This window comes from Artemia sp. Qi Xiang Cuo, chromosome 14 (assembly GCF_049724085.1).
Source record: "Artemia sp. Qi Xiang Cuo chromosome 14, ASM4972408v1, whole genome shotgun sequence".
Taxonomy (NCBI): Eukaryota; Metazoa; Arthropoda; class Branchiopoda; order Anostraca; family Artemiidae; genus Artemia; species Artemia sp. Qi Xiang Cuo.
Window position 1 is genome coordinate 23,042,317 of NC_142807.1, and position 72,089 is coordinate 23,114,405.

General features: G+C 35.3%; 1 protein-coding gene across 1 annotated transcript; it reads right to left on the reverse strand.

Moving 5' to 3' along the window:
- Positions 1-10,161: 10,161 nt before the first annotated feature.
- Positions 10,162-50,405, reverse strand: Achl (La ribonucleoprotein translational regulator Achilles). The gene is made up of 6 exons (XM_089100785.1): positions 50,253-50,405; positions 28,238-28,696; positions 24,586-24,829; positions 14,598-14,740; positions 12,351-12,696; positions 10,162-10,634 (listed from the first exon to the last, which is right to left on the reverse strand). Exons 1-6 carry the CDS (start codon positions 50,286-50,288, stop codon positions 10,354-10,356), a joined length of 1,509 nt encoding a protein of 502 aa, XP_088956911.1. The 5' UTR covers positions 50,289-50,405; the 3' UTR covers positions 10,162-10,353.
- Between the last annotated feature and the right edge of the window lie 21,684 nt (positions 50,406-72,089).

Here is a 72,089-nt window from a genome sequence, read left to right on the forward strand (position 1 = left end):
AACTAGATTCCCATTTACGGTGCACTTTGAATAATATTGTCTTTGTTGTGTCGGTTTCACAGATTCGATATTTGGTGCGAAAATTAAAAAAGAAGTACTCAATCAGGTGCTGATCATATTTGCCGCATGAACCTGGTTTTCGGTAGTGAGTTTTTATTTCACCATCTAGCTCTTTCGTACAAGATAATATTTAACTGTAGTTTAGTGCCCGATATCTTCTGCGTTGGCCTAATAACGCCCGTAATTAAAAAGGGAAAAGATCCAAGAACTTGCTCTTCATTTCGGTCAATAGCCGTCGTGCCGGTTATTGAGCTCCTCTTCCTTGAGCAGATTAATGAAGTATGTAGTTCCCCAGATTCCCAGTTCGAATTTAAAAAGGGTGTTAGTCGTGAACATGTACATTGTGTATTTGAAAACCTTCAGCTTGATTCCCATTAGTCTGATGAAACACTATATTTTGCGGGACATGATATACGACGAGCTTTCGACTCGGGTATTCACGCACAAATTTTGCTTTCTGCTTCTAAGCGTGGTGTTAATCGCTCTATTATTGTTGTTTTTAGGAAATTGTATAGTAATCTGAAAGTGAAAATTAAGGTGCCGCAGGGCTATTATTGCCCAAGAGTATCCAATTAAGGGATTCCTGTATGGAAAGGTATTCGGCAGGGAGCAATCACATCGCCCCCACTGTATAATAACAGCATTATGAACCTCAGCAGTCATCTTTGATATGTTGCATTTATGATGGTATTGACATTTCACTTGTCAACTTTGCTGATTACATTTTTAATATTAGCAGGCCCGTGTTACTGATAAAAAAAAACTATCTTATTCAGAGCGTGCAATATGAGAAGATGGGTTCAGCTTTCAACCCATTGATAAGCGATATTATAGTATTTAGCCGTAAAGTTACAGAACCTGGTTCGGTTGCCGCTCGTTTCGGTGATACAGAGGTGGCTTCTGCTGAACAGCTGACATATCTTGGCTTACCGATTGCGTCAGATATATCTACTGAATCTTCTCCCGTGGATAAAAAACTCGCAAGTTTCAGAAAAGTATAAAATAGCAGACCCCTTTGAAGGGGTTAAAGACCGAATTAGCCGGTTCAAGCGCATATCAGATCCTTACTAAACTATGTACCGCGCCATAGTACCTCACTAGTGGCGCTCTAAGTTTATTATACAGTGTTGTTAGAAGTCTTACTTTTGTTTTGTTTCTGTGTGTGTTTTTTTTTGTTTTTTTTCCTTATCTATTTCTTTCTACTCCATCTTTGTAATTGTTTACTTGATGATGGGCAATAAAAACTATTTATTTATTTATTCTTCGGGTTTCGCACTGCTTTCGTTTTTATTCTTTTGTTGTACTAATATAAAGGAATAAATAAATTTTAAAACGAGTTCATCTAAAATTGAATATGCAAATCAAGATTAAAACGAAAAAAAATATTTTACTATTGTAGCATTAATGAAACCCAAAACGACCAGAAATTAAATAAACAGTCAAAGCAAACACACATGCAACATGTACTAATATAAGTGAATAAATAAATCATAAAACGAAGAAAGCTTTAATTAAATATGCGAATCAAGTCTTAAACGAACAAAAATCACTACAAACAAGAGTATGGATACTACCTCTTTTCTCAACTGTAAAAGTCTAAAACCTACTACCTCATTGGTGCTTTACTGAAAACAAATTATATTACAAATATTTTCGTATATACTTCTCACAAGATTGAAAATAAAAATGAAATTACAGTGAAATTAAATCTTGAAATGATAGGCTTTTCAGCAGCTGATATCATTATGTATTAAATACTTATTTTATTATTATTCCCTCTTAAAACTGTTCACGATAAATTTAGTTTCCCTGCAAACAAGAATTTAGCTAATTCCTCCTTCCCTAACTGCATAAACTTAAAGCCTATTGCATCATTGGTACTCCATTGAAAGCGAATTATATTACAAATATTCTCTTTTCCAGTTATTACAGCATTGAAATTAAAATAAAATATTACCCTATTCAAATTTTACTTATCCAATTTTATTTATTTTAAAAAGAATTTTACTTTTTCAGTTTTATTTATTTAAATAGAATTAAACCTTTAGCCTCCTTATAGTATACAAAACGCTAAATACATATTAAATGCGTTCAATATCTTGTGGCAATTAAATGTTTCTCCTTGTACTATAAAATATTACGTTTAGGTGCCTATTGGTACATAAATTTTAGCCCACTAAGCCACTGCAGGGTTGGGCGGTTCTGACAGATAACAAGCTGAACATGTTCGACGAAATCAGATTTCAACCCGGGTTTTTAGCCTGTTGGTAAAATGGGTTGACTATGTTTTCCATAGAAATTGCCCACGGATTGTTTTGGGTACCCGACTGACTGACCGTATTTCAAACAGTAGGATGTACGAAAAGTGTGGTTCAATCCCGCTTTCTAGGGCTATAATGAGAGAAAGGTTTAGATAGCTAAGAAACGTTCTTCGAATGAAGGATGACAGACTGCCAAAGATCCTCCTTTTTGGCCAACCGTCAAGGGCTAAACGGAAACAGCTTTCAGTTCTCAACAATCATAAGGAAGGTGAAATACATCACCGGCATTAAACCCTAACTCCAAACTAATCAGAGACCACAATATTAACTGTTAGTCAAACAAGCATGACATTAATTATGAGGCCATACGGGCGTTTAAAAGATTGCTTATTATTAGTTTTTTCTTCCATAAAGACTAATAGCACAAATTCATTTAAACTTGTCGTTTAGGGATACCAATCTAGAATTCTCGCGAGGATACTCGGTATATAAGTAAATTCAGTAGTCAGTTGAGCATTATTTATTGATCAGGGGCATTTGATGGGGTGGAGTATGATGCGAGTGCATATTAGGACGATCAGCACAAATATTATACCAGTTCCTAACAACTTAAGCCCAAGCTTTATTATATTATAGGGCTGCTCGTGCTCAATGTATTTAGGATATATATGAGGAAGCAAAAGGCTCGTGTTTTTATGAACGGTTATCGTTCTTTCACAAATAAAAGGATGCACTATTGTATCATCTTTTTTATCCACATCACATTCCAAATTCTTAGATAAGCAAACATCTTCTAACGCGTCGTCATACACAGCAGCACCGCAATGATCAGATATGCTGTGCAAGATTGGATATCCACACCGGATAGTTTCGTCGGCATCAATGTGCCCATCTTCCCATTCCCAGACGGTTTGTCCCTTGGGCTTGGAGTATCCAATCCAAAATTCGGAATTGAAATTCTTTGTTTAATCCATGATTTTAATCTTTGACGCCGACCGGAATGAAAAACAGCCAATTCGGAGTTACTGTAGCTGCAAAATAGTCTTGCTGCCATAAAAGACAAAGGTTTGGTCAAAATACTCAAGACAATGACAACTTTTCGTTGATAGTTTCATTGACAGTTTCGTTGTAACAGTCATATATCTTTGTTGGACCTACGCATACAGGGTCCGTGCTAGGATAGCACGTTATACTAGCGTAAAGAGGGTGAACTAGCATTAGACTTGTAATCAATAATATTTTCTGTAATTCCATTTTCATGCTTATTATCACAGTCGACTGAAAAGTCTTCAGACTCTATTTTAATAAGGGTGTTTCCAAACCTCAAAACTGAAATAACAAAAACAACACTAAAACTTGTTCTTGTATATAGTTCAAATAAATTTGCAATAGTTGAAATCTTTCTGTGCGCCAAAGTAATAAATTCCCACAATTCCCAAATGCAATACTGAACTTGGTTATTAGTTTGAAACTTATAATAGATACTTCACCTTCGAGAACCATTTGAAAAAAAAAAAAATGGTAAAACCCTGTAGAAATCCAGCAAGCTTTTAAGCCCCAAAAAACCCTAAGCAAAGATATATAAATATTGTTCAACAGATTGAGAGTGAACGCGTAATTACAATTACGGAAAGAAATTTCTAAAGCTTTCGAAAAAGAACCTGAAGCCCCCCAAAAAACTGCGTAATTGAAGTAAATTTGTAAAAGGGGAACACCTATATATCAATTGTCCTACACCAGATCAACCATAGACACTGCTATCAAGACAGGTTAGAGTAAACTATCGTACCCTCCCTAACGGAGGTTCTTCGAACCTAGAAAATAAAAATAAAACATTAAGAAAATACCATATACAATGAGTTAAAGCAGAAAAAAAAGTTTTAAAATATTTATGATACAATGGTCAGACACCACTACATTTATGCTGGTCGGTGAAATCAATATTACGAACTACTCAAGGTTCAATTATATATTGACTACACATGACTGCACTGCTAATCTCCGGTAGAACATTGTTCAACTTACAAATGTAAAATTTACTTTTGACCAATCAGAATAAAGATTTGTAAGAGACTTATAAAGGCAATTATCTGAAATTAGAAAATAAAGATCGTTTTTCTATCTGGAAGATGATTGCAAAAAATGCAGAAATATTATTGGTAGGCGAGAGATGTTGATGAAAGCTTATGAAACATTTTAATTTTTTCCTTCTGTTTTACAGGTGTGAGATTAATATGAAAGCAATGTGCTTGCAGCAATAGCTGCAACCAAGTAAAGGATGAACCGTGGCCTATAATAACCAAATTATCATTGACAGGGTCGACTGCAGAGCATTCAGACATAGAGCAAATTAAAGTTTGCTTTGTCTAAATTTTTATCTGTACAAATCAAGCGCTCGCCTCTTTGTGTCGTTTTTGGTTAAAAGACATTGAACCATGGGAGTCGTGGTAACCAAAATTAAACAAAGCGTTGAAAAAAAAATGGCAAGTGAGAAAAAAGCTACCATTTCCTTCTGATTAAGAAATTATATTAATTAGTCTTAGTAGTAAAATGTTATTTTGAAAACAACTTTAAGGGAACTTTCAAAAATAGCCTGAAACCCCCTAAAAATGGTTTCGGATCGAAACAAAAAATACACGATTGAAATTGCATTGGCCAAAAGCACTATACAAGAAACTTATAGTCCCCTGGCTTGAACAACAAAGAAAAGTTACTTTTTTGCATGGGTAGCTCTGATGTATCCTCCGAGAACTATTTATTTCAAAATAAACTCCTTTTTTGGCACAAAAATTTTAAAGCATAGTAGCCCCAAACCAAAACTATCTGAAGAAAAGTCCAGAGAACTTGACCTAAATTGACGTCATAATTTTAGATTCGACATTAAAAATAAATGAAATTCGCTAATGCAATGATCAAAATGACCGAACATAATTTATGCTTTACTCAAAACGATTTGTGTTTCGAGCAGTTTGCTTCTATTCGTCATAGCATCAACTGAAATGAAATAATCTCACAAGGCTAAATAAGGTTTAAAGTGGGAGCCACCGCGAACAAGAGTGGGCTACTACTTCCCCCTCTCAAACACTCTAAAGGCTTCAGTGTCATTTATGCTTTACTAAAAATGACGTGTATTTCGAATAACGTTTACATTTGTGATTTGCAATTCAATTTTAATGTTTTAAACTGACACTTTTTTCGTTAAAACTTCTTCTTTACATTCTGTTTTACCCGTGAAAATTTCAAATCGATGGTCATACTGAACTTTTAAAAAGAAATGGCCCGTGGTGGTGCAGTGCGATTGATAGAGTTCGAACCAGGCTGTAACACCACACTTCAGGGCCGACGTAAAGAACTTGGAAGTCAAGAAACGTTGTGAATCCAGTACGATAAACTTTTAAAATGAATATTGACAATATTTGAAGCAATCAGTTTTGCTTGTTGTATTTTAAACTGACAAATTTTTTAGCATTAAGAATGGACATCCTGGCCTATGGACGATTTTGGAAGCGGCAGCCTTTTTCCTAATAGTGGTAAAATACGCTCATTTCTAAGCTCTGTTAGCTTAAAAATTCATCTGGTTATCCATAATTTCCGTTATCTTTATGTTTGGTATGACCATTCATAGTAACTTATTTTTCCTTTGGGTTTTTATTTTATTCAGTCAGACGAATTTTTCCTCATTTCGAATGCTCGCTTTAGGCTTTAATATTGCTTTTTATTTTCCTTTGAAAATCCCCTTTTTAGAAAACCTTTATAAATCAATGTATGCTGGTTACTTCTGTTTATTTCTATTAAATTCTATTCCGTGGTTCTACTTGAGAACTAAAATGTTGTAATATAATTTCAACATTGAGGAAAATTTTAACATTCAGTGCACTGTGCTATAAAAACTATAGTTGATAGTTAGGTTACGCTGATTATTTCTATGATGAAAAGAATGTGAAGCATCATCCCTTAATCAAGTTCAGTCACCTTTATCAAGTCATAATAATACTTTATAGATACCAAAACATAATTTTTTGTGAAAAAATTTATCTTAATTCAATCGAATTAAAATAAACTCTTAAAAGGACTACTAGAACTTTGAATTTCCAATTGAATGAGCACCTTCCTAAGCAGTCGCGTAATTTTAGGGAGTCAGTTGCCCCTCCCCCAAGAATAATTTGGAGAAAAAAATATTAGATAGCCTGTGCCCCATAACTCTCCATATATAGACCCCTCTTGCTCCCCCCCCCCCCATACAAAGGCTGGAGCTGCACCCCAGCTCCTAAGTCTCTACTGCCATCACTTTTATACAAAGTGATCATAAGAAGCAAAGGAAATTTATAGAGGCCTTAGAAAATTTCACTTAGTGGATAACGATGAAGCAACCCAAATCTACATTGTTGTTAAATAAAAACAAAATTCCACAAAAGAATTTTTTTAGGAAAAATTAAAAAGCTACATTAAACCTAAGATGAGCCGAAATAAAGCCAAACTGTAGATCAAGCGTAAAACAAATATAAATTACTATCAATAAGAAAATGAATCCCCTCGCCCCCTAAAAAACGGAAACTACAACAAATAATCAACTCAAAGTCAAAACGAACAGAAACTACCACAAACAGGAGTAGGACTATCGCCATGTATGCCTTCGAAAGACCAGATCATTATTTCAGCTTCACTGAAAACAATTTTTATATTGAGCTTTGCCCCTAATTGTCATAAATTAAAAACCATAATTACACAGACTACTGAAAAAATTTTATTGAAATGTACATTGACAATTTAAACATATATTGAAATTCATTCCTGAAAATTTCAAAAGTTTTGGATTTATTAATGTTATGAATGAAAAAAACGCTAAAAAAGTTACTATGTATATTGTAATTATTTTGTTTAATAAATAAAAATAAAGTGTATTTGTTTTCAGCTAAGTGAAAATTAGGTCTAGTCTTTAGGAGACCCATCCCTGTTTGTGGTAGGTTCGGTTCATTTTAAGTTTGACTTGACTGTTGATTGTCATTTCTGTTTCTTGAGGGTTTCATTTATTTATTTATTATGATTTATGCTCGTTTTAGCGTTGAATTGTAATTTTACTTTATTTCTGCTGGTCTTATGTATAGTGCTCTTTACTTTTCTTTAAAAATCTCTTTTCGTAGGAAAACTTTTTAGAAATAATGTCCTTTCTAATTCGCATAGCTTTTTTTATTGGTTGAGGAAATTAATATTTGTAAAACTTTTGTCGGCTTTTCTCTATAAGGATCAAAATTTGACTTGGCATTCATATTTTGGGCAAAATTTAATAATAGTTTCAATATACAGTTTTGGATGGACGGTTACGCATAATATTTTTAAAAAAATAGGTTGAAAAACTCCATAATCTTAGGGCTTCTAAAGGGTTTGAGGCATTCTAACCACCATCATGTTACGACTTCGAGTATAGACAAATATTGATCAACTATTCCCCTAAACGTGCCCTGAATATTACAACCTAATTCCTTTAGCTGTTCCTGAAACCTTACAGATGCACCCTTGACAACCTTGGATGCACATTATCTTTTGATTTAGTTCAACATCCCCCTCAACACCAGTGGTGGATCCAGGGGGTGAGGGAGACACGCGTCCCCCCTCCCCCTAGCATAGTCTAAAGTAGTGTAATTTACTTAAATAACACAAGTTTGGGTTAATTAAAGTTGCTCTTAGCGTAAGTTTATCGGATCAACCTTTTTTGCCCCCCCCCCCCCCTAAAAATTCCTGGATCTGCCACTGCTCAACACATCCTGGAAGTTGTGACTTGACATACTTAGCTTTTCCCGCGACATTGCTTATACGTCCTTTTGGTCATTTGGTTGCACATTATGTCTTTTGATATAGTTCAACATCCTATCAGCATGCAGTGAAAAATTCAACTTAATACCCTTAGTCATTTTTGAGATATTGCAGATACAATCTTTTGACAACATGGATGTACATAGTTTATTTTTATTTAGTTTGACGTCCCCAAAAACATATTTTAAAAGTTTCAACTTAATAAGCTTAGCAGGTCCTTTGATGTCTAAGATACACCCTTTTAACAATTTTGGATGCACGTAGTATCTTTTGATATAGTTCAACACCCCAAAAACATTCCTTAGAATTACAACATAATAACCTCAGCTATCCCTGCATTGTTGCACAGAAGCCCTTTTGAAAGTCTGGATACACATAGTGTATTGATTTAGTTTAACAGCTCCATCAACTTTCAAGGATGTTTCAACCTAATACCCTATTCTGTTCCTGACATATTGTATCTAAGTAATGTTTAGAACCTTTATGTACCTAAACTCTTTTTTTAGTACTATAGTTGTAGCAGTAACTGTGGAACTAGCAGCAGCAATTACAATTACAGCAGCAGTAGTCTCAGTCGCACTCGCAGCAGCAAGTTATCACAGTTGCAGTCACAGTCGCAAGTACTTATAGTTGCCGCCACAAGTAGTTGCAAACGTAAATGGTTGCAATCAAAGTCGAAATTATTTGCAGTCGCAAGTATTCGCAGTTACAAATAGTCACAGTCCCAGGCAGCACTGTCGCGCTGCCTTGAAAGCTGTAAAAGTCAGAACTGCCGAGATTTTCAGGAGTCAATATCATTATATAGTAAACAATCAGTCTACTCTCAAAGCTCTTTCCAGTCATCTTGATTACTTGGCTGATTTAGCTTTACTTAATTTTTTTAATGGACATTTTGAAAAAAAACTTCATTGTTTAAAAAAACATTGTTTTCAGTAAAACACAAGTGACACTAGCTGTTTAAAGGGTTCGGGGGGGGGGGGGGGTGGAGGGTGGAGGGCGAGCAGTATCTCCCTTATTCGTAAACAATTCTTACTCTTTCAGACTTAGGGCATTGTTTTTTTGGTATGTTGATCTATGACAATTAAAAAACACACTGATCTAAATACAGATCGTTTTCAGTAATGCTTAAATGACACTGTCGCCTAAAGAAGCTTTAGGGGCAGCATAGCCCCTTAGATACCGTTATACCTGGTCTTTCCACAAATTCTTGATTTGGCCGACTTTCCAAAAGAAATCCTAATTCGCAGTGACATTTATCTAGAGATACTTGAAAATTCCGATCGATATTGGATTTCAATAAATTGAATTTTATTGAGAGGAATTTATTTATTTTTGTAACAATGAACAGTCATATTGTGGAATTACAGTCAACCTAACATTATTTTCAAATTTTTGAATTATCAAAATTCTAAAGAATCATCGCAATTTCAAAGCCACTCGAGACGGACAAACTAAAATCGGTACTTCGATACCCGGGTCAAGCCTCTATGGATCTAAATATCGAGACAACAGCTTTTGAATTTCACTATCCCAGATACTTAATGAAATTTAAAACCATGGACGCAGATTACCTATTTTGGCTGTGGTGAAAATCAATGAAGTAATATGGATAACTAAATAGTGCTTCTATAGTAGGATTGTTCTCTGTTTGGTAATGCTGGATCCAGAGTTTGAACCCAGCTCCAGGGCCAGAATTTTATTCTAGTGATGAAGATAATGGCAAAGCCTCTCTATGACAATTTAAACCAGAAGTAGAGGGGGTTCAAGCCATTATTCTGGGAAACACGACTTTCATAATAATGGGGAAATAATATAGATTTAAGAAACCTTTACCGATGGGAAGGGAGTGCATGGCTGAAGTATTTTTTGCGCCCCAGCAATAAACTATTTTTGAGCTCTAAATTTGCTTGGTTCTAAAAAAAATATGGACTTAGTTTCTTTTGCTTTAGAACAGCCTTGGAACAAATGAATATGAATAAACTATGATGAATATAATAGTTAAACCATGCTGCTACAATTAACTATTGTGTCTGATTTAACATTTTATTTGATTTAATAAATAAACAAAAGCTTCAATACCATCTTTGCAAACGCTGCAACCAACCAGTGAATAAATAAATAAATAATAGTCGAGGAGTTTATATGGCGTTCGCAAGAGCTAGGTAACTTGTGAAAAAATACAAAGAAAACAAAGTATCACAGCGAGAACATAAAAAAAACTTCACATTTTGGTAACCACACATTCTCCACCCAGAGAGAAACGACCGCGTCTAGCGGCATCGTGGAAACCTTTTGTACCATCAGGACCCAGGGGATATCTGAAAACGTTTGAAGGGACGGAAAGACTGAATGTCTGTGGAGAACGACGACCATATGAGTCATCAGCTGCGTTAATGCGACGCTGTATCCATGGACTACGTGAGGGGGAACTTGTCTCACTTGCAACTCCACGGAAGTAACGAGGACCCTCTGGGCTGGATGCCAACGGACTACGGTTCTGGTCTGAAAAATAAATAGCATGCTTAAAAAAGAAAGATTGAAAAGACGTGGCGAAGATTCAAAGCGAGTTTCACGATAAAGCCTCGTCTTGTTTGCTATTAATAGAAAGAAAAATTAGGATTTAAAATTAGACACATAGTAATCGCGTTTTTTTCCCCCAGATGTTCTAGTTTAACATAAAGCCCACGCAAGAAACTTCGTTTAAAATTTTAGTTTGAATAATCAAAATGCCGCAACACAAGAGAGCCGTTATTTAAAATTTTTTGCGAAAAGGAGGCGGGGGATTTAGACTTAATCTATCAAAAACTAGAACAAAGCAAACTCCGCTGATTAGTGTAACCCATTTTATTCTATCTTGTTGGAATCTGAAAATGCTTAGAATTCCACTTTCCTCCCAAAAAAAGGGCTAAGTTTGCTACCTTAATTTCAGAAATACCTGGACCTTTTCATTTCGATTTTTTTTATACAGAATGTCAGCACAATCCACCTTTCCCAGGCAACTGCTTCTTAACATTAGTCAGAAAATCCGAAGCACAATTTGTGTTTTGCAAACCAATGCACAAACCACTGCTGTGCAGTACACCGCCTTTAAAATAAGTCTGTTCAGATGCATTAAAACATTCACCTAATTTGCCCAAATAGTCTGAATTTGAAAACATTCACAGAAACCGTCAAAATTCGCATCCAATAGCTCCCCCCTTTCCGCTGACTTAATATACTTTCTTTGACCTTCCTATATATTCCGCTTTCTTAGTTTTCTCCAATATTCTAAATCTGTTTTAATTCCTAGGCTCATAGGTGTTTTACAACTACTTTTTGGATAAAAGGCGTATTACAACTAAGTAGCTTATATTCGGTTGTATATTCTGATTTATTGTTACTTTCGTAAAGCTTCTTAAGATGCGCGTAAAACCATCTTAGGTATATCAGATAACAACTCCTACACATTTCCTTGGCTTTTTATCCATCGTTTTTCTTCTTTTCTTACTCGTTGACATTTAGTCTTTAGACTCTAATTTGTCTGTTTTAAGTCTTTTTTTTTTAATTCTTGTTTTGGACCTTGATTTTTTGTTGTCTTTACATTGTTTTCTCTTTTTCTTTTTCAATTAATTTTTAATCTTAGCTTTTCCTTAATTTTTCACTACTCTTCACGATTTTCTGACTCGGCCTTCAAAGTCAAATTTTATGAATGTTAAAATTATTTTAGAGTGTATCTTCTGCGTAGAAGGGGAAACTTTGATTAAAAACTAATTTGGGAGTTGGTTTCAGAATATTGTTACCATCTCTTGAAATCTTAAGAGTCACCTTCTAACCTAAGAAAAAAGAATCACCGTCTATAAACCTTTGTTTCGGAGGTAGTTGCTTCTTTTTATCAAATATAGATCTCCGTTTACTTTTGCCATATATTTTACTGTAGCCTAGTTTGTTCTACATAAATTTGTTTATTATAATATTTATTTATCTATTAATAATATTTATTATAATATTCATTTATAATATAATATTTACCAGATCCTGTTAATCATCTTCTAAGATTTGTTCCATAACATTCTAATCAATTTTTTTTATTGCATTTTTTTATTTATTGTATTTTTTTATTGTTTTTTTATTGTAGTTTTTTTTTTAATCTATTTTACTTTTTTTGCATTTCGAGATATATATTTATTTCGTACTGCTGCTATCGGCTATTGACGACCACCTTCAAATAATTCTATTTACCTTTGTTACGGAAATAGTTGCTTCTTTTCATAAACGGAGAGCCAGATGGTGTGGAATTCTGAGATGAATTGTTGCAAATTTGCAGCTGTCTTCTCTGCATGTGTGGTGAGATTTCGGCATCTGAACTGCTAATATTTGGCGTGTCAAAGCCACTTCCAGAAAAGTCAGCTACAGCTCGGAGGTGGGTGACATTGCGACGCTTTCGCTTGTCATTACGATTGCGTGAATCGGAACGAAGAGCTTGAATGCTTGGAGACTCTGGTCGGCTTCCATTTGGGCTCGATTCCTGACTCTTTTTAACATTTTTATTTGTTTTTCTCGGCTCACGCTTTGCCACCTCAACAATCTAAAAAAACAAAAAACATGTAGCCATAGATACAATTTCCAATAAACAGATATGCGAAAAAATAGAAAGAATCAGATGGGAAGACATAAGTAGCAAAAAGAATCTTGTAAGCGATAATGAGAAAAAGTTAACGTATTATATTGAAGTTTCCAAACCACGCAGTTTATAAAAAATAATCTAGAAGGAATTTCTGCTCCTAAAAGTGACAAAAGAAATAGATCACACATGAGTTGCGGTACCAGATACGTTAAGAATGCCTAGTATGCTCATAATAGGCGTATGTCCAGGCTTTTTGTAGCCATCCCGGAGGTGCTGATCTTCGTTTCATAGCCCTTCAGCCAGAAAGTGCAATGGAGGGTTGGGGGCCAGCCATACTGTGCTTTTGCATACCCTTCCTGTTTACCAGTCCCAGATTTTTTCCAAAGTACTAATTTACAGCTGGGTTGACGCTGGCTGTGCTTTCAGAGCCACGCTACTGACCCAGGTCTCAATCCAAATAATCGACAGCACTCTGCTAGGACCGAGGGCAGAGGGCACGCTAACCAATGTTGAGGAGAGGGCAATTCCAACCTCCTGGATTTGTCCTCCACTAAATTTTTTGGTCCGTTTAGAAAAATACTTTTTGTTGTTTTTATTGAAATAATAAAAAATAAATGAAGAAGTGCCCTCTCCTAAATTTAAAAAAACACTTTTTCATGTTTTCATATAAGATATAAAAAAAACCTCACTCTGCCCACACCTACCCCTCCTTTTCATGGACTGGAACCCTTGGGAGGACTAATTCAATACAATCCACCAGTAAGTATCAGGGTCCCTCCTTTATTAAAAGGTTCCCCCAAATCTCAAGTTAAGCACGACCCTGTCTCTATAATATTTTTCTTTGGTAAAAATTGAATGCCAAAAGACTTGAAGACTTGAAACGCAATAATCCAAACAGACATAGAAGATTCAACACACCCATTTCGCAAAGTCTTTAGAGGACCTTGCCAAAAAGTCCAAACTGCGATGTTTTGTTTGATTTGATACCCAGTGGCTTAATTTAACTCACCTTTTGAACTTTAATTACTTAGCCACTATAACTACTTAAAGTTTTTGACTCAAGACTCAATCTATAGACTCAAGTTTTTGAGTCTATAGATTTTTTTCCGGTGGCGAATCCAGGGTGGAGGGGTTACTTGGAATGCAGCTATTGCTAGCATTCATATTAACCTGTCAAACACCAATGGGTAATTCTCCTCCCGATTCTGTTTTGTCAGTTTAACTTTTTGCACTTATTTCTTACACATATCTGCCACATACTGAGGGGAAAATCCCTCCCTTACTTGGGTATGGTTTCTACTTACACTTATATGAATATGCGGAGCAAAGTAAAGCAGACAAGTTACAGCCAGTCACTCAAGATAAAATTAGGAGTCTATAAGTACAATTCATTCATGTTTCCAAGCCACCTCCTCTTTCCCTTCCAAGAAAAAATTACTATAAGCACAATTCATTCATGTTTCCAAGCCACCTCCTCTTTCCCTTCCAAGAAAAAATTACTTACTCCCTCAGAAGACTCTATCAAAAAATTATTCAGACTCTAAGGATTTCTAAAGAGAAACCCTTAGACTCTTAAGACAGACTTTCTTTTATTGAATACTACAGGAAAGGAGAATGAGGGGAGGTGAGTTGCAATTCGTATGTAGAATATAATTTCGAGGAAAAATTAAGCAGCAAAACTACTTAGTCTGTTGGTGATGGCATTCAAAATTTAAGCCCTCATAAAACAAATCCTAAAAAAATATTCCTAAAAGATGCCTCAATGTTAAATCCTACTTTTTATCATAAAGTAGATATGGTCTGTATATTAAGCTTCAGTTTTAGAATTTTTAAATGATGATTAAGAAATCATAAAATATTACCTTAATCAAGCCAGTTAAATAATTGTCAGTTGAACAGCTTTTTGCCGATTCAGTGCACTCAAATTCGATTAACGCACAAATTTTGTTTGTCATATCTGGATTTCGTGCGGCAACACTGCGAACTTCAGCTGGCATTGATGTCCCTAAGAAGAAACATCTATTAAAAGCTATATTAAACAACTCCAGAAAATAATACGAAAACACTAGTAACATCCCATATATCATAGAAAATGTATATTAAAAAAACTTGCACAGTCAATAGTTTTATCGATATAGTAGATGCCGTTATAATTATTTTGTTTTAGCAAGATACACACGCCCATCGATTACTTGATAATGTGTCGCTTTGCAAGACACTTCGCTTTGCAAGACCTCCACTTAGAACCATCTCCCCACAGGAAGGTTATCCCTGAGCTCCTGTCTGCTGATCGCTTTAAAGGGAATTTCTAGAAAGACAATTCTAGGGGAAAAACTGATGTAAAAAATTGAAAAGTGGTAAATTAACCACAGGAATCAAGTTTTTGCGACCCGGCACAATAACAGACGTCATAAGAAAAAGTATCTAGTATAAAAATCAAATAATTCCGAAAAATGAAGGTTTTTTCAAACCAAGACAGTAAAAGGCCAATTAAGATATACAAATAAGGAAATTCAGCTCGCCTTGTTTTCTTTTTGTGTGTTTGAGTAAATTTTTTCCTGATTGTATACATCCAAAATGTTATTTCTGTCCATCTAAAACATACTAATATGTTATTATTACCGTGTATTAACTAGAGCTAATATGATGTAGTATTTGGATATATTACCCCGCGTTCGATAAGCTTAATTTTTTATTTTTAGCGTTAAATGGGCAACTGCAATTATTGAGTTGCGTTTAATAACACTTATTAGCCCTATAAAATTAATTATTTGCTTATTTTCCGTTCAAGCTTAATAAGCTATAAGTCGTTCTTTTCTAGATTAATTAAAAACACTTTTTCCACGAAATAATTTTTTCAAAAAAAAGTTAAGGACTCCATTAAACCAAAAATGAATAAAAATAGAATCAAATAACCAAGCATACAACTACCACAAATCAGTATCAATAAATAAATGAAACCCAAAACAAACAGAAATTAAAATAAATAACACAGTCAAACTCAAAACGAGCAGAAATTAATATGAGAAGGGTTCTAAAACTCTATGCTTTCTAAAAGTCAGAATATAACTTGTACTTTACAGAAAAAAAATCAAATGAATTTAATGAAAAAATGTGCAATGTTAGTTTAGTATACATATGCTGATATTAATTCCTTAAAATCTTAAACAATTTTTTATTTCTAGTTATAAAAATTAAAATATTTAAAAGATTTTTTTTACTATTAGTAAGGGCACTAGCCCTCTCAATTCCCAATTGAATGAGCCCTTTTTTTAAGTTTGTAAGACAACGCTTTCTATAAAAAAAAAAACCTAATATGCCCCTAGGGCATAACTTAAAACTTTGGCCCCGGGGGTTGTGGTTGGTTTGTCATACTCAAAGACACAATTTACAGACCTTTCAACTACGTTGAACAAACTAGCTCTATCAAGATTTTGAGTGAATGTGTTTGAGGAAATGGTGGGGATGAGAGGGGGGTTAGTTGCCCCCCCAGTCACTTTCGATTATTAAAAAGGGCACCAACCCTTTCAATTTCCAATCCAATGAGCCATTTTTAAAGTTTCTACAACAACACATTCTATAAAAACCACAGTTTATAGAATTAGCAGTATGATCATTCTCTATCTCTCCCATTATAAAAACCCGGACAGGGGTGCGAGTGCTCCGGAGAACGTTTTTGCAGATAGAAACATAGGCGTTATCAGATCTTTTCGCGGGTAGACAAGTCAGATTTCTCTTGGACACGAAACAAGTGGAAACCCGCTATTACGAATAATGCACTTTAACCATTTCTCAGTGATTGACGATAACAGACTAATCCGCTAAGGCAGAAACAAGTGGGAGGAGCTTTTTGTTCGCACCGAGACCGAAGACCAGAAACTATCTGCGATAAGCTTACTGTCTATAAACTGTGATAAAAACCTTATATGCCCCCAGGGCATGGCTTACAACCCGTGCCCTGAGGGTTGTGGGGGGGGGGGGCTTGTCATCCTCAGAGACCAAATTTCCCGAACTTCTAACTACGTTGAACAAAATGGTTATCTCAAATTTTGATTGAATGTGTTTGGGGAAATGGTGGGCGTGAGAGGGGGGTTAGGTGCCCTTCAATCACTTTCAACTATTAGAAAGGGCACTAGCTCTTTCAATTTCCAATCGAATGAGCCCTTTTTGAAGTTTCTACAGCAATGTTTTCTATAAAAAAACCTTATACGCCCCCAGGGCATAACTTACAACCCTTGCCCTGAGGGTTGTGTGGGGGGGGGGGGTTGTCATCCTCAAAGACCTAATTTCCAGAACTTTCAACTACATTGACAAAAATGGCTATCTCAAAATTTTGATTGGATGTGTTTGGGGAAATGGTGGGCGTAAGAGGGGGGGTTATTTGCCCTTCAATCACTTTCCACTTTTAATAAGGGCACTAGCCCTTTCAATTTTCGATAGAATGAGCCCTTTTTGAAGTTTCTACGTCAACGCTATCTATAAAAACCTTATATGACCCCAGCGCCTAACTTACAACCCTTGCCATGAGGTGTGAAAGGTTTGTCATTTCCAGAACGTTCAACTACGTTGAACAAAATGGCTATCTCAGTATTTTGATTGGATGTGTTTGGGGAAATGGTGGGCGTGAGAGGGGGTTAGTTGCCCTCCAATCACTTTCGACTATTAAAAACAGCACTATCCCTTTCAATTTCCAATCGAATGAGCCCTTTTTGAAGTTTCTACGACAACACTTTCTATAAAAACCTTCCCCTGGGGTTATTTCCCATCCAATTACTATCGACTATTAAAAAGCACTAGCCCTTTCAATTTCCAATTGAATGAGCCCTTTTTGTTTCTACGACAACACTATGTATAAAAACCTTACATGCCCCCAGGGCACAACTTACAACCCTTGCCCTCGTGGGTTTGGGGGGTTTGTCATCCTCAAAGACATAATTTCCAGGGGATCTCTCAAAATTTTGATTGCATGTGTTTGGGGGAATGGTAGGCGTTCGAGGGGGGTTAGTTGCCCTCCAATCACTTTCGACTATTAAAAATGGCACTAGCCCTTTGAATTTCCAATCGAATGAGCCCTTTTTGAAGTTTCTACGACAACACTTTCTATGAAAACCTTATATGCCCCCAGGGCATTACTTATAACCCTTGCCCTGAGGGCTAAGGGGGGAGTGTCCTCCTCAGACACAATTTCCAGATCTTTCAACTACGTTGAACAAAATGATTATCTAAATATTTTGATTGCATATCTTTGGGGAAATGGTGGGCGTGAAAAGGGTGTTAGTTGCCTTCCAATCACTTTCGGCTATGCAAAAGGGCTCAAGCCCTTCCAATTTCGAATCGAGGGAACCCTTTTTGAAGTTTCTACGACAGCTCCTTCGACACGAAGTGCCCTGGTTTAAAACCAAGAAACCAAAAAAAATAATACATTGTGCCAACATAGTTCTTTACTTAGGCAGCGCTATTGCACTGCCTATGATAGAAAATTCTTATTGTATTCATTTATCAGGAAAAATTACTTATTTTTTTCCAATAATGAGGCAGCGTGAATTTAGCAGTTAGTTACGTCGGGATAATTAGATAAATCAGCCTTATGGGTGGTTAACCCATAAAACAGACAAGGATCTTTTCGAGACCAAGTTTGTATCTGTGATTATTGCTCGGAGGGGTTTATTCTCTTTCAGAGTGGGGGGCGGGAGGGGGGGGGGGGTTAAAAAAACTTTTGAAGACGCATACAAATTTGCTTGCATGCATTTTGTTACGTTTTTACGAGTTGGAAAAAAATTCGGGGGAGGGGAAGGTCAAACCCTGTAGCATCCTCCGCTGGATACGGCCTTGCTCGAGGCAGCGTTCGATCATATGATATGGAGCAGATAATGGTCATACACAAAACCTCAGCAAAACAGTGGTAATTACGAAAACGGTCATGAACCGGTTCCTTGTTGAACCTGCAGTATTCAATCTCTGCAGATGTTAAATATAAAAATCAATAGTTTTTAACCAGTTAAAAAGTTTTTTAAGCACTTTTATAAAAAAAATTCCTTATTCTAATCAAACGATCCTTGTGTTTCAGGAGTCGTTGTTTAAAAATCGGAATAAAATGTCTAACTATAGTGTAAAGAGCAGGATATTGAGGAGGAGGTAGCCCCCCTCATAAATGGAATAATTTAGGTTGATTTGAAGTTTTAATATTGCTTCTTACTTTCAGTTGAAAAATTTGCTTTTCTAATATAATTTCTGATCATTTTTCAAATAATCCAAGGGAAACCTGCTTTCACCTCCATGGAAATTCCCACCCACGAACAATTTCTTGATGGAGACCATTTAAAATGTTTTCCCGGGACATTAACCGCGGACACTTCCCTCCTCACCGAATAACCCCCCCCCCCCACACACACACAAACACGCGTACATTTTTTGCAGACGTTTCCGCCAGAAAATTTTTCCTCATACTGTCATTCGAAAAAAGACGGTTTTTATTGAATTTCTGGTCGTTTTTGTATTCACACTGGGAATCCCCCCTATGTGGAAAATTTTTCCTAAAAAAACTGGAAGGTTTCTACCGCGGAAAATTTCACCAGGGTGAATTACTCCTGGTGATAATTCCCCACGGGAATTATCAAAGCGGAAAATCTCCCTCCACGGAAAAATCCGAAAGAGAATTCTAACCCCACTAAAATTTTCCCCCATACAGCTCCTCCAAAAAATCTCGCCAAAGAGAAAGTAAAATAAATAAAAAGAATTTCGTATAGGAATTCTGGGAAATTCCCCCTGTGTAAAATTTCCCCTTGAAAGCTCAACCGCAGAAACTTCCCTCCAAACAGAAAATTCTCCCAGTAACCCCTTCCCCCCGAAATAAATACTTCCCAATAACTGAAACTATACATGAGGAATGTGTAAATTTTTTAATTCGGAGCCCTTCACCCTGGGGGCTGTGGGGGGGGGAGGGGTCATGTCATCCCCAAAGGCATAATTATTGGACTTGTTAGCTATGTTGAACAAAATGTCCATCTCAAAATTTTGACCAACCGACTTCGGGGAAAAAGGGGTGTTGGAGGGGGCTTGTTGCCCTCCAATATTTTTGGTCACTAAAAAGTGCACTAGAACATTTAATATCCTTTTAAATGAGCCCTCTCCTGATCTTCTAGGACGCCGAATCTGATGATTTGACTTTCATCAAGATTCCATGACTTTTGTGGGATGTTTCCCCCTTTTTCGAAAATAAGGCAAACTTTCTCAGGCTCATAACTTTTGATGGGTAACATTGAACTTAATGATTAGTACATATTTAGAATCAAAATGAAGAACTAATTCTTTTGTTGTATGTATTGTTTTCAAAATTGCGTTAAATTGTAAAATTTTGGTTACTATTGGGCCGAGTCACTCCTTACTTACAGTTCTTTACCAAGAACTGCTTGATTCATCCAGCCTGATGCGGCCTTTCACGGAAAGCCAGGGGAGAATTTATTTTTTAGGTTATAATCAAGAATACCCCCAAAAATACTTAGGTTTGAAACCCAGGGGTTTTCCTTAGATAAGGTTTGTACGTAGTAGGGTATAAAATGCTACTTCGGATAGAAAGTATTATTGACTTTTGACAGGCTTCATGGTTGACATGGAGCGTAATAAATTTTAAATAACCGGAAGTAAACCCAAGGCAGGACAATTACATATAAGATTAAGCAACGAATACAGAAAAGCCAAAATTGGATTTGATCACTTCCGTAGTACCCGCCAAATTATCCATCCAGAAATAAAAAAATTACCTACTAAGTATCAAACCACTTATGAAAGAGTTCAGCAAAATGGTTAGATAAACAAAATATCAATTGGCATTGAAATCAAGTTATTAGGACAAACCTTCCAAGACAGAAAATGAAATGAACATCAGCAAGCATGTAAGGTTTTTGAATTTAAACAATATAACACATGTATGTGCGCACTTTTTTTGTTTTTGGGGGGGGGGGGGGGGGGGTCATTCGTGAAAACTCCAAAAACAGCCAAATTGAACGGATTTTACAAAATTATTGGAAAAGCACGTGATTTCACAGGATTATGCACTCGTCCACGCTTTATTTTTGTTCATGAAATGAATTATCAAAAGAAATGACAATTGATGAAAATAGTACTTATTATCACCCTATTCCAAGGGGATGTTTTTGCTGGGTTATGCTAATGGGCAGGAATCGAAACAGCCAGACTTTCAATGAAGGGGAAAAATTATCAAAACTTGTATATAAATCAGAATTCTCAAGTTCGACTATTGCAGTAGTTCTTCAAAACCCCTTGAAAATTTTTCTCAAGCCCCAAAGGTCCAGGGGCGAATCTCCAGCATTTTTAGTGCGTGGGGGGAAGGGGGGCAAGGGGGGGGGGGGGGGGTTACATATCCGGATAGTCAAAGGGCATGGGATGTATAATAATTTTTTCTTCACATTATTAGGGGGCAACTGCCCCCCTTCCCACCCCCAAATGACGCCCCTGCTAAGGTCCTTTAAGTTCTCATCACTAATATATTGCTGTATGTGCTGTTATTTTTTATTATTGTCTGTTGACAAAATATGAATAAGTATCTAAAATACAATATCTTGAATAAATATATTTTAAAACTTGAGAAAAACAGTCAATCATAAGTGAACATTTATTATACTCGTTATTTTATTGTACCTAATCAGAATAATAAACTAATTTTTAGATAAGCTGTTAGTGGTCCTCGATGTCTACGCTGAAATGGAGCCCTGGGTTTTAGTTTGAGATTACACTGACATGAACTTAGTTGAGACAAAGAAACAAAGGAGAAAGTGGGGAAAAGGTAGCTACTAAACCTGATTTCAAGGAAAATTTCTAATTCAAAATTCTCTCGCGTCACATCGTAAAACGAACAATAATAATAAAGCATTTTGTACAGCTACTTTTATTATCCGCCTAATGGTTCAACAACCGGCTGATCGTGTCAAAACAACGCAAGTCACGACACAACTAACTTGAGTAGTTATAATTACCTCCCATATTTCAGATTTGAAATAGTTGTATCTGCAATAATAGAAATTTGTTATTATACTAAAATGAATAAAATGATATTGAGGTTTCTGCCCCGTCACCTTGATTACAGTAGCATGCCATAAAAGAGTTGCTACAACGGTGGTAAAAATGTTCCTCGACAAGTTTTCAAAACCATAAAAACATTATCCATCTATTCGAAAGGTATAAGAAATCAGGAAAAAATCAATGAATTCGGAGACAAATCAAACAGTTCGTGGTAACGAACTGTAAGTAAGGAACGACCCGGCTCAATGGCAACCGAAACTCTAAAAAACGGAATTTTGATACCAAAAGATACATCAAAAGAATCAAATTTTAATGCTGATTACAAATATATAAGTTTCATCAAGTTTAGTTATACCCATCAAAAGTTACGCACCTGCATAAATTTGGCTGATTTTAGAAAAAAGGGGGAAAGACCCCCTAAAAGTTATAGAACCTTAATGAAAATCACACCATCATATTCAGCGTATCAGAGAACCGTACTGTCGAGTTTTCAAGCTCCTATCTACAAAATTTTGGAATTTTCCATTTTTTGCCAGAACAAAGATCACGGATGCGTGTTTATTTATTGTTTTTTTTTCCCAGGGGTGATCGTATCGACCCAGTGGTCGTAGAATATTGTGGGAGGGCTCATTCGAACGGAAATTGAAAGTCCTAGTGCCATTTTTTAGTGACCAAAAAAATGGAGGGCAACTAGGCCCCCTCCCACGCTCATTTTTTTCCGAAAGTCACCCGATCAAAATTTTGAGATAGCCATTTTGTTCAGCATGGTCGAAAATATGATAAAAATGTATTTTAGGATGACTTAATCCCCCAAAGTCCCCGGGGGGAGGGCTGAAAGTTATGAACTTTACACAATGTTAACATATAGTATTGGTTATTGGGAAGAATACAGACATTTTCAGGGGGGATTTTTTCTGGTAGGTGAGGGGAGGGGGTGGATCGGGGATTATATGGGAGGATGTTTTCCTGAAGGAAGTTTTCATGGGGGAAGGGACATTGCTATGAAGGGGGCGCCGGATTTCCCAGCATTATTAAAGAAAAAGATCAGAAATATAAAAAAACAAGTTTTTCAACTGATTTCAACTTATCAACTGATTGGGATTAAGGGGTCATTTTTAAAGAGTTGTAAAAAAATTCGAACTTCAGCTTCAAGAGCAAGGTATTGACTAGGGGGCGAACCCCCCAATATACGTGTTAAAATTGTATGAACATAGAAGTTCGTTACGTAAGTTACGTATATTTATTACTAATAAAAACGTTCGTAAATAAAATTAAACAAGTTTCGAGAAAGCCATTTAACCAAATAAAAGTGAAATTAATATGAAAATTTTGTTTTAATTATTCGTGTACGGTGAGCCAAAATCAAAACCTGCATTAGCCTAATTCAAAAACGTTCAAAAATTAAATAAAAAATTTTTTTTTTAACTGAAAGTAAGGAACGACGTTAAAGCTTAAAACGAACAGAAATTATTTCGTATATGAAGGGGGCTGTCCCCTCCTCAACGCCTCGCTCTTTACGCTAAAGTTTCACTTTGTCTCACAACTTTATTTTTTTAAAACAATAAAAAAAACTTTAGCGTAAACAGCGAGGCGTTGAGGAGGGGACAGCCCCCTTCATATACGGAATAATTTCTGTTCGTTTTAAGTTTTAACGTCGTTCCTTACTTTCAGTTAAAACAACTTGTTTTTTTTTTATTTAATCACTGGTAGTGTCAATATTATGCCAATGCAACATTGCTTGTATTTTGTTTCGTGTCCGGGGGGGGGGCTGCAGAAATGCTCCACGAAAGAGAAAAGGCTTAAAAGTAATCTACATTATATCCCATTTTAATGAAATCAAAAAACTCAGAATCGCTGATGACAGGGATGAAGCAATAGCGACAGTGCTTGCAGTTTTTTTACGGTGGGGGGAGAAGCTCCTTGAAGGGAAGCAAGAATTTCACATCCTGTTTACAAGAAATATTTCTATTTTAAATATTTGTTTTAGCCCTTTTTGGCAGAAGCCGGCAGGCTAGAGTCACTACGTTTGTATATTACGACTTAAATTATTACCTTCGTCAACAAGCACGTTTGCCAAGAAATAATTTTCATTTCAAAATATTAGCCAGTTCTACTAACGACTTGACATTTATATTATTGCCAAAAACATTGTTTTCAAACAGAGTGTCGACTGTTTATGCAACACGAGTGGAGTAAAAAAATCTTGGCAAAAATATTACATTAAGAAAAAATAACTATGTCAAATTGCAGATGGCTAAACATTTTTTGCAAAAAATAAACATAACAAAGAATAAAATGACACTGCTAGCCTAAAAGCGAGGAAAGGGTGATTCCCCTTCACTTTTCAGGGCAGATCAGTATTTTGAGAACAATAGGCTTTTAAAATGTTCTCTATTTAAACTTTGTTGAATAAAAACATCGATTTTTTTATTATTTCTTTTGAAAATAACTTTCAATTTGAAACCGAAAATGTAACTTTATCTATTGAAGAAATTATCAAATAGAATTTCGGCTAAAAACTATATAATAACTCGTCTAATTAATGGAAATAAACTATTTAATTATTTGAAGAAAACTTGTAAGTATTTTAAATTAATAGGATCTAGGATGCCTGAAATTTAAAATAAATGGCGGGTAGAAAATATCCTCTTAAAACCGAAGTTTGTATTGCTAAGCTGTTTTTGCAAGGAAAAAGTAAAGCCACCTCAGACTGAAGCCAAATCTTAGGGTTTTTTTTTTTTTTTTTTTTTTTTTTTTTTTTTTTTTTTACTCTTTTTGCTAAAATACAAGGGTCAAAAAAGAAACACATACCTGGTCGTAAAATACGAATAGAAGCAATAGGACCAAATTTTGAAAATAATTCAGCCATTCCCTCAATGCTTGCCTTTTCTTGGGAAATACCAATGGCAACAATTGTACGGGACGGCGTAGTCTGATCAATTTCTGGGAGTGGGGCTACACGGCGAACTTTAGTACCAGCATCATTTACTTCTAGCTTGTCTGATTTGCGGCAGGCGAATGCGACCTGACGCCAGTCACGAGTTTCATGCTTAACCTTGAAATGAACAAAACATTAAACTGCTATTTTTGAGGGAAAGTTAATTTGATAAGTGGGAAAGAGTGACGGACTTACAATCACTTCAAAAATTTATACGAACAAAAATTGTGCCATTTCTACAGTCTTAAAACAATTAGTGAATGGCAAATTCGAATTAGTCAAATTAAAAATTTGACTAATCACCAAGAACATATCCAGGATTTTTTTTTAAATTACAAAAAAACTTCAAAAAATACATAAAAATTGTTTATATTCATTTTCGTTACGTTTTTACGATTCGGACAAAACATTTCGGGGGGAGAGGTTCAAACCGCTTAACCTCCCCTGGATACGGCCTTGATGATCACCATTGGCATCTCCACTTTTTCAGTTCTGTCATACACTTTTTTCTTACGTCAATTTTTTGGATTAGCCACGAAAGCTTTCATTAAAAGATTAATATCCCCAAGTTGGGTGCTTCCGTCTACGAAAATAGAAGCATAAAGATATTCCTGCTTTCCAAGTGAATTATCAGGTGAAGTGGGTCGCAAAACCACCTGCATCTCAGCATTTCTAATCGAGCCAAGCTCTTTCTTAGAATAATATAAACTACGTGTCTGGAGTTAGGCCAGCAGAGATGAGATAGATCTCACGTTATTTCCATATTTCTAAAGCCTTAGCCAAAAGCCAATAGACGCCGTTGGGTGTTTCATTCAATGGCAAATTAAAAAAAAGGGATTGCAACTGACCTTGAAATTTCAACAGGTTTTAAGGAAAGAATCGTTATCTTTAGTGTTTTTTCCAAGTTTAAACCTTAAGATTTGAGCACCTCTGCCATGACAAAAAAGAGAAAATCACAAGAAAATTAGTGGCGGTTCTAGGCCTTAGCAGGAGGGGGGGGGGGGCAGCGGCCCCCTATTTCTTCTTATATCTGACATTAAATTACTTTTATTTTATATTTTTAAATTCCTATGGAATATATCCCCCCGGTTATGAGGCCTAAAACCGCTACTGATGAAAAGTATTCAAAATGGTGGGATATACTGTACAAAAACCATATTTATTCCAGGGTAGGGGGAAAGGCTGAAAGTCCTTCAAGTTTAATTTCAAACTTTCGAACTAAAACAATTTTATCTATTGAATAAAATCCTTACCCCCCCCCCCCTCCCCGCCTAAAAATTCGTTTACGATTTTACCCCAATAGTAAGCTATTAGTGAGGTGAGATCATTTTCCTAAAAATGAAGACATTTACTCATCAAAAACTATCAATAGTGTCCATAGAATATTCGTTGCCGGACCTCTCCAGAAAACCCTGCATATATGCATCTCAATATGTTTCATATAATTTGTCTCATTGAAGTGTAAGATGAAATTACCCCCCTCCCGCAACGAAATGCAAGGACTTCCAATCACCAAAGCCCTGATTATAGGCACTTGAGATCAGGCCAGGCATATGTGCAGGTTTGCATCTGAATGAGGCAAGGGGGAGAGGTAGCCCCTTTTTTGGGCCCCAATTTGCAAAATCATGATATGGAAACACATTACGATTAGAAATTGACGACGGGATCAAAACACATAGCCTAAGGGTGACTGTGGCCATAAGCTTTTTTCGGCACGGCATTTACTACTTTATATGTGTTGAAAAGGTTCCATGCAAAAAATTCTATTGGCCACGTTTTGTTAATGATGATTCTTGCATAAAATATAGAACAATTAATTGGTAGTTTGACTGAAATGATTAGCACATAAAGCAGAATATATTAAATCAGATTGCGATAAATGGTTTAATCACAAAGGAATCCAATCAGTCAACAATGAGTTGACCAGTTTGACCTGGATTACAAAATTAAGGAACAAGATTTCACAAATAATAAATTTTTAATTATTATTGTCAATTAGTTATAATTGTCAATTAGTTATAATCCATTAAATTAGCAAAAAGAATTATCTGATGACCCATTATAATAGATTAATCACTTACGTATGTAGGAAACCATCAATTATTGAACTAAAAGTTTAAATAGCGAATAAAATTGGTGAACATAGAAAATACAACGAATTAGAGCCTATAAGGTTAAATATTCCGAAGTACTATCTCACAATATCTTAAAGCATCTTCGTGAGTCATTGACGGTCTTTAGCATAGAGGCATGGTTCCAAGCAGGCACATCACAAGAGGGAAGCCTCAGATCCTACCCCCAAAGAATTTTCGTCATTATATTCTTATAGGCCTAATTGCCTCAAAATTCTCATGTGTACCAACATTTTGACATAATTTTCCAGCCCCTCCATTGATATACATTCTGCGAAAACACCTGGTTCCTTTCTAATTATTAAGGTAATAATTAATTATTGCATGGTAAACCCAATTAGATTAATTCCAGTGACACTCCGTCTTGTGGGGGGAGGGGGCAAGCTGTTGTAATTCATAAGTACTCATAAGATGCTGATTTTAACGACTAATCTTTAACTAGTCCTATATTTTATTTATGCGAATTAATTAGTCCATAATGACTAACTCAGCGATTTTCTATTATCCGTAAAAAATCTTTCGTGCAAGAAGGACAACTTAACGGCAAAAAAAAAAATAATAATAAAAACTGTTCTTGATAACTCAAGAGAAACACACATAAGCTAGACTAAAATCGAAGCATTAGGAAAGAGGGCAATTTTCTTTACCAAGACCCGAAAAAATAATTGTACAAATGTCAAAAATTTAATTAAAAGATAACTATCAAAATATGGAAAAGCTATATAAACAACGCACGTTCAATTATTTAGTGGAAGGAAGACCTGAAATTCTTAGTTGAATGCAGTGGCAGATCCGGAGGGGGGCGCCCCCTAACATAGTCTAAAGTAGTGTAATTTACCTATTTAACGCAAGTTTGCGTTAACTAAACTTGCTCCTAGCGCAATTTTATCAGATCAACTTATTTCGCACTCCCCTCCCCCTAAAAAAATCCTGGGCCCGCTTTGGTTGAATGCCGCCAAATGCGAAAGGGTGCCACTTTCGCTACCTGGTATACATCTCAGAACAGTGGGATGCACAGTTTCACCATTCTTGGCACACGCCATTTTACGTACGTTATTTTTGAAAAGTGGGCACCCTGTCGGCCAAATGGCATAAACTCTGAATAAAAATCATAATTAAAGCCATGATTGGCTCTACATTTAAAATAAATTTGGATACATTCCTGGCTTATCTACTAGACCAAGGAGCAGGTACATACGTAGGACTTTGGTCGGGGAGGGGATTTCTGGTTGGAGCCCAACGTCGAAAAGGGTGGATTATATGAGTTAAACAAAAAGAACCGAGGAACAATCCTAAGAAACTCGAGATCTTAGGGGAAAGGGGACTAAAAGTACTGTCTCCTATGTGGTTGCCTGACTAGGAACAGTACGTAATTAATAAAAAAGTGGCTTACCTTTTTGAAACTTGAAATAAGCTTCAGTGAAATATATCCTTCTTTGTGCCTTCTAACATGTTTCAAAAGAAATGCATCTTTTAAAATGTAGGCGTCAGAAAAGTAAAATTCAACCATCTCGACAATGTTCGCAACTTTCTGCTCGTCAGGTATAACAAAGTCAGGCTCTTGGTCAACCTCAACCCCAGAGTCTCCTTTATGATATGCTTCTGCGTCTGAAGTTGCATCAAAATATGTTGTCGACTCGGATTCAAAACCATCACCATTTTCCGACGGCTCTGAATCATCTGTTGACGGTGATGGCTCAATGGTGACATGCACCGGAGGAACTGGAGCATCGCTACCACTTGATTCAGTGCTCGAACTACGTTGCACCATTGCTAATTTCGCCACTGCACCAGCAAGATCGGATTCAACTGAACAGTCGTTATGAGGTGACATCTCACTACTTACTGATACCTAGACGAAAGACACAAATGAATTAAACTATCCAAGGAAAGCTCCGGAGTTTTTATCTGTTTTCATGTGACGTGTCTTTATCAGAGTTAGATCACTTGGAAACGTCACACACTACTAAATGGATTACAGAGTTAGTTTTTGTAAGGATTCTTTGTGTGATGCAAGAATAAAAAAAAAATAGCAGAGACAAGTTCACCAAATTCATAGTCTTCGGAATGATCTTACATAGTTGTTAATTAGCGATTGACTTTCTGGTTTCTTAACCTCGTCTAATTGGCACTTTTAATGCTATATAATAGAAATCTCAGAACAAAAATATAAAGATAAGGCAGCATCATTCCACCAGGGGGGCGCCCCCCCTCATGGGCGCCCATGGTACTTATGTTATATAATACACACTCGAGCAGTGAAGTTTGGTTAATGCTAATGAAATAAAACAAAATATAATGAAAATACAATACTTTAGTAACAAAATTATGAAAACTACAACAAAGAATTATGGAAGGGGGCCAGCCAGAGCGCATTATATTAAATACGTAACCTAAACTAACCTAACCAAAATACCAACTAAATATTTAATTAAATTATAGCCATAATGTAGTTTCCCACCGAGCCGAAGCTAATTGTCTGGTATAAACACCGTGAAAACCGGGTATTGTCTCATGTTCGCGATACAAGTTTACGAGTGTGTATTATATAACACATAAGTAGCGGGAAAGTACGCATAAGTGCGTTCTATGCTTCGTTCAAAACACCCAAGAAAATGAAAATTTTTACTCGCTTTTCAGCACTTGTGACTACTAAAGTCTGGTCTTTGTACTAGTTTTACAGCCCTTTTGTGTTCTTCAAAATAAAATATTGCTTTTCATTCCAAAAAAAAATACATGTGAATTCGTAATATATATATATATATATATATATATATATATATATATATATATATATATATATATATATATATATATATATATATATATATATATCAAGGCCGTATCCAGGGGGGGGGGTTACCCGGTTTGAACCCGCCCCGACATTTTTGACCGACTCGAAAATAAGTCGAAAATTAGTAAAACCTAGGTAAAAATCAGTAAAATTAGTCGAAAACTGAGTCAAAAATTAGTAAAACACCCCCCCCAAAAAAAGTAAAAAATTAGTAAACCACCCCCTGAACAAAAATCCTGGATACGGCCCTGATATATTATATATATATATATATATATATATATATATATATATATATATATATATATATATATATATATATATATATATATATATACATATACATATATATATATATATATATATATATATATATATATATATATATATATATATATATATATATATATATATATATATATATATATATAATATATATATATATAGGTGTAGTAGATCCACTGTCTTTATTAAAAGTTGTACTTTCTAACAGCCAGGGGCAGTTGCCTCCCCACAATAATTTGGAGAAAAATTATTATATATCCCATGCCCCTTGACTATCCAGATATGGACCCCCATTGTCCTCCTCCCCCCCCAATAAAATGCTGGAAATATGCCCCTGCTAGCAGCTATTAAAAGGTATCCGTTTTACGTCCAGGGGTTCAGATCCTCGGATTCCTTTTGAGAACTAAACTTGAACTGTTTTTTTGACAATTTTCCTGGCACCAGGCCACTAAAACCTTGTCTGATATGACACAAGCTAATTTTTTGCCTAGGTTTCCTTCCTAGAATTATGTCAGCTTGAACTTTCTTTTAAATGAATCTACAATGGGCTAAAAATCAGTGTACGACATTACCACTTCCTTTTCTTGTCCCCTATCATCATTACTTACTTTTCTTCTCCAATTCCAGTTAATATTACACCTATTGGAAGATACAGTGATGACATTGGTCAAGTATAATTCTGAAGCGAGGGCGCCCCGAAAAACAGAGGAAGATTTGCTAGATGTTGTCCAGAGAAAATTGCCTACGGATTGTTTTAGGTACCTGACTGACTGACGATATCCCAAACAGTAGGCTGCACAAAAAGTGTGGTTTAATCCCACTTTCTATGGCTATAATGAGAGAAAGTTTGAGATGGCTTGGCCACATTCTGCGGATGAAGGGTGACATTGCCAAAGATATGTCCTTTTTGGTCAACTGTCTAGGTTGGAATTGAAGGGTATCTTAAGGAAGATTTAAGGGAAATGAGAACTTCCTGGGAGGGTATGAAGAGAAAAACTTTGACTAGATTGGGATGAAGGAGCGGGCTTAGCTGTGTTGGTCTCAGGTGGCTTGGTCCTGTAGTGAGTTGTTAGTAGTAGTAGTATAGGAAGCGAAAAGGGGAACAGCCGCCATTGGTTGGACTGAGGAATGGCTCCAACAATACATCCTACCACGTCGAGTGGCAACTAAAGTGTATGCAAGTTCACTTAGGCCTTGAAAAGAGGTGCATTAGACCTTAAAATACGAAGTATATTTAGGATTTATGTATAAAAAAAAGACAGTGCAGAATCTTGCTCTAAGTATTCTCTGAGACGCATTTCGCAAATATATGCAATTTGACAAACAATTATTTTGCTTTAGATTTTATTATTCATTGACATTTCATTTGGCAATATTTTGACTACCGCACTAAAAGAAAGTTATTGGAGAAATAAAAACATCAAAATAAATCGCAAATCTGTTTCCTTGTAAATTATTAATATCGCATTAGCTTATCCAACTAATTGACCTTAAACTGAATTAACTGGAAATTCTCCAGCGTAGATAAGTTTTTTAAGTAAATGCCTACCAAGCATAATAAACGTTTGTCAATTGTTTAAATTTATGTCTTCTAAATACCTTCCCAAGGGGGAGGGGGGTACGGCTTCCTGATGAGTAAAAAAAGCGTCTTTGGTTTAACTAATTAAAATGTACATAGTTAAGGTCAAGAATCCGAATCATAGACATACGATCAGCTTGGGGGCCTAATCTAAATGAGACCTAGCACTGTTAAAAATCTGATAGATGTTGTCTGGTTAGCCGGAAGTGCGTATAATATTTTCTATATTTGCGATTTTTTATGAGCTGCTGAGATAACAAGATTATCGAAATAAAAGTACATTAACTATTGCTGAAAAACTTTTCGCTGGCACATTGTGTCTTTCAAGTAGGACGACCTAAATATAAACAATAACTATTTTAACCAAAAATATGATTTTTTACAACAACTTTCTAAATAAACAATATCTCAACAACAGTAAAACTTTTGAATACGCATCAAAAATTTGTTTATATGCATTTTTGTTATGTTTTTACGAGTGGGACAAACATTTTTGAGGCTGAGGGGTTAGCCGGTGCCTCCTCTTGATACAGCCTTGCCTGCAGCCACAATAAAAATGGCTTCGCCACCTCCCCAAATTTAAATACTTATAGCAAGTTTTTAGGTTGTTGTCAATTCTCGTTTGGTAGGCATATTTATCATTTTGTTATTGACATAGTATACATTTTTTTATTTATTTAACAGTATTCTAAATAGATTGTCAGTGGCCTCTCTATTTAAATTGCTCGCAATAGGAAATTTGACGATAAATCATAAAACAATTAAATTCAAAACACAAATTCAAGAGAACGCAATTGCATAAATAAAAAGTTTTTAAAGCAGCTTTCACTTTATTTCTGAGTTCTAAGAAAGTATTAATATTCTGGACACGTTATAGACATTTAAAAGAATATACAAAAACCGGTTCTTTTTTATCCTGCTTTTGTAATACATTGGAAACATCAACCATGTGTAGTCAAAGAATTTCAGGTATCCCTAGCATTGGAAATTCCTAGATGCTTTCCTTTCCTTATAATTGGCTAAAAATCAAACTACCTCATTTGAATGGGAGGTTCTGGATCAGGGATGAGAGTAGAGGGGGGAGGTGAGGCTTGAGGCCCCTTCATAAAAAAATCCTCAAGTTTTCCTGAATTTCTGGGTGTTTTTTATTATAATATCAAATAAATAATTTTTCAATGCCCCCCCGCCCCCAAAACAGCTACGTACGTGTCTGTATATAATTCAAACCAATTATAATTCCTGCCAGATTTATTAAAAGGGCCAAACTCATCAATGCCTTCCTTCTAATTAAAACCAAACATTAAGCTCCATACAACTACGAATATTATTAGTTCCCTCTGTACATACAATAAATACAGTGGTACCCAGGGGTGCAACTACGGGGGAAGCAGTGGCGGATCCAGGGGAGGGGCAAAGGGGGTCGCCCCCCCCCTAACATAGTCTGAAGTAGTGTAATTTACTTAATTAACGAAAGTTTTCATTAATTAAACTTGCTCCTAACGCAAGTTTATCGGATCAACCTGTTTTGCGCCCCCATATAAAATCCTGGATAACTGGGGAGGGGGGCGGGGATGATTCTCCCCAAAGTTCCAAGGCGTCAAAATGCAGTGCTGGCGCCTTGGAACTTCAGCGTCTTAAATTTAGCTTGCGTGTCCGCATTTGTTGGCATACTGAACAATTTTGTCGGCACATTCTCTATCCCCCCCCACAAACTCCAAACTCTAGCTTCGCCCCTGGTGGTACCTAATTAACAATGGTGCTAATCAAGTAAACTGTTAAGATCATTGGAATGATGACTATTATTTTCAGCATGTCTGCATACAAGAAGACCCCCCCCCCACCCGCCAATATTGGTCAGGAGAACCTTTATACTGATAAAATAGGGGTATTTTTGCAGACCGTTCTTCCCGGAAAACTGTCATCTAATATGTGTGAGTGTTTCAAAGCTGATAAAGCCATATACAAAACCAAGGCCGTGTCCAGGGGGGTTAGGAGGTACGACCCCCCCCCCCAAAAAAAAATGTTTGTTTAACTCGTAAAAACGTAACAAAAATGGATATAAACAAATTTTTACGTGTTTTTTTAGGTTCTTTTTTGTGTAATCCCCCCACCCAAAAAAAATCTGTGTAAAACACCCCCCGAAAAAAAAAATGCTGGATACGGCTCAGTACAAAACTGATACAAATAAGCATAATAAATGAGCATATACAAATAATTAAAACTTGGAATCTTCGAGCCTGTAAACCTTTAAAAATAAAATTGCCTATTGCCATTATATATCTAGGAGACGTCGATTTAAGGATCCAAGTAACAACTGATCCTTTCAACCATTAAACAGATCTCACCTGGAGGTTTGCCAAATCATTGCACCTAAAAAGAAAATATCCCAATCCACATAGCGGGCAAATTCGCTGTCAATTTGGAAAATTAAGATCCCTCCAATTTGTTATAAGCGGTAGAAAATTAGTTCGCAACTAGATCCAAAATGCTTACATATTTAATTCGTAAATTTAACTTGAAATAATTTTCTTGGTACTGCTCAATTAGCTGGAAGCCACGCAAGATGTGAAGTTTGGGTAATGTTAATGAAATGAAATAAAATAGGATGAAAATATAATAGTCTAGAAACAAATTTCGGTTATATATTTGCACATTGGGGGGTGGGGGTACAGCGTAGCATATATTAAATACGTAACCTAGTCTAACCTAGGTAACCTTTTTCCCCAAAAAACTAAAGTTTAAATATTGTAAACGCAGTGAGAAACCACTGTTTTCAATAAAATTCTCAATTGAAAAAAACCTGTTTGAATAGTTTCTTTTACCCTCTATCTTGCGTGGCTTCCAGCTAATAGAACACTACCACATTCTTCACAAAAAATTCTCTTTAACACTTTTATAGAAACAGAAACTAGTCGAGGCACTTGTGCCAGCACCCCAATGTTGAATCCCTTATATAATACCCATCCCTCTAAATGTTAGCTATAATGTGCATCTACTTTCATCCTTCTCCCGTTATTTGAGTCATTCCTGAATTACGTGAAGAAAGAAAAGAAAGAGAAAAGGCATTGATTGATGATGAAATTACACAGACTCGTTGGTCATACTTATCACATTTAAAGATAACTTTTTACGTTGGAAAATTAAGGAGTGTGACACATGTGTGAGAAACCAAGCATTACGAAGCAATAGGTCATTTTTACGTTCTGCATTCTCCAGTCTAATCTAAATGAAAAAAACAATAGAGAATATAACCAAGGCCGTATCCAGGATTTTTGTTCGGGGGGGGGGGGGGGTACACAATTTTTTTAAGCACATCAAAATTTTTTTATATGCATTTTTGTAACTTTTTTACGAGTCGGACAAACATTTCGGGGGGGGGGAGTACAAACCCCGTAACCAGGGGCAGATCTAGAGCAAAATCTTGGGGAGGCCAATTATGACAAGGGCGCCAATGAGCAAAACATTTGGGGGGGGAGCAGAGTGACAAAAGTGCCAATAATTGACCAAATTGACAAATTTATTCTAATAAAAGAGTAAAAAAAGAAAAAAAAACAATGAATGAGGGCACCAGAAAAAATCTTGGGGGGCCCTGGGTCCCCCCGGCCCTCGATCCGCCACTGCCCCTCTGGATACGGTCTTAAATATAACTCATTTCTTAGTTTATCAAAAACGAGGGTCTAGTGCTTGGACCTCCTGACGTTTGGTCAAAAAGGAATCTTGTCACATCATTTTATTCTTTTTTAACTTATTTACACAGTTTATATCTTCTTTAGATGGTTATTTAATACAGTATTCTTTTGCATGAGTGCTTATGTAACACTATGAGTTTCGCTCGAAATTTGCACAAATTAATCTCAACTTATGCCCGCTTATCGGCTGTTATGCGGATGTCGTGTGTTTTTTTGACTGTTTTTGCTCGGTGTCGTACTATCTTGTACTGGGTATGCTATCATTCCAGCGTGTGTTTGTTTTACTAAATCTTGTGCTTCTTTTTCTAAATTTTGTTTTGACTTTTTATTGCGTCTTGGCGTTTGCAAGATGTGCAGGGTTGCCACCACGGTCAGTTCCCAAAGTGCTACAATTGCCCAAATTTACGTGCAACACAGGGATTTTCGGTGCTACAGTAAAAAAAATGCGCGTGTCACGCGCCATGGTCCGTTTTAATGTAAAGAAATAAAAATGTATGCTGACTTGGTCAGAGCACTGAATGGGGAAATGTATGCGCACACGTACATCACGTATTGAAATGTATTTAGTTTATGTCATGCATAAAAAATGTTCTGACATATATTTTGATGCGAAACGTATGTAATTGTAGTTTATATGTCTACATTTTCAATTTGGTCATATAAGAGAAAAAAAATGCTACATTCAGTGTAGCACGCACTACAGTGCTACACATGATGAAATAGAACTAAATAGCACTTTCGTGATACAGATGACAACCCTGACAATGCGCTGCCTGACATTGCGTTTCCTAAAGCTTGCCGTGCAAGGCGGAGCAAAACGTGCTCCGAGAGATAAACCAGAGAGAGATGAGACTATGAATAACTTTGAGGGTTTAGTAATAAAAAAGGGGGCCCCTAATTAGGAGGAGATGGAATTTCATCTCATCTTTTTCTGGATTTTTCAGACTTTCAGAAAGAAATTTTCCAGTACTTGAAAAAATGTAACTCTAAAAACACTTTACACCCCCACCCCGAGAAACACGTACTGCTTCACCACTCGGAGATATTTATATTGGTATTCTTGGTGGCAGGTGACCAGAGCAAGAAGTCTAGAATATGTGGAATTAAAACGGAAGTATAACAGTATGTCGGGTTTGATCACAACAGCACGTTTGTAACGCCCTATGTTCGAAAAATTGCTACTTGAACGTTTTTTTTGCTCGAAAAATTGCGCTGAAAATCGGTGCATTTTTCACTCGAAAAATCGGTGCATTTTTTATTTGAAAAATCGGTGTATTTTTCACTTTTATGGTTCCGCCATTTTACATCAGGCATCTGGTAAAACTGGAATGTAACAATATTTTTTGAACTTCCTAAAAATATTAGTTTCAGAGATTAACAATCAATCAATTCATGACAAAAAAACATTTCAACATAGTCAACCCCCAAAGGCTCAACGGCCAGAAAAAAAAATAAAAATAAACAAATACATAAAAAAATCACCCATCTCAAAAAACAGAACTTTAAATAAAATAAAAGCAAAACAGACTTTTAAGATGAGGAAAAGGAACATACAATATAGACAGAATACAAATGAGGAAGAAGTGACAACAGGTGCAAGTTTTCACCAAGAAAGAGAAAGTTGGTATTGTATTTATGTGAAAGCTTAGATTAAGAACGGAAAATTAATTTGAAGATCAATTGATTTAAATATATGTCAAAAAATGTATATTTATGAACATTACTGAACTCATAACGAGAGAAGGAAAATGATGATTCCTTTCGAAGACAAAAGAAAAGAAAAATCCCAGTTGCGTGAAGGCAGATCTAGAGCAAAATCTTGAGGGGGGGGGGCTATGCGACAAGGGCGCTAATAATTGACCAAGTTGACAAGTTTATTAAAAAAAAGTGTAAAGAAGAAAAAAGTGAAATGAGGGTGCCATAAAAATTTGGGTAAATATTTATCAACGGAGTATTCAGAAATTGAATTTGCGACGGAAACAAGTGTCATAGTTGGATTCAAGATGAAATTATGATTCAAAGGTAAGTTTTTTTCTTAGCTATCTGAGTACTCCGTTAATATAAATATTTACCATACATACATTCTATAATGGGTGCTGTATTCAGACAATATTTTTGATTCGTACAAAATATGCCTAGAGAAAAAATTTAAAGACATAAATTTAAATACACGTAAGTTTGATATAGACATAAATTTAAACGGTACTTGTCTAAAATATAAAACACACTCGAGAAATTGTATTACGAATACCTGGTTTTTCACGCTGTCTATAGGCTACCAGACAATAACCTTCGGCTCGTTGAGAAACCATATTATAGCCTTTTTTTAATTAAATATATAGTTGGTATTTTGATTAGATTAGGTTACGCGCTCTGCCCCCTCCCCCCCCCCTTCGATAGTTCTTTGTGGTAGTTTTAATAATTTTGTTACTAAAGCATTGTATTTTCATTATATTTTGTTTTATTTCATTTGCATTTCACCAAACTCCATTCCTCGAGTGTGTTTTATATAATAGACAAGTACCATTTAAACATCACGAGGGGAGCATCCGGATTTAGAAACGCTTAGGTGATGCATGGCCAAGAATCGGTTGTGAACCACTGGTATACCACTTCGTTTATGATTCGTTTGCAATGTCAACTCGTCAATAGTGATTTTCTTTGCTTTCTTTAGTACTCCACTAATATATCTCACCATTTATAAATCAGTAAATGATTCAAATATCAAATACTAAAAATTCTTCGGGGGGTCCCTGGATACTATTTGCTGACCCCCATACCTTGCCACGCACATTATATAGCCCCATTCCAAAAACTGTCTCATACTTCACACGCCTACTAGAAATTCTTTTTTAAGCTGTTTCTTCTGGTTCCCGTGACCTTGTTGGCGCGAGTTATTGTTCTTACCTCGTGATCCTGTTATTTATTTGAGGGAGAATATTTGGTTTTAGACTAGTATAAACAAAAGTAAAAATTGCGTCACGTTTGAAAGAATCTGTTTAGGTAAATATGTTATTCTTTCCATATTATTTGTAAAGAAATTCATGTATTTAGATAACTATTTTATATACTTTTATAACATGCGGTTAGTATGAAACAGTAATTGTCTTACTACAAAATATACAATTAACAGCGAAGTCCGTGAAACGATAGGCATAATAAAAAAGAAAGAAGCATAGCGTATATTTGTGAGGATTAAAGAAAACATTTTTACCCCTACCCCCATACAAAGTTCAAAGTGATCATGCCCCTTCAGTAAAACTGTCCATGAAAATGTCAACTCGATCCAACAGGTGAGGAATAACAGGGCAAACTTAGAAAATCTCAAGTTCAGGAAATATTCCTTATCAAAAAGAAGAAACTCACTCCTCCCATGTAATCGATTTTTGTAGTTCTGCACGTGTAAATTTGTCAACTATCCATTTTTTCTCGACAAATATAACTTTTACCAAAAAATAAACACATAAAAAGCATATTCAAGATGGGCGGATATCATCCACGGTCGACTCACTACGCGGTGCATCGACCCCAGCGAAACTTCAACCCTCGCTCAGGACAGAACACTGGAGACGACCAACGGCACTGACATCTGGTTCCCTCTACATTTATATATTTAGATTACAAATATGTAACCTAACTCAACCTAGGTACCTTTATAAAGTTTAGTCTAGTCCATCAAAATGTACGCACTTAATAAAATTTGGCTTATTTTAGAGAAAAGGGGGAAACCCTCTAAAATTTATAGACCTGCGATGAAAACTACATTGTTGTATACAGCATATTCGAAAGCCTTGATAAAAAGGTTTCAACCACTTATCTACAAAAATGTGGAATTTTTCATTTTTTGCCAGACGAGAGATCACGGATGCGTGTTGATTTGTTTGTTTGTTTTTTTTTCTTTTCCCCAGGGGTAATCGTATTGACCCAGTGGTCCTAGCATATCTAAAGAGGGCTCAAAGTGCAAATTATATTCTGGCCTTGTGAAGGCATAGGTGTTTTGAGCCCAACTTATGTTACTTTCTGCTCATTTTGAGTTTGACTCGGTTTGAGTTTGGGCTGTGAGGGTGGTTGTTATCCTCTAAGACCTAATTTCCAGAACTTTCAACTACGTTACACAAAATGGCTATCTAAAAATTTTGATTAGATGTGTCTGGGAAAACGGTGGGCGTGAGAGTGGCATTAGTCTTTCTCCAATCACCTTCAACTATTAAAAACGGCACTAGCCCTTTCAATTTCCAATCAAATGAGCCCTTTTGAAGTTTTTACGACAACGCTTTCAATAAAAACCTTATATGCCCCCAGAGAATAACTTTAAACCCTTGCCCTGAGGGCTGGGGGGGAGTCATCCTCACAGACCTAATTTCCAGATCTTTCTACTACCTTGAACAAAATCGCTATCTGAAAATTTTGTGTTTGAGGGAATGGTGGGCGTGAGAGAGGGGTTAGTTACCGTCCAATCACTTTCAACTATTAAAAAGGGCACTAGCCCTCTCAATTTCTACTTGAATGTGCCCCTTTTGAAGTTTTCACGACAACTCTATCATTAAAATCCTTATATGCCTCCAGGGCATAACTTACAACCTTTGCCCTGGGGACTCTGGGGGTTTGTCATCCTTAAATATATAATTTCCAGAACTTTCAACTACGCTGAACAAAATGGCTATCTCTAAACTTTGATTAAATGTGTTTGAGGAAATGGAGGGCGTGAAATGGATTCAATTTCCAATCAAATGAGCCCCTTTTGACATTTCTACAACAACTTTCTATATAAACCTTACATGCCCCCAGGGCATAACTTTCAACCCTTGCACTGAAAGCTCTAATGGGGTTATCATCCTAAAAGACCTAATTTCCAGAACTGTCGACTACGTTGAACAAAATGGATATCTCAAAATTTTGATTGGATGTGTTTGGGAAAATGGTGGGCGTGACAGGGGGGTTAGTTGCACTTCAATCACTTTCAACTATGAAAAGGGCACTAACCCTTTCAATTTTCAATTGAATGAGCCCTTTTGGATGTTTTTACAACATCGCTTTCAATAAAAAGCTTACATGCTCCCAGGGAATAACTTAAAACCTTTGCTCTGAGGGTTGTGGGGGGGATGGGTTGTCATCCTTAAAGACCTAATTTCCAAAACTTACAACTGCGTTGAATAAAATAGCTATCTAAAAATTTTCATTGGCTGTGTTTGGGGGAAAAGGTGGGCGTCAGAGAGGGGTTAGTTGCCCTCAAATCACTTTCGACTATTAAAAAGGGCACTGGCTCTTTCAATTTCCAATCGAATGAGCCCTTTTTTAAGTGTCTACGACAAAAAAATTCAATACAAACCTTATATGCCCCCAGGGTATAACATACATCCCTTGCCCTGAAGACTGTGGGGGGAGTGTCCTGCTCAAAGGTATAATTTCCTGAACTTTAAACTTCGTGGAACAAAATGGCTATCAAAAAATTTTGATTGGATATGTGTGGGGAAATATTGGGCGTGGAAGGGGTGATAGTTGCCTTTCAATCACTTTCGACTATTAAAAAGGGCATTAGCCATTTCAATTTCCAATCGAATGAGCCCTTTTTAAAGTTTCTACGACGACGCGTTCAGTAAAAACCTTATATGCCCCCAGGGCATAACTTACAACCCTTTCCCTGAGGGCTGTGGAGGAGTGTCCTCCTCAAAAACATAATTTATATCTGGAAATCCACAACACTGAACAAAATGGCTATCTAAAAATTTTGAGTGGGTGTGTTTGGGGAAAAGGTGGGCAAGAGGGGGGAGCTAGTTGCCATCAAATCAGTTTCGACTATCCAAAAGGGCACTAGACCTTTGAATTTCCAATCGAATGAGCCCTTTTTCAAGTTTCTACGACAAAGATTTCAATAAAAACTAATATACCCCCAGGGCATAAGCTCTGAAGACTGTGGGGGAGTGTCCTGCTCAAAGGTAAAATTTCCTGAACTTTAACTGCTTGGAACAAAATGGCTATCTCAACATTTTGATTGGATGTGTTTGGGGAAATGGTGGTCGTGGAAGGGGTGTTAGTTGGTTTCCAGCTACTTTCGACTATTAAAAGGGGCACTAACCATTTCAATTTTTAATCAAATGAGCCCTTTTTTAATTTTCTACGACAATACTCTATATAGGAACCTTACAGGCCCCCACGGCAAAACTCATAACCCTTGCCCTGAGGACTGTAAGGGGATTTTCATCCTGAAAAACCTAAATTTCCACAACTTAAAACTAAGTTGAACAAAATGGCTATCTCAAAATTTTGATTGAATGTGTTTGGGGAAATAGTGGGCGTGAGAGGGAGGTTAGTTACCGTCCAATCACTTTCAACTATTAAACAGGGCACTAGTCCTTTTAATTTTCAATGAAATAAGCCTTTTTTCAATTTTCTATGACAACACCTTCTATAAAAACCTTATATGTCCCCAGGGCATAACTCACAACCCTTGCCCAGAGGGTTGTGGGGGAGTGTCCTCCTAAAAAACATATTTTCTATCTGGAAATCAACTACGCTGAACAAAATGGCTATCTCAAATTTTGATTGGATGTGTTTGGGGGAATGATGGGCGTGCGGGAGGGGCTAGTTTCCCTCCAATCACTTTCGACTATTAAAAAGGGCACTAGCCCTTTGAATTTCCAATCGAATGAGCCTTTCTTGAAGTTTCTACGACAACGCCTTCTATAAAAATCTTATATGGCCCAGGGCATAACTTAAAACCCTTGCCCCGAGGGTTGTAGGGGAGTGTCCTCCTCAAAAACATATTTTCTATCTGGAAATCAACTACGCTGAACAAAATGACTATCTCACAAGTTTGTTTTGATGTGTTTGGGGAACGGATGGGCGTGGGGGGGGGGCTAGTTGCACACCAAGAACTTTCGACTATTAAAAGGGGCACTAGCCCTTTGAATTTCCAATCGGATGAGCCTTTCTTGAACTTTCTACGACAACGCCTTCTATAAAAACCTTATATGCCCCAGGGCATAAATTAAAACCCTTGCCCCGAGGGTTGTAGGGGAGTACTCAAAAAGATATTTTCTTTCTGGAAATCAACTACTCTGAACAAAATGGCTATCTCAAAATTTTGATTGGATGTGTTTGGGGGAATGATGGGCGTGGGGGGGGGGGGGTAGTTACCCTCCAATCACTTTTGACTATTACAAAGGACGATAGCCCATTTAATTTTAAGTAAAATTAGCCTTTTTCTAAGATTATACAACAACACCTTCTACATCAGACTTGTAAACCCCCAGGGCATAATTTAAAACCCTTTCCCCGAGGGTTGTGGGGGAGTTTCCTCCTCAAAAACATATTTTCTATCTGGAAATCAACCACGCTGAACAAAATGGCTATCTCAAAGTTTTGATTGGATGTGTTTGGGGAAATGATGTTCGGGAGGGGGCCTAGTTGCCCTCCAATCACTTTCGACTGTTACAAAGGGCACTAGTCACTCCAATTTCCAATCGAGTGAGCCCTTTTCGGAGTTTCTACGACAACTCCTTCGATACGAAGTGCCCGGGTATGGAGAAAAAAAAACACATTGTGTCAACATCGTTCTTTACTTAGGCATCGCTAGCGCGCTGCCTATGATTGTAAATAAGCTTAAGCGTGATGGGATAGGTAGACAAAAACTCAAAAAACGGACAAGACCGATTCGTGTTTTCTAGTCAAATGTAAAACGTTAATTAAAAAAAAAAAACCACGTAATTCAAATGAGTTAAACACACCAAAAAGAAAAATATTTGACTACTATTCAGAAATATGAGTTATTTTACCAATTAAAACGTGCTCTGGATATCATATACACGAGGAGGGATTCATTAGTCCCAAAAATGTGCATATTTTTACAGTTTGTTCCCAGATTTTCCTACATGTTTCGTGTTTATCCCCTGTTTTGAGAAATCAACGAAATTACTCTCTTCCCCCACCACCAAAACAAGTTCATATGTACTTATCTGAACCTGGACCCCAAGAAACTTCTAGAGGTATTCATACACAAAAAAGATTAATTTATTACCAAAATTAGATTTGATAGAAAACTAGATTAATTAGATAGAAAACTAGAAATTGGATAGAAACTTAGATAGAAGAATTAGATAGAAAACTAGATTAATTTATTAACAAAAAACATAAAAAAGAAGACTTGTACACATTAACAAATTATACAAAAAAAGAAGACGTTCGAGTCAATGGCCCTTCCTATAACCTCGAGGTTTTTAAAATTTTCATTGCAATTCCTGATACCTCCCTGTCTCGTATATTTTTGGTATGCCTTCTCCCCCCCCCCCCCCGCCCAAGGATAAAGTCTTAATTTGTTCCAAGTAGTCCTATATGACTAAACAAAACGTGTACACGTAGCCTACATAAGTTGCTATATGATTGAAGATATAGTCAAATGTTGCTCAACCAGTTGCAAAAGAAAAGGGAAAGTTTTTCCTCGTTTCTTTATAAAGAGGTCAACTGGCTCTTAAATTCAAATAGTCTGCAAATGTTTTTTATACAATAATGCTCGTTTTTGTGCTAATTTGACTTTCAGTCGTGGGCTTAAAGGGGAGAAAAATAGAATCAGTCCTATACTGCCCCTTCCTCACCTGAAACAATATCAAGATTGGGCTGCAGACAAAGACCCAACTCTATCTTTCAAGAAGTTGTAGATAATACTTGAAAAAAGAGAATACTTGAAGGTCGAAATCTATTCCTTGTTCCCCCGGTGTCCTGAAATAGCATCCATAAATCTCAACTAAAAATATGAATGTAAGCCAAAGAACAACCCCACTAGTTTCAGACCAGGTATGTTCGCCCATCCTCTAGAAGCCAAACCATTTATTTATTTGAAAACGTGTCATACAAAAAACAAGAAGACGGAGCAACAACAAAAAAGGAGCAAAAGAATAAACCACTAAACACAAACTAAACACTTCAAAATACATCACAACTTCAATAGATTACTGTGTCAGTACCGATGTCCAAAAGATGATTCAGTTTTGAAAAACGGAAATTATTCATAGAAACTTGCTTTTCCACGGCAGTAATGGGGTCAACAATGTTAAAATTTCTCAAAAGATAAGAATTGCGGATTCTATGTGCGGAAACGTAAGATATCTCATGAAACGAAAGAAAAGTGAACGAAGTACTGACTTATCTGAATTTGCAAATAATGTCCAGAAATGTGTAATGTATAGATAATGTGGTAAGGCAATGGAATTGAAAAGCTTAAAAAAAGACGATGGTTGACGCGTATCTTATTCATGACGGAAGATGCAAACGACAGCCCGACTCGACGTTGAATGTGAGCTGTTATGAGTTGGGTAAGCTTTATCGAAGAGCCAATTGGGAGACCAAGGTAAGTAATGTGATCAGCTGGTTTGATCATGCTGTTCCCGAGAGGGATGTCCGCTGGTTGCTCTTGCTTTCAGTTGAAGAAAATGACTTTTGGGCATTGAACTCGAGACTAAGCTTCGCATACTTAGATTATAGTGATGTAAAAACGTCGTTAATGTGCTAAATATTTTGACTCGGATTCTGACGATAAAATAACAGTTCAAAATGGGGATAAAATTCTTTTTTTAATTGACAGTGTATAATAAATTTCACAAAAAATACCAGATGTTTTTTAAAATACCAGTTTAGTTTTACTACTGATGACGGTCACTGCATATGTGACCGAAATATCTGGTATTTTTTGTGAAACTTATTATACACTGTCTATTAAAAAAGGAGTTTATCCCTATTTTGAACTGTTATTTTATCGTCATGGAAAGGCAGTGTGGTCTCCGAAATTATCTACTCAAATTCTGAAAATGATCTGCATTGCAGGTGAGTACCAAATTAAAACCGACAAGAATGAACTACGATGGAGCAGCTGACTGCATAAAAAGAACTTCGTTCATGAAGAATCAAGGGGAAGAAATGACACCTTGACGAGTACCTTTCTCTGCGTCAACAAAAATATCGGGAGTGGGTACTCCCGGTACCAACTGAGAAGCAGTGTAGGGCTTCTGAGGACCGCCAGCTTTAGATGAAGCGTGAATCATCAGGCGGAGCTTTAAGACGTAAATAAATGTCTTAAAGGGCTTTGATACAACAAAGGCTTACCTCACGTTTTGTGGCATGAAGTAACATAGTGGCGTGAATCAGAGCCAAACACTTTGCGCATACTGCATTTGCAAACACTTTACGCATATGGTAGTACTAGACTTTCACCTGACGCATCAACGTTAATCAATACGTTCGTATAGGCAAACAAAAAAGCATAGAATACAGAATTCTATTATATAGAATAATTGTGAACATTTGAAATATAAAAAATACAAAGTTTAAGTTTATCTGGCAGAAGTTGTCAGCACAAGAACATTTTCGAAAAAGAAGAAACGCCCCAAAGAAAGGGTGTCATCTTGTTAAGCTACTCCATAAAATTCAAAACATCTGAGAACCCTGAAGCAGAAGCATCGAAGTTCTTACATGCAAAAATGCAAAATATCGTTGTTTCCCCCAGGAGGATGATCACATATGTGTCTTGATTAATTGTTGTGCTTGCTTGTTTTTTGTGTTTTTTTTTTCAAAAGTGACCGTGTCAAACCAGTGACCGTAAAACGTAAGGAACGAGCTTGTTCAAACAGAATTTTAAAGCTCATGGCATTTTTTTAGTAAACAAAGATATTCTATAGATATGCCAAAATTCTCTCATTTTGTGATGCGAAACCAAAATTTTAGCTCACATAGAGACCAGGGGCATAATTTGCTATGGGGCAGAGGCAAGTGCCCCATACCTCAGTTTGACCCTCCCCCAGACCCCAGCTGAAATTTAGTCTCTTCAAAAATCTTGTTAAAACCAAAATAAGCCTTCATAATTCAAGCATCCAGACAGACAGGTCAATTTTCTTCAGCACTTCGCCTTTATGATATTATATGGCTCATTTTTCGTTGGTCACTGTCATTTAAATTGATTTGGGAAAAGCGGCTCTCTTTTTGCCCCCCCCCCAGGATTTGACATGATAGAGGCACAATTCCACCAAACGAAAATATCGTGATATCTAGCGCCAATAGGCTTGAAAGTAATAAAAAGCTGCTTAAATAACCTTCCAATTTCAGAGCCGATTCTTCCGCTTGGTAACTTCTGCCCTCTATCTAAATTTTCGTTTTCATGAGATGTCCTCAAGATAAACGCGGAGGGCGAGGGTGTCTTAGGTGCTAAGGAGGTGGAAGCTCCCTTCTTTTTACGGGATTAATTTGAAAAATTTTCCCCAAAAATTAGTTTTTTTAAGAAAAGTAGAGCTATATTAAACCAAAAATGAGCAGAAATAAAGTCAAATATATTCTAAGCGTGAAACTACCGAAAAATAACCATCAATAAATGAAACCCAAAACGAACAGAAATTTCAACAAATAACCGAGTCGAACGCAAAACGAGTAGGAACTAAGATGAGTGGGACTGATGCTCCCCCTGCCTTCTGAAGACCAGAACATAATTTGTACTTACTGAAAATAATCCTTATTTCGAGATGGATGTTCCTATTCCTCATAATATCGCAAAAAAAAAATTATAACCAAGATTATTGAACAAAACAACAAATGAATGTGGATTGATAGTTTAATATACATTTTATTCCTTAAAGTCTTAATAATGTTAGATTTACTAAAGTTAAAACAGTAAAAACATTTCAAATGTATTTTGTTTTCAGTTCCTGAGATATTTGTTTTCAGTTCATGTTCAGTTTCAGTTTTTTTTTCAGTTCCTGAGATGTTTGTTTCAGTTCCTGTTCAGTTTCAGTTTATTTTGTTTTCAGTTCCTGTTGCGGTCTTTTAATAGCCTGCGTCCAAATAGTGTGTTTCAATTTAGTCCACTATTCTCTTCAACATTCTCTGAAAGCAAGTTTCCCTGGAATATCCTTAGCTTTAGTAGTGCTAGTGTAGTCGTCGTAATAGTAGTTGTAGCAGTAACAGTCGTAGTAGTATTAGCCGTTGTAGTAGCAACTGTACTAACAGCAGTAATAGTAGTGTTAGTAGTTGTAGTAGTATGCAGATTTTGCCAAGTTCAACATTCCTCTTAACATATCCGATAGTTTCAAATTAATATGCCTCTTGGTTAGTCCAACAGCCCCCACAACAAGCCATGTAAGTTTCAACTTCACAAACTAGGTCGTTCCTAAGATATTACTAATACACCCCTTTGACAGCCTGTTTGCAGACGGGGTGATGTGATTCATTTCAACTCTCCCCTAAATATTCCTTGAAAATTTCGGTACGTATGTGTTAGCCAGTACACACTCGAGAATTTGGATCTATAGTCAGACAAGAACCAGTTTATTGCTGTTTGTATACGGAGACAATTAGCTTCGGCTCAACGGAAAACTACTTTGTAGCTACATTTTGATGAATGTTTAGTTGGAATTTTGGTTAGGTTAAGTCGAGTTACATTTTGCATACAGCCCCGCCATACTTAACCTCCCTCCCCCTCCCTAATGTACAAATATACAGCCCAAATTATATATATATATATATATATATATATATATATATATATATATATATATATATATATATATGTGTATATATATATATATATATATATATATATATATATATATATATATATATATATATATATATATATATATATATATATATATATCCTATCAATTTCCCAAGCGTCTCAGTTGTTTCAACCACGTCCCTGTGGATCTGAATTCTCGAGTGTGTACTGGCTAACAGATAAGTACCAAAATTTCACCTTCGTACACTTACTCATAGTTGTAATAGTAGTTGAAGTAGCAGTAGTAGGAGTACTAGTAGTACTTTTTTAGGACTAGTAGTATTAACAATAGTAGCACTAGCATTAGTAACAGAAGTAGTATTAACATGTTGTCTTTTGGTCATTTGAACATCCCTTCAGCAAGCCCTGGAAATTTCAACTTAACATAATTAGCTATTGCTATAATATTGCCGAAATTCCTTTTTGATAACCTGTATGCCCTTCAAGGACAAGGCTGTATCCAAGGGGGTAGGGGGCTTGAACCCCCTCCCCCATTCAAATGCTTGTCCGACTCGTAGAAACGTAACAAATTGAATATAAACCAATTTTAATGCGTTTTTTAAAGTTTTTTTTTGTACCCCCCGCAAAAAAAGAAATCCCCTTGTACCCAGCCCCCCCACCCGATAAAAGTCCTGGAAATGGGCCTGATATCCATAGTATGTTTTAATTTAGTTGAACTTCCCCATCAGCACTTCCTAAAATTTAAGAGTTAATATTCTTGGCGTTAGTAGTATCTGCAATAGAAGTAATAGTTGGAATAGTTGTAGTAGTGGTAGTAGTATTGGTAGTAGCGTGCATGTATTGCCTTTTGGTCAATTGGTCTTCCCGTTTAAGCATTCCCTGAAAGTTCTAACTTAATTCCCTAAGCCATTCCTGAAATACGCCCTTTCGACAATATGCATGTACATAGTGTGCTTTGATTTAGTTCAAATTCCCCTCTATATTCTCTCAAATCTATATCTTCATACTATTATTCTTGATAGTAATATTATCATAGTAGGCTAGTAGAGGTAGTAGTAGGAGCAGTAGCAGTGTTGTATTTTTTAGTAGTAGTAGCAGGTAGGAGTAGTAGTAGTGTTGTATTAGTTAAAGTAGCAGAAGTAGCATGCACATGTTGCCTTTTAGCCACTTCAACATCCCCTCGTGATAATCCAGAAGTTTCAGCGTGACACGACAAGGTGTCCCAAAGATATTGCTGATACGCCCTTTTGACAATCTGTATCCTCGGAAGTGATTATTATACTACTGTGAAAGATCATTAAAAAAGGCATTGAGTGATGTATTCGCTTTTATCCTAGCTAAATTATGTTGAAAACTGCATATTTATCAGAAAAAGGATAATATACAGAATCTAGCCTAATGGTAATATGTAGGCTACTTTCATTTTATTAGCATGTTTCCTTTGGATAAGGTCAATCACAGTATAATAATAATAATCTGTATTTAAAAGCCAACTAAAGCCATATACAAAAAGACATACTAAAGAAAAATTACACTAAAGAAAATTATACTAAAGAAAAAGTATACTTACCTTGGCTTGTTTTGATCTTAAAAAAAAAAAAAAAAAAAAAAAAAAAAAAAAAAAAAAAAAAAAAACAAGCACTAAAACGACAGAAATGAGACGAGAACTAGGCCTAGGTTATTTGGTTTTTATTTAGGTTTTTCGGTAAATTATTCGTTATTCATATTATTGACTTACAAATAAAGTAAACATACCACTCGATGCCTTTTTTATGCTCTTTCCAAATATAATAGGCTAATCATTTTTGTCGGAAATGAATTTCACCCCCACCCCTATTTGCACATTAGGGGGTGGGGGTAAAATTTATTTCATATTTAAATGAGAGGTAAGTTTAAACTTTCCCCCACCCCCCTAATGTGCAAATATATACCCTGAATTGGTATATTTAGGGTTGAGGGTAAAATCCATTTCCGACAAAAGAACATAAGAAAAGTCATCGAGTGGTATGTTTACTTTATTCATAAGTCAATAATATGAATAACGAAAAATTTACCGGTTTTTCTATGAATAATTCACCCCATGGGCGCTCATAAGCTAAATTTTAGGGGGGAGCTATGAAAAATACTTTATATCCCTAAATATCCATACAAAATTTATTATTTTCAATAGAGAGCACCTTATTGCACAAACACACGATTTCCCCTGAAAAATCTAAAATGTACCCCCCCCCCGTATTGGCACCCATGATTCACCCTAATGACTTATTATTGTCTTTGCGATGCTTTTATGAGAAATTGGTGCTCTATGCAGAAATGCATCACAAGTTTCAAAAACCACTGCCCTAGGCCTAGCAGCCACTTCATTTACTTTATAAAATTTGCATATTAGAGGGAATGGGGGTAAAGTTAAATTCCGACGCAGATGAATGGCTTATTTGGATTTAGAATGAAATTCTGATGCTAAAGTTAGGCCTATGTGTATTTCTTAGCTGTCTCATTAGTTGATCGAAAAATTTACCGCCACTTAGGCCCACATAGTATAGAAAAACAGAATTAATTGAAACGAACCTGCTGAATCAACTGTAATTCTTGTAGGGGCGGCATTATTACAGCAATCTGATTTACCAGTCCGAGCTATAATTACCAGAACACGATACACGCAAGCTGAAGACTGAAGATTCAAGTCGGGTAATCTTTTGACGGATGAAAGTTACACGGCAAGAAATCGCATCCTTTAGGGTAATATGACGACAGTCGAAAGTAGGACACATTCAAAATAAAAGAAATTCTCCTTTTAAATTTCGCCTTAGAGAATGAGCTAGATAACTGTTCAAGGCTTCTTTTTGTTTATGATCAGTGACGACTAAGTTTTTTGTTGAAAAATAAACGGATGTTTGTGTGATAGCATTAAGCTGTGACGCATCAAATTTTCCACATAGACCCTTTGTAGATCATAAGCTCCTACAAATGCCAGTGGCGGATCCAGGGGGCGCCCGCCCCCCCCCTAGCGTAGTTTCAAGTAGTGTAATTTACTTAATTAACTCAAGTTTGTGTTAATTAATCTTGCACATAACGCACGTTTATCGAATCAACCTATTTTGCGCCCCCCTCCCTAAAAAACTATTTTCGGATCAACCTATTTTTCGCCCCCCCCCCCCCCCAAAAAACAAAAATTCCTGGATCCACCCCTGACAAATGCTGATGGGAGGAATTACTCAACTGTGAAATTTAAAAGCACACTAGGGAACTTGCGATTAGGCCTATTCAGAATAAAGGCTTTTTTCTGTTTATGATAAGTTATTATTTTTTTTACATTAACAAAAACAGACGGATGTTCTACTGGTAGCTGTTTTGTAGCTCTGGCACACAGTAATGTCAATTCATGAAAACTAGGGGGGAGGAGTTTTTTCACAGTCTAGGGATGATATTTTTTTTCAAAATCAAGGAGGGGTACATCCCCCTCGAATTGACGCCACGGTACTTATGTATTATACGAGAAACACTGGAGAATTTGGATCGCAAAAATCAGATAAACACTCGAAAATTTGGATCGCGAAGATCAGATAGGGCAATAACCGGTTAGTTTCCAATGCATAGTGATAGAATATAGTGTCTCACCCTGGATGTTCAAATTAAGATTTGGGATTTGCCAAGGACCGAAGAACAGGCTATTAATTTTTTCCAGGATAAGGGGTTGTTGCCTAACCTAACCTAATTTTGCTAATAAAGTATTATATTTTCATAACATTTTGTTTTATTTCATTGGCATTAACCAAACTTCACTTCTCGAGTGTTTCTCGTATAATACATCAGTACCGACGCTATTGCTAACCCATAAAATTGGATAAAGTGAAGCTTTTAAGTTGGTTTTACACGTTTATTAGTTATGGTTCTCGTATAGCATTTTCACTACTGCCAAACCCAAGCAGAAAGCTTGTGTCAATTTTTATTTTTTATTGTATATCGTCACAACTATCATTGGGCAGTAAATCACACCCAACGCTTGATTAAACCTTGATTTATTATACTGAAATAATCAGTATTCCGGCAAAGAATGTATGGTGATAATCATCGGCAAGTGCATCACATTCCAAAAGCTTTTTTTTACAACTGTCAATAGTTTTGAACTCATATTACTTTAGGTTATCAAGCAGCGCATATGTTTGTTATGCTCAGCATCTGTTTCATTTGAGGATAACATTTCCTTTTGTGCGATTCCTATCAACCTTTGGTCGTTTGTGATCCTCGGCACCTTTCAATTTACAAAATAAAGGTTCAAATGAAATGGTTTTTTTATTTAAAACAATTCAAAGACGTCAATTCACCATATCCCTAGACTTTAATCAGGCCCGCACCATGGTGTGCAACAGAAGTTGCGTCGGTATGAAAATGAAATTCAAGTGAATGGTTGAAAGATCTTATGTCGCCATCAAGTTGTAATAATCTTCCGGCCAATCAAACCATAGTCAATATATTCAAGCGGGCGTTTCCGTTAAAGATCAATTTAGGGAGAAAGGGCTATTTAAAAAAAATCAATTTGGGGAGAAAGGGCTATTAAAAAAGATCAATTTGGGAAGAAAGGGCTATTAAAAAAAGATCAATTTGGGGAGAAAGGGCTATTAAAAAAGATCAATTAGGAGTGAAAGGGTTATTAAAAAAAAAGAAGCCAAGTATTCAGATACCACCCAAAAAAATTTGTGGTACTGAAAAATTTCACATTTATACGCCCTTTTAGCCAGTATTTATTGCTCTTAATTGAGGGACAATAAATATTGACAACTTCAGTTTACATGTTATACTTTATTTAGGATGTGGTAATAGACAATTCAAAAAAAAAAAAAAAAGATCATGTCTTGTGATCTTATGATAAACCACAAGAGGATCTGTTGTAATATTAAGGGGTCCCAAGTCAAAACGCCCTTGCTTTCTAGCAATCCTTACTAGACGTCACACGAAGAAATAGAACCTACCGTATTGGGTTACTTTTAGCCATTACGCAAAGGAAAAATGAGTATTTTGATTTTTCCAAATTTAAACAGGAGTTACCCTGAAATACCCCCTAGAATACCCCCTAGAAATGGCCTTGATTACTTATTCGGCAATTTGTAGGCAATACAACTTCTCTTTGTAGCTGCTTTTCATTTACATTTTTCTTATATTATTACATTTTCTTCATAGGAAAATTTTTGCGAATAAGATCAAAATATCCTTGCGCTAGGTTTCGGTTCTGATATTCGCCTCACATTTGAATTTCCTGAGATAGTTGCTCAAAAATGTGATATAAAGTTCATGGAAAATTAATCCTTCTGCTGAGCTGAAAAAAATTGGAAGGAATTTTCATTCATCACATTTGAAATAAAATTCTTGAATGATACTTGGCAAGTAATAAGTATGTGCGAGTATTTTTGTTTAGGAGCCCGTTTAAGGTTTTTTTTTTAATATATCAAGTGTATTTCTCAGAAATGTATTTTCCATTTCAACCTGATTTCTTTTTTACATTGTAACACCAGTGCTGAGCTCCCGTGATCTGTTTTTTTCTGAAAATTTCTCAAATCATATCTGAAAGGGAGGGGGGGGGGGAAGACAGCTCATAACATATGAATCATTCCCAGGCCAAATTCGTTGAAAGTATATGACTCACTCTTAACTTTACACATTTAAAGTAATTCCCCTAAAAGTGCGGATTAATACCCACTTTGCTGAAGTACGTTAAGTACATACTAAGCATATAATTTGGCTTTTAAGATGTTCATAGTTAATTTTCGGTTAACACAAGGTGTTAGAAAATGATAGAAATTTGTTAGGAAAAAGCAGTATCTGCGGGTTTTGAGTGCACAACCTCCGGCTTACTCTGCTACTGAGTAGCGATGGCATCAGAGATGTACGTATCGGGGTTTTGGAGACCCCCCTCCCATTGAATAAATCATGGAACTTCTGGGCCCTTCTTATTTAAATGACCAAAAAATTATTAGTACACCCCCCCTCTAAAAAAGTCCATGTGTACGTCAATGGATGGCTTGTCCATTGACATATTCCATTACACCCAGGGGCGTCGTTTGGGGGGGGGGCAAGGGGTCAGTTCCCCCCAATAATTTGGAGACCGAATTCTTATATAGCCCATGCCCCTTGACTATCCGGATATGTACCCCTCTTGCCCCCCAATAAAAGTGCTGGAGATACGTCCCTGATTAAACTTAATAGTTCGGTAAATTTTTTTTTCGGGAAAAAAAACAAGCAACGTTGACATCGGCAACCTAGTTGATATGTTCGATCTAGAGCGAAATTTTCTGACGTATTCAAGGAAAATTTCCCAATCTAAAAAGAGCAGGCATTTTATTTTGGATAGTTATTTTACAAACAAAAAGAAAGAAATGCTTGGCAAGTGACGCATATATGAAATTATATAAACCAATAAATAGAGATACAAATGTTTACATTTAAGAAATAATACCGTAAATATTTTTTAAAATTTTCTTCCTTAAATTCAATTGAAAAGGCTATGATATTCCAATTGAAAACCCATCGCCCACCTGTAAATTAACTGATCAATATTAGAAAAAAATTGTAATAAAATTTAAGGATAGGAGGCAAGTGCTTTTTCTATATTTTAACATTTGGGAAATGTCCGTGCCCCCTTCAAAAAAAGTCCCTAACATTTGTTCGTTGGTTCCTTGAGTGGATCTTAATGGAATACTACATTCCCCCTCTGCCTTGTGATCAGAGGACTCTATCCACCACGGTGACCCTACTTCAAAAACATGTCCAGGATAAGGAAGGCTGTACCTTGCTAATGTAATTGCTGCTTAATGAATGTAACCGTTTAGCATTATACGAAGGTCATAACCCACTAATCCTAATTTGTCGCTTTGAGAACTATACTTAACATACTTCCTGAGTTGCGAAAGAAAGCTGCGCACATGATTGAAAGTTTCCAATATCCTTGTCATGGTTTCTAGAAACTGTAGAGATTTTCTGTCGAATAATTTTCATAATTTTTGTTGGTTAATCAGATAACCCTAATAGCTCCCACGAGGAACATCTTTAGTCCTGGTTATCTTCTTAAGCAACAAAAGAATCCATGCTGCAAAATAGTCCCGTTTTCAGTTTGCTGCAAAGCTAAAACTGAGACAAACAATGGGTTTTAACTTAAAAAAAAGAAGAGCGTCCACTCCCAGTTTCTGAGAGCATACAGCATAGGGGGACACAGTTTACAGATTGGTTTGGAGAACCCCTAGTGAATTTTTAAAATACTACAAAAGTGGCTGAATTTTCGGGGAGACGAAGTGGAATTTCTGTAAAAAAAAAAGAACGGAATAAAAAAAATAAACATATCTTTATAAAAATAAAAAAAAAAAATAAATAATAAAAGAATAAAGCAGGCTGAACGTTTAACGTAATTAAATAAAAAAAAAAAGTTTTTTTAACTGAAAGTAAGGAACGACATTAAAACTTCAAACGAACAGATATTTTTTCGCATATGAAAGGAGCTGTTCCCTGCTCAACGCCCCACTCTTTACGCTAAAGTTTGACTCTGTCTCACAACTCTGCTTTAGAAAACAATAAAAAAATTTAACGTAAAGAGTGGGGCGTTGAGCAGGGAACAGCCCCTTTCATGTACGGAATAATTTCTATTCGTTTTAAGCTTTAATGTCGCTCTTTACTTTCAGTTACAAAAAACTTGTTTTTTTAGTTAACTTCAGAGCGTTTTTGATCGAATGTAGGTTTGTATATTGGTCACCGTATATTAATAATTAAAATAAAATTTGCGTATTAATTTTGAGTTTTTTAAAACTAATAGTTAGCTTTCTATACCCGAAGTTTGATTTCTATTACATTGGTTTAGCATTGACTCCACAACCTCAAAGGATGTTTAATTAGAACAATGACTTCTTTTAAAAGTTAAAAAAAAAGCTTTAGCGTAAGAGCGAGCTATTGAGGAGAGGCAAACCATCTCATATACTGAATATTTTCAAAAGCTTTTCCAAATTCTTTAATAATCCCTTCACAGGTAGATTTTAACTAGAGCGGATTCTGGAAACGATTGTGGAACCTAAGGAAATAGAAAGGCGCTATATGTTGCCTGGCTACCAAAATGGCTTATCTGCAATATCTGGAAACATCTTGGGATACCAAGTTAAAACTTCTTTGGAATTTTAAGGGGGTCAAGCACTCCTTAAATTTTGACCTGGGGGAAAGAATACAGTTAAATCAAAATACACCATATGTATCCCCGTCATCGAAATCGCACATCTGCTGTATCTTGGGAACGGCTCGAGAAATTAGGTTGAAACTTGCAGGCACTCGTTAGAGAAAGAGTGGGGGAGGCTGGGACAAGAAGGATTGAAAGATCAAGAGGATCCTGTGTGAGACAAGAGAATTCTGGGACAAGAAGGATACTGTGTTGGGAAGAGGGGGAGGGGTTATACAATTTTGTGTTGGGTTCACAAAAAAGTTGCAGTGTAAGACTTAGTGGGACTTATAATCTGTGCAGTGTTAAGCAACAAGGCAAATCAAAGGATTAGCAATATAGAGTATCAGTAATATTTCAAGAATGGCTTGGGAGATAGAGTTGAAACTTTCAGGCGGAGTTGTGGGGAAAAGTAAATCCCAAATTTTGACTCGGGGAAAGGACAGAATCTTGGGACACTATAAGTATACAGGCTATCAAAATAGCATATCTGCAGCATCTTAGGAATTGCTTGGGGCATTCAGTTCAAACATTCAGGTAGTAAGGGGGAAGGGTTAAGAAGACTTCAAGTCTTGTTTCGGGAGAAGGGAGGAACTAAAATTGCCTCTAATTCATATGAACGTTTATGTTCTTGAATCCCACCCTGAAATTATATTATTTTTTTTCCAGTCAAGTTGCAAAGTAAATTCAAAGAAACTATGCGGTACAAGGCTTTCAAAATAAAGCATCTGCAATTTCGGCCCTCATTGGTTTCTGATGAACTAGAATCTATTCATGGTGAAATAGCAAAGTAGAACAAAAAAAAAAAAAAAAAAAAAAAAAAAAAAAAAAAAAACATGCATAACCGGGTATATCAAAATAGTGTATCTGTATTGTCTCGGGAACAACTTGGAATGTTGGGTTGAAATTTTCAGTGGGTATTGGGGGGCCAAGTGGACCTCGGGTTTTGACCTGGGAGAGGGGCAGAAGTAAATCGAAGAAGATAGGTGACCATATTATCAGAATAGCATGATTGTGACATCTGCGGACCTACAGGTTTGGATTGAACTGAAGCCTTAGGTGTTCAGGGGTCACAGAAGAGGCAAGTGACATTCATGTTTTTATTTAGAGGAGAAGTGTGGTGGCAAAAAATACAGATCTCCCATCCGGTTAAAAGCTTCCAAACTATTATCATAAGTTGAACTTCGAATCTTTACACGATGAAGTAGCAAGGTAATTCAAAAGACAATACATTCATCCATGCTTATAAAACGGCGTACCTTTAATGTTTCGGGAACGACTAGAGAGAATGATTTGAAATTTCCAGAAAGCATTTAGGGAGAGCAAAGTGACTCAAAACATAATGTTTGAGGAAAGGGATAATCGCCCAAAAACATTTTGTATCCCATTGGTTCGCCTTAAGAGGACTGACGGTTTTCTTGCGAGATTGAAAGTTATATCCGTGAGCTATTTTGCCATTAGATTCCTTATGCAATGTAAAAGCTTTTTGAAAAATTGGTTTGCTTGAAAATGCCCCAGGTTTCTTGATTTTGAATGTTTTGATCATTTCAGAGCAAAAGACTAAAAGACTTGGAATGCACAAAAACAAGGCCTTATATGTCGGCTCTCCAATCAGCTTTAAAATGAGGCTTATAACTTTCTTGGTCAGGTGGACTCCTATCCAAAAAGCAAATTTTGAATTAATTTTGACTGCATTGGTTTGCGACACCCCAAAATAGGCCCCAAATTATTTTTCCCTCTGATAGGTTTGTAACTTACAGGATATGCAGAAAGACAAGGTAGACCAGAATAAAACCAAAATATGATGGAAGGACGCTAAAAATAAAATTTTATTCTTTGAATAGGTTAAGTGGAATATTACACAACCGTTTTTTTTTTATTCATCTAAATTTCTGTCTGTTTTTGGTTTCATTTATTAATTGACATAAAAAAAGGAAATGTTCTTTATTAATAGACAATAAGAAAAAAGATAAAGCTTTTTCAGTAAAACATTAATGACGCTCTGAACTATACAAAGTTAGGAGAGCATCACCCCTACCTCACTATTATTTGTGGTAAATTTGTTTTCATTTTGGCTTAATAATTTTTTCCAATTTCTGGTCGTTATAGGATTCACTTGCTCATCTATAGCAGTATCTGTTATCTTTATGTTTGATGTGATTTTTTTACTAATTTAATGAAGATTTCTCCAAAACGAAGTTCTTCAAAGAAAAGTAAAGAGCTACCTAAGACGAGCAGAAATAAAGTCAGCTAATAAATCAAGCATATCCATTCCTGGAAATTTCAACATTTTTGGATTTATTAACGTTATAGCGTATAAGAGGTATGTTTAAAACATATTGTGTTTTCAGTAAAATACAAATCATGCTCTGGTCTTTAGAAGGCTTAGGAGGCGTTAGCCCCAAACCTGTTGGGTCAAAGTCAAATGAATAATCAATTCAAACTAAGACGAACATAAATAATATCACAAACAGGAGTAGCCTATAGCTAAGTTATGCAAGAGTTAAATCCTAGCCTAAAGAGAGAAGGACTGCAGTTCCCCTCCTATCTAGGGAAATATTTGGCATGGTAAAACAAACGAATAGAAATTGAATGATGTAAAAAAAATTTCTGAACTGAAAATAAGGAGAAACAATTAAACTTGAACTGAGAAAGCCTGTTCTTTATATGAGCTGGGTGTGGGTGGAGGGGGGGGGGGTGCAAACATGACGCAAAGTTTGTTTGTATATTTTATTTCATGTGTTTTGACAGATTATATGGAAATGGTTATTGCACTCTAAAACGCTTTCTGGTAAGCAATTGTCAACATTTTCCGAATACCGGGAATTTGAGGGGCTCATCGGATTTAAAGAGGGATTCACTGCGCTTTTGTAAAAATTGTCTTTCTATAAAAACCCTATATAACTTGCAACCCTTTCCCTGAAGGCTGGGGGGATTTGTTATCCTCAAAGACATAATTTCCAGACCTTTCTGATAGGCTTAACAAAAGGGCTTTGTCAAAATTTTGATTGGGAGTGTTTGGGGACAGGAAAGGCGTGGAGGGAGAAATTTGCCCTCTGATCAATTTCTATTAATAAAAAATCCACTAGTCCTCTCAATTTCAAATCGAATGAGCCCTTTTTGAAGCTTCTATGACAAAACTGTCTATAAAAATGTTATTTACCCCAAGGGCATAACTTACGACCCTTGTCCTGAGGGCTATGGGGGGAGTTTTGTCATCCTCAAAGACATAATTACCAGACCTTTCAACTACGTTGAACAAAATGGCCATATCAAAATGTTGATCGGAAATGTTTGGGGAAATGATGGGCGTTGATGGGGGGGGGGGGGGATTCTCCCTCTGATTACTTTCGACCATTAAAAAGGGCAATGACCCTCTCAATTTCCAATCGAAAGAGCTCTTTTTGGAGTTTTTACGACAACATTTTCTATATGACATTATATGCCCCCAAGACACAACTTATAACCTTAGCCCTGAAGGCTGTGGAGGTTGTCATACTCAAAAACATAATTTCTGGACCCTTCAACTACGTTCAACAAAATTGCTATATCAAAATGTTGATTGGAACTGTTCGGGGAAATGATGGGTATGGGTGGGGGCATTTGCCCTCTGATCGCTGTGAGAATGAAAAAACAGGATTTTTCTCACTTTGATGGATGTTTCAAGGTCGATTTATTTGTTTTTGTTTGTCCAGGTGTAATGACAATGGGGTGATTTACATAATCGAGGGGAATTATTGATTCACGAAAGGGGAATTAAGAAACAAACATGGCTTCTTTGTTGTTTGGATATTGGATATTGTTTGGACCTGAGAAATTGATTTACATAATCTGCGGGGAATTATTGATTCACGAAAGGGGAATTAAGAAACAAAAATGGCTTCTTTGTTGTTTGGCTAACCTAACCTGAGAAATTGATTTACATAATCGGCGGGGAATTATTGATTCACGAAAGGGGAATTAAGAAACATTATGGCTTATTTGATCTTAGGTCTGAGGGATAAACGCTCTTTAGGTCAGAGAGAAAAATTAATATTCTATTTTTAAATAGGGCTTCATTGATCTTTGGTGTCAGGAATTAGAAATGACAGCTACAGTTTTTGTTGAAGTTCTAGTTTAGTTTAGTTAAGAGTTTAGAGTTCTACCTTAGAGTCTACCTTAGCATGCATAGTGAGAGAGAAATACAAAGTCGAGCTGGGGGGATTTTCCGGCGAGTATGGCTAGGTTAGGTTAGGTTAGACTAGATTAAGTTAGGTTAGATTAGGTTGGGTTAAGTCAGGTTAGGTAAGTTAGGTTAGGTTAGCTAAGTTAGGTTAGGTTAGGTTAGCTAGTAAACATCTCTCCATGTTTAAGTTAGGTTAGGTTAGGCTAGATTAAGTTATGTTAGGTTAAGTTAGGTTAGGTTAGGCTAAGTTAGGTTAGGTTAACCTAACCTAACCTAACATAACCTAACTTAACCTAACTTAATCTAACCTAACTTAACCTAACCTAACCTAACTTAATCTAGCCTAACCTAACCTTACCTAACTTAAACACGGAGAGATGTTTACTAGCTACCCTAACCTAACCTAAGTTAGCTAACCTAACCTAACTTACCTAACCTGACTTAGCCTAACCTAACTTAATCTAGTCTAACCTAACCTAACCTAGCCATACTCGCCGGAAAATCCCCCCAGGTCGACTTTGTATTTCTCTCTCGCTATGCATGCTTGCGGGTGTAGCAAACGTACTCTATGGTTGCTCTTACATTGGAAGCGGCTTTCCCAGTGGTACTCCATGGTAGGTTATTCATGATAAGCTAACCTAATCTAACCTAACTTAAACGTCGAGAAACCTAACCTCTAACCTAACCTAACCTAATCTAACCTATGGTTTTGGTATTTCTATGTAATATTGTGGAATTTTGTGGTTATGCTAGTTTAGACTAAACTTCAACTCTAACTAAATCTCTAAGCTAAGATTCTAGGCTAAAACTCTAAGCTAAAACTCTTAACTAAAACTAAACTAAACTATAACTCTAACTAAAACTCTAAGCTAAGACTCTAAGCTAAAACTATAAAATCTTAACTAAACTAAACGAAACTTTAACTCTAACTAAAACTCTAAGCTAGGACTTTAAGGTAAAACTCAAAACTCTTAACTAAACTAAACTAGAACTCTAACTAAAACTCTAAGCTAAGACTTTAAGGTAAAACTCTAAACTTTTAACTAAAACTAAACTAAACTAGAACTCTAACAAAAAATCTAAGCTAAGACTCCAAGATAAAACTCTAAACTCTTAACTAAAACTGTACTAAACTAGAACTCTAACTAAAACTCTAAGCTAAGACTCTAAGGTAAAACTTTAAACTCTTAACTAAAACTAAACTAAACTTGAACTCTAGCTAAAACTCTAAGCTAAGACTCCAAGCTAATACTCTAAACACTTAACTATAACTAAACTAAACTTCAACTCTATGTAAAACTCTAAGCTAAAACTCTAAGGTAGAACTCTAAACTCTTAACTAAACTAAACTAGAACTTCAACAAAAACTCTAAGCTAAGACTCTAAGATAAAACTCTAAACTCTTAACTAAAACTAAACTAAACTAGAACTTCAACCAAAACTCTAAGCTAAGACTCTAAGCTAAAAACTCTAAACTCTTAACTAAAACTATACTAAACTAGAACTTTAACTAAAAGTCTAAGCTATGACTCTAAGTTAAAACTCTAAACTCTTAAGTAAAACTAAAATAAGCTAGAAATCTAACTAAAACTCTAAGCTATGACTCAAAGCTAAGACTCTAAACCCCTAACTATAAATAAACTAAACTTCGACTCTACCTAAAACTCTAAGCAAAGACTCTAAGCTAGAACTCTAAACTCTTAACTAAACTAAACTATAACTTCAACAAAAACTCTAAGCTAAGACTGTAAGATAAAACTCTAAACTCTTAACTAAAACTAAACTAAACTAGAACTTCAACAAAAACTCTAAGCTAAAACTCTAAGCTAAAACTCTAAACTCTTAACTATAACTAGACTAAACTTCAACTCTAACTAAAACTCTAAGCTAAGACTCAAAGATAAAATTCTAAGCTAAGACTATAATTTAAAACTCTAAACTCTTAGCTAAAACTAAACTAAACTAGAACTCTAACAAAAACTATAAGCTAAGACTCCAAGATAGAAACTCTAAACTCTTAACTATAACTAAACTAAACTGGAACTCTAAAAAAAAATATAAGCTATGAATCTGATCTAAAACTCTGAACTCTTAACTAAAACTTAACCAAACTAAAACTTTAAGTAAAACTCTAAGCTATGACTCTAAGCTAAAACTCTAAATTCTTAACTATAACTAAACTAAACTAGAACTAAAACTCTTAACTATAACTAAACTAAACTTAAACTATAACAAAAACTCTAAGCTAAGACTTTAAGTTAAAACTCTAAAGTATTAACTAAAACTAAACGAAACTAGAACCATGACAAAATATCTATTCTGAGACTCTGAGATTAAACTCCAAACTCTTAACTATAACTAAGCTAAACTTCAACTCTGAGTAAAACTCTAAGCTAAGACTCTAAGCTAAGAATCTAAACTCTTGACTAAAACTTAGCTAAAATATAACTCAAACAAAAACTATAAGCTAAGAATCTAAGCTAAAACTCTAAACTCTTAACTAAAACTAAACTAAACTAAAACTCTAACTAAAACTCTAAGCTAAAACTCTAAGCTAAAAGTCTAAACTCTTAACAATAACTAAACTAAACTAGAACTTCAACAAAAACTCTAAGCTAAGACTCAAAGCTAAAACTTTAAACTCTTAAATATAGCTAAACTAAACTAGAACTCTAACTAAACTCTAATTTAAGACTCTAAGGTAAAAATCTAAACTCTTAACTAAAACTAAACTAAACTAGAACTTCAACAAAAACTCTAAGCTAAGACTCTAAGCTAAAAACTAAACTCTAAACTAAAACTAAACTAAACTAGAACTCTAACAAAAACTCTAAGCTAAAACTCTAAACTCTTAACTAAAACTAAAGTAAACTTCAACTCTAACTAAAACTCTAAGCTAAAACTCTAAACTCTTAACTAAAACTAAACTAAACTAGAACTTCAACAAAAAATAAAACTCTAAGCTAAGACTCTAACCTAAAACTCTAAACTCTTAACAACACCTAAACTAGACTTCAACTCTACCTAAAATTCTAATATATGACTCTAAGTTAAAACTATAAACTCTTAATTAAACTATATTATAACTTTAACAAAGACTCTAAGCTAAAACTCTAAAATCTTAATAATTATTAAACTAATCATCAACTCTAACAGAAACTCTAAGCTATCACTCTAGTCTAAAATTCAAAGCTCATAGTTAGAACTAAGCTAAAATAGAACTTCAACAACAATTCTAAGCTAAGACTCTATGCTAAAAACTCTAGACTCTTATCTAAAACGAAACTAAACTAGAACTCTAAAAAAAACTCTAAGCTAAGACTCTAAGATAAAACTTTAAACTCTTAACTAAAAATAAATTAAACTAGAACTGTAGCTAAAACTCTAAGATATGACTGTAAGCTAAAACTCTAAACCATCTACTATAACTAAACTAAACTTCAACTCTTGGTAAAACTCTAAGCTAAGACTCTAAGGTAGAACTCTAAACTAAAACTAAACTAAACTAGAACTTCAACAAAAACTCTAAACTAAGACTCTAAGCTAAGACTCTAGGCTAAAACTCTAAACTCTTAACTAAAACTTAACGAAAGTACATCTTTAACTAAAACTCTAACTAAAACTCTAAGACTCTAAACTAAAACTCTAAACTCTAAACTAAAACTCTTAACTAAACTACAGCTCTAACAAAAAACTCAAAGCTATGAGTCTAAGCTAAAACTTTAAACTCTTAACTATAGCTAAACTAAACTTCAACTCTATTTAAAACTCTAAGCTAAGACTCAAGGCTAAAACAACAAACTATCAACAATAGCTAAAATAAACTTCAACTCTAACTAAACTCTAAGCTATGACTCTATTCTAAAACTATAAACTATTAAATAAAACTAAACTAAACTAGAACTCTAACAAAAACTCTAAGCTAAGACTCTAAGCTAGAAAATATAAACTCTTAAGTATAACTAAACTAGAACACTAACAAAAACTCTAAGCTATGACTCTAAGCTAAAACTCTAAACTCTTAAATAAAACTTAACCAAGCTACAGCTTTAAGTAAAACTCTAAGCTAAGACTCTAAGCTAAAACTCTAAATTCTTAACTTTAACTAAACTAAACTTCGACTCTAACTATAACTCTAAGCTAAGACATTATGGTAAAATCCTAAACTCTTAACTAAAACTAAACTAAACTAGAACTCTAACAAAAAGTCTAAGCTAAGACTCTAAGCTAAAACTCTAAACTCTTAACTATAACTAAACTAGAACTCTAACTAAACTATATGCTGAGACTCTATGCTAAAACACTAAACTCTTAACTAAAACTAAACTAAACTAGAACTCTAACAAAAACTCTAAGCTATGACTCAAAGGTAAAACTCCAAACTCTTAACTAAAACTAAACTAAACTAGAACTCTAACAAAAATTCTAAGCTATGACTCTAAGCTACAACTGTAAACTCTTAAATATAACTTAACTAAACTATAACTTTAACTAAAACTCTAATCTATGACTCTAAGCTAAACTCTAAACTCTTAACTATAACTAGACTAAACTTCAACTATAACAAAAACTATAAGCTAAGACTGTAAGGTAAAACTCTAAAGACTTAACTAAAACTAAACGAAACTAGAAATCTAACTAAAACTCTCATAAAATACTATAACCTAAAACTCCAAACTCTCAACTATAAATAAACTAAACTTCAACTTTAACTAAAATTCTAAGCTAAGACGCTAAGCTAAGAATTTAAACTCTTGACTAAAACTAAACTAAACTAGAACTCAAACAAAAACTAAGCTAAGACTCTAAGCTAAAACTCCAAACTATTAACTAAAACTAAACTAAACTAAAACTCTAACTAAAACTCTAAGCTAAAACTCTAAGCTAAAAGTCTAAACTCTTAACAATAACTAAACTAAACTAGAACTTCAACAAAAACTCTAAGCTAAGACTCAAAGCTAAAACTTTAAAATCTTAACTATAGCTAAACTAAACTAGAACTCTAACTAAACTCTAATTTAAGACTCTAAGGTAAAAATCTAAACTCTTAACTAAAACTAAACTAAACTAGAACTTCAACAAAAACTCTAAGCTAAGACTCTAAGCTAAAAACTAAACTCTAAACTAAAACTAAACTAAACTAGAACTCTAACAAAAACTATAATCTAAAACTATAAACTCTTTAATAAAAATTTAGTAAACTTCAACTCTAACTAAAACAAACTCTATACTCTTAACTAAAACTAAAATAAACTAGAACTTCAACAAAAAATAAAACTCTAAGCTAAGACTCTAACCTAAAACTCTAAACTCTTAACAACAACTAAACTAAACTTCAACTCTACCTAAAACTCTAAGCTATGACTCTAAGGTAAAACTCTAAACTCTTAACTAAAACTAAACTAAACTAGAACTCTAACAAAAACTCTAAGCTAAAACTCTAAACTATTAACTAAAAATAAACTAAACTAGAACTCTAACAAAACCTCTAAGCCAAGACTCTATGCTAAGACACTAAACTCTTAACTAAAACTAAACTAAACTAGAACTCTAACAAAAACTCTAAGCTAAGACTCAATGGTAAAACATCAAAGTCTTAACTAAAACTAAACAAAACTAGAACTCTAACAAAAACTCTAAGCTATGACTGTAAGCTAAAACTCTAAACTCTTTAATATAACTTAACTAAACTAAAACTTCAACTAAGACTCTAAGCTATGACTCTAATCTAAAACTCGAAATTCTTAACTATAGCTAAACTTCACCTATACCTAAAACTACAAGCTAAGACTTTAAGGTAAAACACTAAACTCTTAACTAAAACTAAACGGAACTAGAACTCTGTCAAAAAGTCTAAGCTAACACTCTAATCTAAAACTCTAAACTCTTAACTATTAGTAAACTAAACTTCAACTCGAACTAAAACTCTAAGATAAGACTCTAAACTCTTAAACTAAAACTAAACTAGACTAGAACTCTAACAAAAACTCTAAGCTAAGACTCTAAGCTAAATCACTAAACTCCTAACTAAAACTAAACTAAACTAAAACTCTAACAAAAACTCTAAGCTAAAACTCTAAGCTAAAACTCTAAACCCTTAACTATAACTAAACTAAACTAGAACTTTTAACTAAAACTCTAAGCTAAGACTCTAAGCTAAAAAACTCTAAACTCTTAACTAAAACTAAACTAAACTAAAACTCTAACTAAAGCTCTAAGATTAGACTCTAATCTAAAAAACTCTAAACTATTAACTAAAACTAAACTAAACTAAAACTCTAACAAAAACTCTAAGCTAAGACTCTAAGGTAAAACTCTAAACTCCTAACTAAAACTAAACTAAACTAGATCTTCAACAAAAACTCTAAGATAAGACTATAAGCAAAAAACTCTAAACTCTTAACTAAAACTAAACTAAACTAGAACTCTAACAAAAACTCTAAGCTAAAACTCTAAACTCTTAACTAAAACTAAAGTAATCTGCAACTCTAACTAAAACTCTAAGCTAAGACTCTAAGGTAAAACTCTAAACTCTTAACAAAAACTAAACTAAACTAGAACTTCAACAAAAACTCTAAGCTAAGACTCTATGCTAAAACTCTAAACCCTTAACTATAACTTAGCTAAACTACAACTTTAACAAAAACTCTAAGCTATGACTCTAAGATAAAACTCTAAATTCTTAACTATAACTAAACTAAACCTAAACTCTAACAAAAACTCTAAGATATTACTGTAATTTAAAACTCTTAACTAAAACTAAGCGAAACTGGAACTCTAACAAAAACTCTATGCTAAGACTCTAAGCTAAAACTCTAAACTCTTAACTATTACTACACTAAACTTCAACTCTAACTAAAACTCTAAGCTAAGACTCTAGGCTAAAACTCGAAGTTAAAACTCTTAACTAAAACTAAACTAAACTAGAACTCTAACAAAAACTCTAAGCTAAGACTCTAAGCTAAAACATCAAACTCTTAACTAAAACTAAACTAAACTAAAACTCTTAAAATGTCTAAAACGGTTTCACCCAAATAATCCCTAAACGTAATTTCTACGTGTTCCTATTGTTTTGGCATCCCTGCGCTGTCACATTTCAAATTACTAAGAAACCCTTTCCCGTGTTAATCTCTTCATCTCATAAATCTTCCCAGCTACACTATTAAGGGTTCGTTAGAATATCAATTTATCTCTCCGACTTAAAGATCAATGAAGCCGTATTTTAAAATAGAATATTAATTTATCTCTTTAGAGTCCCGTATAATTCCTAGGGAACAAGTGATGTCATTTATAATTCCCTTTCGTGAATCAATAATTCCCCTTAGAAACAACAAATTAATTCCCCTTTCGTGAATCAATAATTCTCCTTATAAACAACAAATTAATTCCCCTTTCGTGAATCAATAATTCCCCTCAGAAACAGCAAATTAATTCCCCTTTCTTGAATCAATAATTATCCTTAGAAACAACAAATTAATTCCCCTTTCGTAAATCAATAATTCACCTTAGAAACAACAAATTAATTCCCCTTTTGTGAATCAATAATTCCCCTTAGAAACAACAAATTAATTCCCCTTTCGTAAATCAATGATTCCCCTTAGAAACAACAAATTAATTCCCCTTTCTTGAATCAATAATTGCCCTTAGAAACAACAAATTAATTCCCCTTTCGTGAATCAATAATTCTCCTTAGAAACAACAAATTAATTCCCCTTTCGTGAATCAATAATTCCCCTTAGAAACAACAAATTAATTCCCCTTTCGTGAATCAATAATTCCCCTTAGAAACAACAAATTAATTCCCCTTTCAAATAAATTGACCAACACACATAACCATCAAATAGAACTTGTGTATTATAACGACCACAGATTTTCATCCTCAAATCCTCTTCTAAAACATCTTCTAAAATCATCTTTTAAAAATGTCTCTAACTGTTTCGCCGAAATAATTCCCTAAAATGTCTAAAACGGTTTCGCCCAAATAATTCCCTAAAAGTAATTGCTGCGTGTTCCTATTGTTTTGGCGCTGTCACATTTGAAATTTCTAGGAGACCCTTTCGCGCGTTAATCTCTTCATCTCATAAATTTTTCCTAGCTACACTATTAAGGTTTCGTTAGAATATCAATTTATCTCTCTGACTTAAAGATCAGTGAAGTCGTATTTAAAAATAGAATTTCTATCTCTTTAGACTTCCCGCATAATTCCAAGATAGCAAGTGATGTCATTTCTAATTCCTGACACCAAAGATCAATGAAGCCCTATTTAAAAATAGAATATTAATTTTTCTCTCTGACCTAAAGAGCGTTTATCCCTCAGACCTAAGATCAAAGAAGCCATAATGTTTCTTAATTCCCCTTTCGTGAATCAATAATTCCCCGCTGATTGTGTAAATCAATTTCTCAGGTTAGGTTAGCCAAACAACAAAGAATCCATGTTTGTTTCTTAATTCCCCTTTCGTGAATCAATAATTCCCCGCAGATTATGTAAATCAATTTCTCAGGTTAGGTTAGCCAAACAACAAAGAAGCCATGTTTGTTTCTTAATTCCCCTTTCGTGAATCAATAATTCCCCTCGATTATGTAAATCACCCCATTGTCATTACACCTGGACAAACAATAACAAATAAATCGACCTTGAAACATCCATCAAAGTCAGAAAAGTATTCGTTTTTTCATTTTCACTGACAAAAACCATAAAACAAACATAAATTGATGTTGACATCCATGAAAAACATCAAATAAATTGACCAACACTCATAACCGTCCAAGAAACATCCATAAAAGTGAGAAAATTCCTGTTTTTTCAAGTGAGAATTTTTTTTTTTTTTTATTCTCAGTGAGAAAACCATAAACCACGTGGTAATGTCACGATTTTAAGACCCCTTTCTACTTTCAACTACGTTGAAAAAAATGGTTATCTCTAAATTTTGATTGGATGTGTTTGGGGAAACGGTGGCCATGAGAGGGAGGTTCGTGCCCTCCAATCAGTTTCGACTAGCCTATTAAAAAGGGCACTAGCCCTTTCACTTTTCAATTGAATGAGCCTTTTTTGAAGTTTCTACGACAATATTTTCTACAAAAAACCTTATATGCCCCCATAGCATACCTTACAACCATTGCCTTGAAGGCTGTTGGGGGGGGGGGGTCATCCTCAAAAACCTAATTTCCAGAACTTTTATCTACGTTGAACAAAATTGCTATCTCAAAATTTTGATTGGATGTGTTCGGGGAAATGATGCCCGTAAGAGGGGGGTTAGTTGCCCTCCAATCACATTCGACTATTAGTCATGATTCATTGCTCAACCGGTTAAGACCGTATTGCTTGCTATCGCCCACTCTATGAATCACGTAATGAAATGAATGACGATGGATTATTGCTAAATTATCTGCATGCTGTGATATAATGAAAACTTTGTACAATCTGATAAAAGACAATCTGAAAATACAAGCCTTTCCCTAAATAAAACTCAACAACGGAAATGATTAGCTGATATTCCTCCAAAGTGATTTAAGGCGAAAATTATTCGTGATATGAGATTAAAGGAATAGTACAGTGGGGAAAAAGGACTGATTTAGGACTGGTGGCTTCTTCTTTTGCCAGTAAGTCAATTTTAGCTATTACTAAGTTAAGATGGGCAAGAAAAAAAAAATAAAAGGAGTCGTCCAGATATTGATTCTAGCGAGGATGTTGCCACAAGTACCCCAAATACGTCAGGAAATCCGGATATTCGGAAGCCAGTGACAAGTCAGGTTTCTTTAATGACCCTATCAGAGGAATTTGCAAAGATGATGGACATTATGCGTGAAACTCATAGCTCAGTCCAATCAATTGAACAGCGATTCATTGTAGTAGAAAATAGAATAAAAGCAATTGAATCAGAGCAAATAGCCTTAAGGTCTGAATTCTCCGGGATTAAGTCTTGTACAAATGCTGTAGAAAATGACATTTCTTTGTTGAAAAATGATAATTTTAATCTGCAGTCAGAAGTTAAATATTTTAAAGAAAAGACCCTATGTATGTCTGATAGGCTTATGGCTGCAGAGTATCAGCCTAACGAAAATAATTTGGTTGTATGGAATGCAGTCTGTGAGGATGAAGATCAAGCCAAACATATGTTTACCGAGATATTTACGGATGGACTAAATTTACCAGTGATACCCCATTTTTCAGTTGTTGCAATAAAAAAGGATAAGAAATATTTTAAGGTTAATGTAAAAAACCGTGGAAACAAGATTGAAATCCTTAAAAATGGGAAAAAGCTTAAAGGAAGAAATATAGCAAACCAGGGAAACACTTATGTGAGTGATGCTGCCCCATTTTCTGTGAGAGAGGCAAGAAAAAAACTATATGAAAAAAATTGTGTCTTAAAACTATGGGTATCAGTTCATGGGTATCAAACACAGTTCCACCATATCTTCTGTTTGAACGTCCGGGTGGTACGAAAATGAAGTTTACGTGTGATGAATTGATTGAGGAACTAGCACATAAGCCTCCTCCCTCCACAGCTTCCAGAGGTGCTAAAAAATGAGTGTTTTATTGAATGTGTTTAGTTTACTTATTGGTTAATTATCTTTTCTTTTTCGCTTGGTTTAATCAAATAGATATGGAAAAGTTGATAGTGATGATTTTGAAATGTTTGGGTTAATGATGATTTTTAGTTCTGATTAAATAATTTAAAATGTTTGTTAATGTGAAGTTATTTTGAGTGGGTGGTAGCGGGCTGATGTCTTTTTGAATAGTTTTGCCTTGTGCCATGAAGCCTGCAATAATGTGCTTTTTTAAATTGTATGTCCGCTTTGCCGGAATATATTTTGTTATTTTTTTCTGTATTTATCTAGGTCTAGGTATATGTTTAGTAGATAATGATTTTTTTCGCCACCGCCACCCTCTACCGTCACATACATTAACTTTTATTGATGATGGTTAGAGATATCGTTTTTCCTCCTGGGAACAGCAATGTCTTGCAACTTGAAAGTCGAGGGGTTGATTTTTCCAGCCAGTTTTATCAAAGGATAAATAGAAATTTAGACATTAATGCCACTGAGATTTTCACAAATGAACCATCAAGGTATATTTTTAAAGAAGAAGCACTACCCTTGTATTGTGATAGGGGCAATTTTGGCCTTAACATTTTTCATTTGAGTTGTCAGGGATTGAATTCTGCGCATAATTTTTTATCGGAATTAATAAATGCTAATGTCCTTCAGGTGATCGCTTTAACTGAAACGTGGTTAAATGATAATAACTCGCAATTACTACATATCCCTGGGTATAATTTATATGTAAGGAATCGCGAGTATTACCAACATGGAGGCCTAGCAGCTTACATTCAGGCTGATTATAAGGTTTCAATAAGAGAAGATCTTACAATATATAGAGAGAAAGCTTGCGAGTGTTTTGTTTTACATATAACTAGAGAGAATTTGAATTTTTGTATTGTTGTAGTATATAAACCTCCACAGAGCCTGCTCCAAGACTTTATGGACCTATTTGAAGAACAATTAATGAAACTTCCGATTAACTCTGTGCCATGTTTTATTATGGGAGATTTTAATATTGACCTTATTGATCAGTCATCTGCTAGCACTGAATTTATTAATAGAAGTTTATCCAATGGGTTTCATCCTTGTATAAATATCCCTACAAGAATTACGGGAACATCAGCTAAGCTTCTGGATAACATCCTTTCTAATGTACCCTTGAGTCTTCCCAGGGTCCTTATCAACGATGTATCTGACCACTTTGGAGTTTCAGCTAGCTTTAAAACTGTCACGAAGGTGGTTAAAGGCAAAAAATCAAGGATTCCAGTGATCAGTAAAAGTGCGATGGTAAAACTTAAAAATGATAAAGAAAAAGTGGACTGCTATGATGTTCTAGGCAAAGTTCAGGACAAAAATTCAAAGTTTGTTTTATTTTATGAAAATTTACAGAATTTTATAACTCAAGAAATCATGTTAAAACTGTTAAATAGAAAGCATTCAAGTAAAAAACCTTGGATTAGTCCTGTGATTTTGAAGCAAATAAATTTAAGAGATAAATTGTTTAGAGCTC

Excerpts from the sequence above, each read along its gene's own strand:
- Achl (XM_089100785.1), bottom strand. The coding sequence starts at position 50,288 with ATGCCGCCCCTACAAGAATTACAGTTGATTCAGCAG. Across the intron at positions 28,697-50,252 it reads AATTACAGTTGATTCAGCAG|GTATCAGTAAGTAGTGAGAT; the intron begins GTTCGTTTCAAT and ends TCTTTCGTCTAG. Across the intron at positions 24,830-28,237 it reads TTATTTCAAGTTTCAAAAAG|GTTAAGCATGAAACTCGTGA; the intron begins GTAAGCCACTTT and ends GTTCATTTCAAG.